Source organism: Homalodisca vitripennis, chromosome 1 (assembly GCF_021130785.1).
Source record: "Homalodisca vitripennis isolate AUS2020 chromosome 1, UT_GWSS_2.1, whole genome shotgun sequence".
Taxonomy (NCBI): Eukaryota; Metazoa; Arthropoda; class Insecta; order Hemiptera; family Cicadellidae; genus Homalodisca; species Homalodisca vitripennis.
The window spans coordinates 72462164-72523111 of NC_060207.1; the positions used below are offsets into that span (position 1 = coordinate 72462164).

The window sequence follows — 60948 nt, forward strand, 5'->3', positions numbered from 1 at the left end:
TATATGTTTTTGGAGGAATAAAATATTTATGTGAAGGATTTATAACAAAAATGTTGAAGCAATTATCTGTCTTTTAGATTTTAAAGAATTTAATGTGTCTTATGTGCTAATAAAAACTGTAAGTAGCTTTTACCAAATAATTTAACAGACTTCTTAGTTTAAAATTGGTTTGTATTTACGTTGAGATAAAACAAAGAACAATGCAACCAGAATGTTGCCAAATTTAGTAAGTACAGATCAGAAGGAAAAGATTTGTGACAATGTGAAGTAATACAACATACATTCAAACAATGAAATTTGTTTCTAACATCCCTATAGACATCACTGAGTGAACTAAGTTGTTCAAACATGGGCAAGTATTAAATTGAAAACATCAACACTAATCTAGAATATGATACATATTTTTATCCATTCCATCATGTCATTTTAAAACAAAATGCACTCAAAGTGTTAATTAATAATATATTTCCTAAAAATGTGTTTCCACATTATTAGGATTTTACTATTCTTTTATTTTAGTTTGAAAACTTGGCATCAATTAATTAACTAAAATCATATAATTGTTACTAAAAAGCTGTCTTTTACAAGGATCAGAGGGTCTTTTTACAAATCCAATACTTGTCTTTGTTAAATACAGGCCTTTGTCGGGACATCAGTGAAGACAAGTGTAAAATGTCTGACATGCAAACTGTAGCAATTTTGTTTTATCAAAATAGTTTTTTGTCACTTCTGCATTGTAAACTTTACATGCTATCTGCTGTGTAGAACACCCTGTATTTGTCTCATAGTCAGTGTACCACAACAGGACAAGGTTACAGAAACATCTGGACCCAAATAGTGTTGCTGTTTCAGTAAGTGTTCGGTAGCATTTATAATACATTAATTCTTTACAGAATGTTCCTAGACTGCAATCCTAAAATGATATGTGCCAAAATTTTTCAATATATACTCATATTGTGAGTACCATTTTACCGGTTTTAGCATAAAATTGAGAGAGTTTGTCACATGAGATTGAGGTTTTAACACAAAACTGTCTCGTTTAACTAGAATCAGATTTGGATGTTTATAAAAAAAACCAAGACCAAAAGACCCTAATAGACAAAATAATGTCCTGTATTATTATTGGCTTTGTAGAAGAATGTGAGGAAAATATACTATATGTGGCCAGCTACCAGGTTGAGAGTGGTATCATTGGGTGAAGTTGCGCACAGGGGTAACAACAGGTGGTGGGGAAGCTGTGGGTCTCTGGAAGTTGATGGTCTGCTGCAGAACTGCTAACATCAAGTGTGGTTGTATTTGGCGTCTCTGTGCTACCAAAATGTCTTCACATTCTTCACTACTACTGTTGCCTCTGGAGATTTTCCTAGCTTCCATCATCAGCCGGTAGGAAGCTTGATATGCTTGTCACCATACCTGCGCTGTTAACATATTGTTGCATTGTGGCAGGCGAGATTACAAACATTGTACACCATTTCGACAAAAGTGTGTCACCAGAAGGAGGTGTACATGTGCCACAGTTGCTGCACTGTATGTCCATCCTCTTGCTCACCACCATTGTTGGTGCCACACCAGGCCTGGGCGTTGTTGTCTATGTCTAACTCCTCAATGTCTTTATCCACTTGGTACAAATTCTGTATACTGGAAGATATTTAATACATATATCAAAAATGATAATGCTAATTAGTTTATTTAATAATTGTATTTAACACATTAATAAAACTATTTTACGGTTATAGTAATTAAACTATCAACAGAAATTCGTTAAAACTATGAAAATCCTTGTAGACAAAAAACAGTTCTGAGTTTGGTCTTGAAAATTGATGGCAATCCCTTTTTTATTATTTTGGATAATTTCAAATTGATAACTCATCCTATGTGCTTTATGAAATATTAACATTATTTTTTTAAATCGTGTATGAAATTTATATCTTTTTAGCACAAGGTTTAGGTAACTTTGAGCTTTAAGTATGGTTTGTACGTATTTGGAGAAATACTATTTGTAATAACTAAGTATAGTACTGTAAGTTTTGAAAATTTGACTATTTTAACTTTTTTCATACAATTGGTAGGCAAGCGAAGAATGAGGAGCTAAAAGCGAATATGAAAGCAGAATAGCTAACCCAATATATTTATAGGGGAAAAAAATTTTTGTTCCAGATTCATATAAATCCACTAAAATTCACCCATAACATCTTATTAGGTGAGTTTCTATTGGAGCTTGTGTGTAACACATTTTAGAAAATAAACCTGAATAAATTATTTTGTAGTTATTTTCCTTGGACTTGTTCAGTACTTAGCAGTAGCAGGAAATTGTACCAAAGCCTTCATTGTTCTCAGCACATTACAAATTATTTATGTGCATTTACTGCACCAGGGACATCATTTTTAAACTTGAGAATTAGACTTTTTTTAAACTAAGTTCAGTTGAACAGCTGAAAACAGTTTCCCACATTTCTTGTGGAAGGAACTAGTAGTATACATGTTTATGTACTAGAACTACTTCTCAAGTTTGTGTTTGCTTAACAGGAATTGGAGTTTTAATTTTGAAACTCTTTTATTTTTCCCATTTAACTTTACAAAATGAGGAAAAGTATTGAAATTGGGTTAAAAATTATTATGGAATGTGTCCTGGTACAAAAAATGTTTTACCACTAAATATAAGGGATGATATACACTAGTGGTTTACCACAATGTAGAATAAAATAGAATCCAATGTAATAAAAATGATCGTTTTTTAATTCATTGAAATCCCAGACATAGGGAGGATAGACAATGTCTGATTGTATGCAGATCCTACAGCTCTGACGATTAGTTGCTAGCTGAACACCATGCTGTTGGCTCACAAAATCATTGTGATTATTTCCAGCAGCCAAGACAAGAGGCCTAAATTTACAAATCAAATCAAATTCTGCAACAAATGATTAAGTACATTTTTGGGGATATACTTTCCTCTGACCCAGTTCTTGTGAACAATCAACAAGATTGATGTTTTCAAAGTACACAATTCTTTAAATATTCCATAACTTGTCACTTTATTAATTTTTCATATGTTTAATGAGAACAAGAATAACTTTTTCATATTTTCCCATGATTAAAATTGATAACAGTAGCTAATGGTTATAATAACAATTTATCCCACTTAAAGTCTGTTGATTTATTTTGTATTTTAAGTTATAATTTGTCAATTAATTGTGCAAGTGAATAAAATTTAATTTCTGGTGCAATATTTCTCAAAACTAACAGAATCTTGTGATGGACAATAAAAAAATGTATTTCTGTTAAATAATAAAAAGTTAAGTTCTTCATTAAATAGCTAAAATGCTTCAGCATTAATTTTATTTGAGGGTACTGTTAGTGCTTTTACAAATTTAATTTTTAAAACATTTTCAATAATTGTAAACAAAAAATATAAGATATGTATAGCCTTCTGTAATTTCACTCTTTTCCATTATTCTGGGACCAAAACTGTCAATTGAAAATTTGACTATTATCACCTAATTAATAAACTGTTGGGCTATTGATGCTCTGTTATTGTAATAAATTGTATTTTAAATAAATTAATAATATGTGCAATTTGAAATTTGCAGAAGGTTGTTAGTCAGCCCACTTAGATCACAACTGGCTTCTTTATGAATAAAATTACAATGATAGAACACAGTCTTTTGGAGTATTTAGTCATTGTATCACCAAATAATCTTTGTAAAAATTTGGTAAATTAAGAATTATTATATATTTTGGTATTTAGATACTGAGAAGGATCTGTTAGAGCAATATTTATATTTTGTTTTGTTTATACAGAACATGCAAGGGATTGGATTTGTAATATTATATTAATTATTGACTGTTTATTAATAATGTGCAACATTTGGAATGTATGTGTTATAGGTTGTGCAGTTGTAGTTTTTAACTAATTTAACACTATTTGTGCATATCGGTTAGATTCAATGTTTAATCATGTTATATAGTGACTAATATTTTCTCGTAAATCACCAACTAGTTATTAAAAACTTGTTTTGATTTCATGAAACATAATTTGCATAATAACAATATAAATGCCGATACACAGTAATTGTTTTGCACTTGCTCAAGAAAATCAAAATGTGGAACACTTTTAAATACCATCAATTAAAATAATATGTTTTGATAATTTTATAATTAACTAAATCAAACTCTTTACAAATATTAATAAAAGTTTTCAGTAATTAATCTTTTTTTTTAAAATGTTAGTTTTCATTATAATAAAATTAATTAATGTTTTATTATAAAGTAATTTTACAAAATAGTTTAAAACTGTATTCTTGTTTAGATAGTGAAGAGGTTAAGAGGATTACCTTGTATACAAAGTCAAGCATGAAATGCAATGGATCTTGTACATTGTTGTAAGCAATTGTTTACAAATGTCTAAAGTATCTTTGAAGTAGTTTAAAATCTTCATTAAATAATTAAATGTAATTTCCAATAACATTTTAAATTAATTATTATTTTTGAGCATGTACTGTTAAAGATTTATTGCAGTAAATGTTAAAAAGGATCTTGTGTTTCAAATAAATCATCCCTTATTTATAACTCTTTCTGCAATTTCTAATGTTTAGGCGTAATTTTTCAAATAGAGATTAGATTCCTAGAAATCGAAAGATTTCATCTTCATATAAGTCCTGGACATTCGTTTTTATTAAAAAGTATATAAGTATAATATGTAAAGTTGAACTTCACTAGACCTTCCTCACTTAAAACATTATTCTAGCTTTCAAAGAATCAATATTTGATTTATTTTAACTAAACTAAGCTTTGCAAGGAATCAAAAATTTTTACGGGATTCTGGTGATTGCCAAAGTTAAAAGTATTTCAAAACGATATATCTAATAATATTAAAAATTAAATTTCAACACTATCAGTTTTCAGTTAGAAAATTTTTAATATTTTTTTTATAATATATATGTTTTACTACAATTTTTATTACTTATTCAAATGTTTGTTTAATTTTTACAATCAATAATTGCAATCTTATTTTATTTCAGAGCAAAGAATTCAGTATCGACAGCATTCCAACCTCTAACCATGTAGAATGTAAGCTTAAGTCAGTTAGGATTGTGTAGTGGCAGATTTAATACATAAAGAAAGTTGACTCTCGATAAATCAAATATCAAGGATACCATAATACTTCAGAATATTTGTTCTTTGGCTATGCATAGTTTGAGTAATACAGGTTAATTACATCAAATTCCAAGTTAAGGAGATAGAAAAGTGCTGAATTGATTCATGAACAGATTGTCATTAAATCGACTAGCTGAGGTAACATAACCCACCATTTTAGCATAGATACTATTTTTTGAGTTATGGATGTAAGGCTGGAGAATATGTATTTTGTAAGTGGAGAAGACATGCTATGTGAAGTTATGTTATCAAATTAACTAGTGGCATTGGTATGGAATTGGTGTTGAACCTTTACTAGTTTCCAGAATAACAGATACACCACAATTTTTTTCAAGAAAGAAGTCATACTCCATTCTACATTCTTTATATACAAAGTACATATTTTGCATTAATAAACAATTTTCTATACAATTATTTAAAGTTACATTTTGTTTTTACTTAGTAAGTTTTCCCGTATTACAATTATACCTAAAACAATTTGATTCATCGAGACACTATATTTAAGGTGTATACACTTTATTATTGATACATTTGTTTATAAAATTATAACTGATAAAAACTTAAAAAATTAACATGGATGATTTAACTTTGAGTTCTATATCTAAAGCACAGGCTTAGATCCTTAGATATTTCCTGAGAATACATTTGGTCAAATATTTATATTTTTAACACTGTAATTATTATTAAGTTTGGAACCTCAATCATGTAGGTGATATTAATGTAAGAAAGGGGATTTGCACATTTAAAGATCGATTTTAAGAAATAATCAAGTCTTATCTTGAATAACGTTTTGTGTGAGTTAGATATAGGAATGAATACCTGTAAGAATATAGAAATAAGTTTTCAATTACTCCGATTATTAATTTGTTGTAACTTTCTTCCCATTTTGATTCACTTTATTGTTCACGTCATTATCAATTTCAGTTTGATGTTCTACCTTATGTACTTCTCTGATTACGTTCTATGTACCTGAAAGGTTCACAAACTGCTCTCATGTGCTTTGCAAAAATATAATACTTTAATACTATTTTTATGCACATTGTTAAGGAAGTTTTTATTTCTATAAAACGTTTAAATGATGCTTATACTCAGTGTATATTGTTTTATATTAGATATTAATATTAATGTTAATAAATAAAAGCTATAAAAATAGGATGACTTTTATTTTATTCCACTGTTATTGTACAATTCCACTGGTCTAACATTTAAAAATGTTTCTTTCAGTGTAATTGAGTTTCTCATTTAAATCTCTTGCGCTAATCATTTGAAACCTTTTCTTTTTTGGAAATCTTTGTCAACATTGGTAAGAGTGATATTGTTTAGAATAGTTTACTTTTACAAAAGTGAATTAAGTGAATTTTTTGTGACAACAGTTTTGCCTGAAATTGTTGTCATGTGAGATTTATACAACTTGGCAGTTGAAATTGTTTTTAGAATAAAATCTAGTTTTACTTGAACTGTTACCGTAATGGTTTTCATAGCCTCCCTTACTAAGGTAACTGGATATATGTAATATATAATTAGATCATTTTAGCTGTATATTTATTAAATATTATTTTCAGTTGGTCTGGCTTAGTTTCTTAAATCTAGTTTTGAGATAGCCGAACAAGAGAGTTCACGATGATAATTTCAATATAATATATTATATTATAGAACCATCATAAAATCTACCATCACATAACTTTTGGTAATAAAAACTGAAGGAATTATATCTCTATTAGTGAACCCTAGTTTTTTTGAAGAAACTAAAATATTAAAATTTTGAAGAATGTTTTGAGGTAATGTTCCCCAAAATGAGATGCCTCCCAATGTTTAAATGGCAAATCATTCTTTGTAAAACTTGATGGAACAAAAAATACCAGGGATGTCAATGCAACTTGTAAATATTATATTTATGTTTTTCTATTCAAAATCAATACTCCACATTTAAATTATTACAAAGTTACATTGAAAGATATGGAAAAAGGCAAACTGTGGGGGAAAAATTGATTACGACTACAATATAGATGAGCCGCTTTGAAATGACCTGTTAAGTGAACAGTTGGGGGGGGGGAGGGGGAGTGAGAGAGAGATGTGGAGAAAATAATAATATTTGTTATTCCATAACAACAAGAATAACAAAACATAGCGTGATGCTCCAAAACACCAACACAGGGAAGCAAAGCACTCGGTTCCCACTTGTGTCTTGTAAAGGAAATAGATCAAGCAGTAAAAGATGGGTTGGCGGTAGGCGTGGTCGAGCTCCTGCTCCTCCCTCCCCCTATGCGCAAGAAATCTTTGCGCAGGTCAATTTTAAAGCGGTTCCTCTATAGCTTCTTTAAGATATTAGATATAGCACAAATCTTTATAGAAACTTTGTAAATTTTTTGTGGCTTTCAGGGATTCTAAATTCTAAATTAAGGTTTATTCTCCATTTTATTCTACAAGGAATTATATCTACCATAGTGAATCCTAGTTTTTTCTACATTGACTCAAAGAGAAAAATAAATACAATTGAAATAAAACAAATCAATTACCTACAGTGAATTAATTAAACCGAAATAAAAGCATTACAAAAAAATACTATTTTGAGGTGAAAGAAACTATGTACGAGGGGGTACCCAAAAAAAACCGGAATTATTTTATAAAAATTATATATTATCAAATTTTTTACAATACGACCTTATCTCCTTCAAAATAATCTCCATTACAACTAATACACTTGTCCCAACGGTATTTCCATTGATCAAAACATTTTTTGTAGTCATCTTTAGAAATGGCTGCAAGCTCGTGCTTCGTTTTTTTCTTAACCTCTTCAACGCTGTCAAATCGTTGACCTTTCTAGCCTCTTTTCATGTGTGGAAATAAAAAAAAGTCGCATGGAGCGAGGTCAGGCGAGTAAGGTGCGTGGGGCAGCGGAACCATGTCGTTTTTGGCTAAAAACTGCCTAACTGAGATGGCTGTGTGTGCCGGTGCGTTGTCGTGGTGGAAGAACCAGTCTCCAGTTTGCCACAAATCGGGTCTTTTCTGGCGAACACTGTTGCGCAATCTTCTTAAAATCTCCAAATAAAATGTTTGGTTGACAGTCTGACCTGGAGGAACAAACTCAGAATGAACAATGCCTTTAGCATCAAAAAAGCAAATCAACATGGTTTTGATGTTTGATTTGACTTGCCGACATTTTTTTGGACGAGGTGAAGATGGCGACTTCCATTGGCTTGACTGTTGCTTCGTTTTTGGGTCATAACCATAGCACCATGACTCATCACCAGTAATTACCTTTTCCAGAAAATCGGGATCATTTTCGAGATGTTCTTTCAGAAGGCGGCAAGTTTCAACTCGATGTGCCTTTTGATGGTCAGTCAGAAAATTTGGCAGCAACCCTTTTCAGTCCTAAATCTCCTGTTACAATTCGCTGAACCGAGCTCCAAGTTAACCCACTACTCTCTGATAATTCCTCAATTGTCTGTCGACGGTCAGTGAGCACAAGTTCACGAATTTTCTCAACATTTTCGTCCGTTCGTTCGAGAGGTTGATGGACGTCCAGAACGAGGTTTGTCTTCAATCGACATTTTTAAATCGAGCGAACCACTCGTAGACCTGAGTTTTCCCCATAGCATCATCTTTGTAAGCTGTATTCAACATTAAAATAGTTTCTGCAGCATTTTTACCAAGTAAAAAACAAAATTTCACAGCTGCACGTTGTTCACTTAAACTTGCCATGACAAAAAACGAAACAAGAACAAAACAGGGTTAGCGAAAACAGTCACTACGAACGAACAGAATGCACTAGGACAACGGAACTGGGGTCACTGAGCTCGCAATGGGTTGCGCGACACACGCCTAGCGGCAGGAATGTGTACTACACGCTGCCGGCTGCCAGCAATACAATTCCGGTTACTTTTGGGTACCCCCTCGTACATAATAAGGCTAAGCGCCTTTCAGACTAGATAGCTTTTCATCAGAAAAATATTCCCAATATAAATTTTGACTGGTTGAGGAAAACTGGTTAAGCGTTCTGCTTATGTACAAATAGTTTTGGAGAGATCAGGACAAGTTCATTATTAGAAGAGCAGTAGCTGTAGTAAATGTCAAATGTTGTGAGTCTGAGGGCTGGATTATGGTTGATAAATTGTAAAATCAAAAGTATTGATCTTAAAGTGTTATAAGTATTAATAAAATAAAGTTTTTGTCTCATCAATTATGAAGGGCAGCCATCTTGCTCTAGAAGGTGCTTGAATAGATCTACAAGTGAAGATGGATGGAATACTGAAATAAACTATGTAATTAATTAACATTATCAAAATCATTCTTCAAAAAGATTTTAATATCAAAAGACACTGAATAAAATTTTCCAAATTTTATCAAACCTGATTATTGATTCCTGGTGTTTGACAAAACAAAAATTTAAAAAATGTTTTATGTTCTATTAGACACCACATACAATTGTAGAATGTGGGTTGGCGATAGACAAATAACTTTAATTTTGACCAAACAAAATACTTACTACCTACAACTTGGACTAATCGTTTAGACAAGTATATAGTACAATATAACAAATTAAATAAAATTTTTTTTATTATGTATAACTTATTTTAATTCATTTGCTGTACAACAAAGGATTTCCAAAGCCATTTTATAATTGTAATTTTTGAATTTTATTTATGTAAATTAAATAGTACCATCATCTTGAGGTAATGATTCAATTATTAAATATTTTATTTAAACTTAATCATGCTGACCTTTTTTATGTAAAACTGGATTTGACAACTATTGGACTATTTTTGGTGGATTTAATTTTCCTCATTTTCCTTATTCTTTAGTAGATGGGGATAAAGAATGTATTCGAAATAAACCCATGAATATTTCTGATTTTTTTCAGTTGTTTTTACTGTTGAAATACTTAAAGAAATTTTTGTTGTAACTAATCATTATGCAGAAGAGAAAGTAAACATGCAGAAACCACTTTGGCTTAGATCTACCACTTGGAAAAATGTTTCATTAGAGGAAATAAAGACTTTCTTTAGGTGTTATACTAAACATAGCACTGCATGTAACGCTATCTATACAAGAATATTTTTTCTCTAAAAGGGTATTTCACCATCCAATTTTTGTAAATGTATTTTCGAGAGAGGGATTTTTTAGTGATATACCATGGTGAAATATAAAACTTTTAATGTGAGTTTTTTTATATCTAAGAACAATAAATAGATATTAAGATTTTTAGATAGTTAAATATAAGTGTATGTATACATGTAAGTAATTGGTTGCTAGACAACTCTGTTATTCACTATAAATATACCAAAATAAATACAAGCTGAAGGGGCACGCAGGTAAAAAAAATTCAAATGTAAAGGGTTAAACACTCCAAAAGACAGGAAAAGTAAAGAAAATAAAGTTTTAATCACTCAAAATTATAGATTGAAACTACAGCCAAAATTTCTAATATTGAACAAATTTGTAACCATTAATGGCTAAAAATAAAGATGAGAATTTTTTTGCCAATTTTGATGTGAATTATAACTTAGAATCATTATTTTTTAATTATCTATAAACTCAGTGAAATTACAATGTCTTAATGAAATATAATTAAAGAGAAGAACTTTTTAAAGATATTTGTAAGGGGAAATTACATACCGTATTGTTAATCATATAACAAATATGTTATTTCTTTCAATCATCTTTCATGTACATACTATAAAAAGGTTGTATCTTTACTTCAGGTTTTTAGTAGGTTTAATTTCAAGATACCTGCAATTCCTCATAAATAAAAAACAAGTTATAGATTTAAAAAAAAACAATTTTAAAGCGGTACATGGATTGTTGTCATCAGCACTGTTAGTACTAATAACCCCAATTTAGCATTTTGAAGGCAAAATAAATACAATGCATATCTACCAAAAATATCTTTGGAACCAGGAAAATATTCATATATTAAGCTGTTCTTCAACATGTTAAATTAATATGACTGGACTTGTTTCAAGTAATCCGTTTTATTGCAATAAATCATATAAACGTTATGTTTATGATCACAGTCAATCTAAAATTGCTCTTTAATTGGACATGTACAATAAAGAGTTGATGTTTCTGTTTTATAATAATTTAAGTTATGTAACAGTCAATAAATAAACTTAAATCAAAGTTGCGCATACAATGAGTTATTTTTTTATCACAAGAATGAAAATTTTGATCACTTTACTAATAATGCGTTTTTGCCACAGCCTGTGTATAAAGTTGGAAGATTATATGGTACAGATTGACAGCTTGATAGTGAAGAGATTGATGAAGCCAAACAAGAAATACATTGATGACATTCTTCCAAGCATTAACCTGTACAATGTTAACTTACACAACATAATAGTGGCATTCAGTAAAAAGGTGAGCAATTGTTCAGCTATTGTTAATAAACTGTTGGAGGCGGGCAAGCCACAGTTTTTGGCTCTTAGGGAAGAGTTGAACTTAATAACGATCCAGAAAGAGTTTGACTGGGAGCTTTGCCACATTCACCATCTCAACTACACATTTGATGACACAGAGCATCTCTGGAATCAGCTAGAATTTTGGTGGAACAGACACAACGCTACAGGCTTTTGAATGTTTAAACGCACTAGAAGGGAACTTACGTTTGCTGATTATTCATATTCCACAATATTTTATCATTTAAATTTGATCATTCTACTTCCAATCAATTTATAATGTTAATTATTTAGTTATATATTCATGTAAAAACATGTATTTAAAACAAAACTGCAGCTTTACTTGACTGTGTCGGCCATTACAGTTTTTTTTTTTTTTAACTTTACTTTTACTAAATGTATGGAAATTCAAAAGTTGGCTGTATTTTCATATGTTAGGAAGAAACCAGAGAATCCTTTATAAAGACAAGTCACAAGTCCACCGATCAATTTGGTGTGTGGTGAATGCAGGAGTCATGCAGAGATAACTTTTAGGCCCTCTTGTCTTACATAACTTAGACTAATAAATTTCCCTATGCCTTCTCACAGTTATTTAATAAGCTGTAACATACCAACACAAAAAAATTTCAATAGATAGGCTACTGCTTGTAATGAGGATAACAATTGGTATTAATATCTAATAGGTTGAAACTACCCAAATCTAAATGAAAAATAAAACTTTCACCAAAATCTGACCCAAACCAAATCTGAAACATATATCATATTACAAATTTACTTTCTAAATTTTTGGAATTGTAGTAGATGTAATAAAGCGGTATACTATGCTACGTTTTCTCGCACCTGAGGTACGGAGTTGTGTTTTAAGAGAAATATTATGGAATCTTCAAAATGCAGAAGAGAATTTTTGGGGCTGTTTCGATTGGACTATAACCATTCTTGCAAACTTTATTTTGTATTCTAAATCCTTACTTTAGCTTTGTAGTGCATTTTTTAAATATGTTTTTACAAAACTAATTTGGGAAAATTTATAAATATAAAAAGAGCCGAGCTATGACATTCTGCATTACCCAATCCACAATCTATCACTGTATGAACAAGAGATAGTTTACTCTACTTTCAAGCTTTACAACGGAACTTCCATTCTCTTAAAAAACCATAACTCACTGAAGATATTCCTCTTAAACAAATCTTTAAATGAGTAATTAACTTTCAACTAGTAATTCACTTTCAACATTCTTATTAGTTTTTTATTTTGTTTGCTAATGGGTAACTTTTATTCTTGTTCATACCGAGAACAGTTTTTATTACTTTATTAATTACCTAACTTGTGTTGACTTATCATATGTTTACATTAACAGAGCTGTAAACGTATTTGATGAAAAATATATTAATGAATGGAGAATGTACAGTACAATGAAAAATCAACTTCTTGACAGCTACTGAAACAATTTGGGATTTGATTAAAGTATCAATGTGTTCAATCTACACACTATTTTAACAGTTGTGTAATAAAACAACATTAGCTAAAAAATGTTATAATAATATTTGTGTTTGATATCTTCATTGTGAAATAAGACATGTACTGATTATATGGGTGTCGGAACGAAAGGTTTTCAATCCATTTCAATCAATGCATTACAGAAGAAAAACTTAATTACAGTATCATAAAATCTGATCAATTGAACACTTGTCAGAAAAGCAAATTATTCTCTCTGCTCAAGGATATGAGTTTTCATCAAATGAAAAATAATTAGAAATCGAACAAAAGATAATAAGAAAGTAATTTAAATACTAACCCTAAATTCCTGCATTTATTTGAAAATTTACCTCTTGATTACCATTCTAAAGTTTTTAAAGAAAACAAGAATCACAAATCATTGCATCTTTCTCTCTTCATTGTACCATGTTTCAAAAGATATCCACAGAAACCTGGCTTTATCAACAAGGGCCAACAACTCTCTGGCCTCCTTGTTTGGCCAGTCAAACTCAGTAGTAAGTTTCTGGAAGATGTCTCCGTCATTCTCTTCTTGAAAAAACCTTGGTGTTCCCTTGTCCCAGTACTGTTCTGCAGTTCTTAGCCCCACAGGATCATATCTGCGGACACACAACAACAGATCTCCCAGAAGTCTAAGGTACTCTTCTACATTGTCCTTGAGATCCTCAGCATCTTCAAATAAGGGATTCTCCAGTTGACGGACAATAATGGCATCTACATTGTGTAGATAAACAGCTGCCGTGAACTCACACAGTGTTTTTAAAGAGCAGCTAATCACATACAAGGCAAAAAGAGCTTTTTTATACTTGCACATAACAGTGGTAATTACATAATGTAATATTGATAAGACAGCTATTGATGTGAAACATTACAATGATGATTGACAAGTAATAAGTGCTATGTTTGGGTTCTACCTTATTTTTATTGTACACGTGATATCTGAGCAATGTTGTCACGGCAAGTTTACGACAGCAGACTACCTGGAGTCTCTGGATCACCTGATCTGTGGGCAGATCACCCAGCCATCATTGGAGGATTGTGAGAGGCTCTACGATCACCTGGATCGCTACTACGACTGCCTCCTGGGACTACTGGAGAGCCTCAGGCAGCAGGATCCGTACACAGGGGAGGCCATCGCGAACTACTGGGCACTTGGACAGCCCGAATTTACACAGGACTATGATGTTGAGGTCTACAAGAAGCTGGAGAACATTCTGCGTGCAACTAACAGGCAAATGAATTTATTTTTTGATAAAATTGAAAAGATAAAAACACTATGGCAGGAGTTCAAGGAAGAGTGTGAGAAAAATAAGTATTATTGTGAACCATCGCCTGTTTTGTTCTCATGAAATGAACATATGAAAATGTTTTACATAATTTGTGATTATCAAAAAAATAGAAATGTTCCACTGTTGGGTAAGGTGGATTATTTAAAACAGTTAATTTTTGTAGTAAATTTGTATAATATAGAACCCTGGTTTGTTCATAATTAAACAAACCATTTTTAACAGTAAGTTAAATAAATGATATCTTGTTAGTAAAAATAATACAGAGCATTTATATTTCTCCAAAATAAAGTGATAACATATTTAAAATTCCTTCTTCTAAAATAAACATTGGGCACAATTTCTCAATAAAATTTATAAAAGAAATATAATGTTGAACATAAAGATAGTGTATTTATATTCCTTAGGACAGCAAAACAATGAATTGGCCTATAACTAATGTAAAATACTAATATTGGTTCCATGTTGTAATGACAAACAAGACCACAGTAGTTGTACATAGACATCAATATTGATTGATGTGGCAAATTACTAATAAGTGCTTCACAAATGAGTGGATATCTCTAGATCTCATCAATCCCGAGTTATTTAACAGCTGATATCAGTGCAAGATAACCATGTTATGGTGCATATTCAGTGTGTTGGTGTCACCCTCTGCTAGTAACAAGTACACTACAGCTGACTACTTAGACTCCCTGGACTACATAATCTGCTCACAGATAACAGAGCCCACCACTGAATACTGTGAGAAGCTGTATGACCACTTGGACAAGTACTGTGATGTTTTGCAGAGTCTGCTGGAGCAACTGCGACAGAAGGATTCAGAGGCAGGGGAGGCCATCGCTAACTACTGGGCTCTTGGCAAGCCCAAGTTCACACAAAAGTATGACGCTCAGGTGCTGGACAAACTCAAGAAAACTCTCCGTGAATCTAATGAAGATGTAGAACTCTTTGATAGAAAAATTGGAAAAGTAAAAATATTATGGGATGAGTTTAAAGAGGAATGTATGAAAAACAAACACTTCTGTGATCCAACAGGTGTCCTTTTTCAAAGTAAATAGGAAATCATATAGAATTGTAAATCTTTTTAACTAAAACTACTTGAAAATATTTGTTGTGGTTTGATATAGCTATTTGTAGAGTTTATTTCTTCACTACAAAATTATAGGTGATAAATTAAGGTATGAGAAATGAATAACAAATTAAAACCCAAAACAACACTAGTATTTTCAGAAATTCATTTTACACAAATAAGTTGTAGGATAATAATATTATTATTCTTTGTGAATGATTTTATTTCTTGACAAAATTGAAATATATTGTAACTATGCAGGATAAGTCTGTTTAATAATTGATAAACAATGAAAACATACTACATGTTTTTATTTTGTTACAATTAATTAACAATACAGATACGGGTGTACAATAATATATTTACAGACTAAAAATAATTTTCATAATAAACCACTTTACATTCATTATTTTTCAAAAACATCTCCATAAATGTTGGTGGGCTTGTAGCGGTCGAATGGTTCCCCACCAGAGGGAGTCGACGGTTGTGGCGGAGGTTGGTACTGTCTCTGCGCTTCCTCCACAGGCCTGTTGTGTACAAACTTTATTAGTTATCTCACAATAACTAATACAGACTGTTACATCTCACCTTATATAGAGAATAGTATAGATTAATGGCCAATTTTGTTTTCATGTAAAATTTTGAATTTAATTGCTTCATTACTACTAACATGTTTAGGGGTGTGTATCAACATGAAACTAGTCCTAAAATAATTAAGTAATAATTTTAATGAAGTTATTATCATTCTAATTTCAGATTTTATTTTAAAACAATGCAACAAAATTTAACTGTCAAAGATCACAAGCTCCAATGCCTCTGATATAACTTTAAAATATGATGGCAGTATCTGAAGAGCATTTGTTTATTCCGTAGCATGATTTACTGCTAAATTGAATGTGCTGTATACTTTTACTAGTTTACAATGCTCAATCAAATAAAAAAAAAAAAATTTGTTTTTACTGAATAATAATGCTTACTTTTAAAAATTGGTATTTTAAATTTGAAATTATTCTGTAAAGTACATAATTTAAAGAAGACTTGGACTAAATATTTCAATAAATAATTATTACTGCTATAAATTGACTGGCAAAACATAAATATTGGATTATAGTGGGTTCATTGTTAAAGAATTAAATAGTTTATATAATAATATGCTTTTTTTATAATAATAGTTATTATGTATGTAGATAAAAGCAACAACACAATGAGTACTAAATGTATACAAAACAGTTGTATTTTATCAAATATAATGTGACAATACTCTTTTTAAGCATCAATAAAAGTAGATTTCTAATAAAAATGTCTTTTTTAGAGATACATTTTTAAAAATATCTTTTGGGTTTGGATTATGTTACTTCCACCAAGGTTGTGTGTTCTACCAGTGAAAGCACCCAATTTACTTTTGAGATAATGTCCACAATCTACTACCACAGGTAGATGATTATCCTACTCTAGATGTGAGGATATCCTGTGGTTGTTGATTGTGGATATTATCTCAAAAGTAAATTGGGTGCTTTCACTTGTAGAACACACAATTTTGGTGGAAGTAATGTAATCCAATATCAAATCAATTTTTTTTACATTAACATGTAAAACGTTTTTGAGCAAATACTACATTGAACTCAATACTTAATTTTATCAGAATATATGTTTGATTGTTTTTATTATTAGTACCTATTGTATTGTTACTTTTAGCTATATACAAAACAACTATTATGAAAATAAGCATATATACACTTATTTTATTTGTATCGATAAACCCAGTAAAAACATTATTTATATTTAAACAGTTAATTTACAACAGTAATAATCATTTATTGAAATATTTTAAATTACCTACTTTAATTATGTACTTTTTGGGAAAACTTCAAATCAAAACTACCAATTTTTAAAAAAAGATTGGTATTATTATTCAGTTAAAACAGGCTACATGTGAAAAATTAATTACATTCTCATTCCATATTTATATTTTACTGTGTGATTTACAATAGTAGTAAGTGTCCATGAAACATTTTAATTTATGTACTTTTTTTAACTCTATTAAATTAAAACATTTATATGAATTTTGATAAAATGGTTTCTATTATAAATCATGTTGTATTATATATCACTGGAAAGAGCATAACAAATGCTGCTAAATGAACTTTCCCAGCTCTCTCGGTCAATTAGGAGGGCTCCTAAAGCAATTTCAGAAATGTCTACTCATGTCTTTTTGATAAGTTTTTGAAAACTTCACATAGCCGCATTTCTAAAATGGTTTGAGATAAAAATTAAAATATAGATATTTTTCATATTTCTCAGCACTTAATGTGAGCATACCAAATATTAGTAAATTCTGAAATGGCAAGGTAAATTGAGAGTCTTGATTTTGAAATGGAATTGCCCTAAACCCAAAACTTGTGATACTCTAGTTTATAAGTCTTGATAAAATGACATTGTATATAATTAAATAGTAAAAATTAGAGGTGTATATACAATTGTTTGGTAAATTAAATAAATAATTAGCATTTCTTCAGGGGTTTCTAGGCTTACCTCAACTATCTAAAATTGGACAAGTGGAAATATGCATATTTAATCAAACGAGATTCTAAATGGCCTTCTTTTCGGAAATCTTAATTCAAAGCACTTTTATCACTAACTAGCTGTTTCCCACGGCTTTTCCTAAGCGTTACCAATGTATGTGCACTTCTGGCTCAAGTAAATTATATCTCCAACGCTGATGTAGAGTTTACTTTGTTGCCACGATCAAGAAAATCTGTAGATGTTTATAGCCATTGTACACGTACATGTGTTTTATTATAAAGTGGTCTAACACTCAAGCTTTAAGTTCAACCAGAAATTTATCTTCAAGACAAGTATACATCATAACTTAGCGCCTTCAAATAGTATTTGGCTATTAAATATCCGTAACTGATTCGTAATTGCAGTTTATAATGTGCAAGCGCTTTTAAAACTATTATCTTTGGCAACGCCACCTGGAGGCGAGTTACATCAATAGACATAGCATAGAAACCTTCTTCGTGGAAAAATACATATACATACAAATTTTCATAATGATCGGTCAAATAGTTTACGATTCCATAAAGGATAAACACATAAACATTCATTTATATATATGATAACTAAGAGTATATCTGACCAGAATACATGTATTCCAGTGATTTAATTTTCAGATGAATAAAATAACATTAGAGAATCTTGATGAGACATGCTTAATATCCAAATAGTATACAGTAAGTAGTACAGTTCGAGAACTTTAGCTGCATGCGTGACCTTGAGTGTGTGGTGATAGGCGGGAGGGGTGGCGGGGTAGCATTATGCACTGCGACCCGAAAACATTTCCTGTGACTCATGGTTAAAGCCCTTCTTTCAGGAATCGTATTGGCCCAAATAACTCATCACACTCGCTACAATCAGTCTGTTTTGTGACAGTGCTGATTGTGGCAGAATTAAATAATAAGAGAATACCAAATAATAGCAAGAATAGGACTTATCCTTGTTTTTCAGTTGTTATAGTGTTGTTTAATGTGTTTTTGAAAATAACGTATTTGTCAATACTAATCTGCAAATCGAAATCGTGAGTTTAAAGTCGTTAAAGAGCTTTTATTGTGCCTTCATCTCAGCGGCTAGCACGTAAACGCAACCCGCCACACAGACAGCGTTTATTTGTTGGAAGGGTAGTATTTGGGCCCTAAGAGGACAGCTAATTTCCTCCAACTGTAATTGTATGTATTACTGTAAATAGTTTACTAAACTATTAATATAAAACTGTTAATGATTGTAGTTAATTTGATTAGGTTACCATATTAGACAGGGGGTGTAAATTTCCTTAAACAACTATAAACATAATGTTTAGTGTGAGTACAGGGTTTGTCCGGAAAGTAATAGGACTGAGTCAATTAAAAAAAATGTATTGAGCAAATCGTTACAATTCTTTAAAAACTTTCAAGATAGGCTCCTTCTGCGTCGATGCAGCGCTGCCAGCGCGATTTCCAAGCATTGAAGGCGTCACAGAAGCCATTCTCCGGAATAGCCTTGAGAGCCGCGGTACAAGCTGCTTATATCTCCTCTGTCGTCTCAAAATGCTTGCCTTTTTAGGCGAGAAAACAAAAAAAGTCTGGGGGGGGGGCCACATCTGGGCTGTAGGGCGGCTGTGGAAGAGTTGGGATGCCGGCCTTGGTCAGGTAGCTATTCACAAGAAAGACGGTGTGTGAGCCGCAATTTCTGGTCGCCAGTGAGCACTTTTGGGGACCATCTTCGCACACACTTTGCGCATGTTCAAATGCTCCGTCACAATTTCATGAACGACAGATTTCGGTAAATGTAACATCTGGGCAATTAAATGAATACTTAGTCGACAGTCTTGAGTTCAAAACTTTGCGCACACGAGTCACATTGTCGGTGTTTGTCGAAGTCGAAGGTCTTCCAGCAAGGTCTTCATCAGCGACCTCTTCCCGGCCCTCCAAAAAGGCCTGGTGCCACCGAAACACACCACTTCTTGCTAAAGCAACATCTGGGTAAGCCTGCTTGATTATATCAAATGTCTCTGCCGCAGATTTACCGAGTTTCACACTGAATCTAATCGTGTACCTCTTCTCTAACGAACGCTGCATTTTCAGCTTGCACCACTCACAAAAACACGTCACTTGAAAATGCCTGTTCTGACTCTTCAGGTGCTCGGAGACAACTGACCAGCCGCTTGTTCGTTAGCTAGGAACACCCTCTACCGAATCCAGTCGTTGCGCGCACGCTCCGAAGTACAGTCTCGGCAAAAGAAAATCAGTCCTATTACTTTCCGGACAAACCCTGTATGTTAAAAATTTATAGGTAAATCCTTTAGAAAGGAAACAATGTTATAGAACCAAATTTTTGAGAGGTAAAAGAAACTCTGTATGATGTAATGCTGGGAGATCAAAAATAGATGGCATACTGTTCCAAAAGTGAAACTTGAACAACAAATTATAAATGAATGTCATATTATCTGGAGAAAGTGGCTTGATGTTCATCATATTTTAACCCAGGATTCTCATATGTGGAAGATGTACAAGTTCTTACTGACTACGTAAAGAAATACTATATGTTAAAGTGCCTTAATTTTAGACATAGTAGTGACGAGTGATGAAATATCCATTGCACTCGATCCTAAATTTTGGCACCAAGCAGCAAGTGGAATAGAATGAGTTATTTACTGAAAATGCAATACTATAGACTGGCAATCCCTATACATAACTCTTTATAAGAGCTAAAGAGAATCCACACCAACTCGTAGGTCCCATCGGCGGAACCTATGTTTTAATTAACCATATTTCATTAACACTGTTAGAACACACAGAGTTGAGATAAAATTCTGATATTTTGTACTATTAAACACCACATTATCACCACAGCGGTGGTATAAACAAAATTGAATATTTTTATAATGCTTTGGTAGAAAAATATAATTCCAAGCAAAACAAGTTTACACATAAATTTTGAACATGAAATAGTTAGTCACCTACTACTTTTTTTTATTTATTGGTCATGTGAGTTTTGTCAGCAGGAAAGTTTGAGATAGTAAACCATATTTTGTAAAAACAATTTTTATAATTTTTTGGACTGAACGGTTTGATCAGAATCCAAGTGAAAAAGAGCCGCAATTTAAGGCATGGTGCCCATGACACAATACCTATTTAATTTAATCCTGTAGATAAATTTGAAGATTTTCCACTCTCCGAAACAATAAGAATAACAATGATTTATAATAAAACAATTAATAATCATGGAAATTAAATATAAGCGATGCGATGCTCAGCATTGGACTCATGCGTTATTAGCCCCACCACCCAGAGGCCCCTAGCTTCAAATCCAGCAAGCAGGTGCCAGTCTATGGCATTCCTTGGTCACTTAAGGTATCCTATCCAAAAATTGACAGAATGATCATAGTGATTTTTTCACAAAATGTTCATTGTATTTTTTGACATATAACGTGATTAGTAAACAGTTGCAGAAAAGATGTAACAAGTCCAAAAAGATATTTGTGACAGAAACACATTTATACATTACAACAATGCACCAAGCTCCGTTGGTAACTTTACCATATTAACTTTACCTCATTTGGCCTACAACCCAATTTTATAACTCAGAAGGGAGACCATCAACATGGTAATCTGGAGGGTATAAGATAAGTTTTAACAAATTGTCTACGAGAGGTCAACAAAGATGGATGTTCTAATAAAACCAACAAAAGTGAATGATGCACTGCAAAACTTGCAGGAAGTAGGACAAGAGGGATTATAAAATTTTTGAAGAGATATACATGTTATATAAATACTTACCACAACTTTCTGGGACAAATTATTTACACATTTTTATTAACTGCCATTAAAACGTTAAGATTAGCGGGCAAAACTCTATAGATATATTATAACATCTTTTCTACAAAAAATTAACACTTTCTTTAATTCTAACATCATCACGATCACAAGTTAAATGGGTTTGCTTATTTTGTTGGTATCAAACTAGTGCTCCATTTTATAGAATCAGATATCTCTGGAGTAAAATGCTTTGCATGCAATTTCCTATTGAATAACAGGTTGAGTAGCAGGATATTAAAAAGTATATACTTTTTTAAATGCCATATTAAACACTCCTGAAAATATCCCCTGAAGATAGTCCAATCCCTTATCCACTTCAGAACAATTTGAATTTAAGTTTAAAGAGCAATGGTTGCGACTCTGAAATCAGAGAATTAAACAGTTTTTACGAGCACCAATAAAATACACAAATTTATCTGCAACATTCTTCATATATTTGATTGAATAGGTCCAACAATTTCAGCAACACGAACTATTTTAGGACAGAGTGCAGAAATAATAATTCCGTAGGAATCTTAGCGAGAGAACTTATGATGTAATATGATGAAATCCTATGTCTACTTCAGTAAAAAGGTGAATACTACAAACTATTGTAATCCATTTCCGATCTAATGTATTTCCAGTACCGTCAGTTGACTGTACATTATACACCAACTGAAAAATCGTTCTAGCCATTGGGAAGTTGAAAAACAAAAAAAGTAGTTTTTTAGGATTTGCAATCTTTTTAAATTCCTATGGATGGTTGATCTTCATGAAAAAGTTTTGGTTTTCTTTGTAAGTCATGAGACGTGTGTGTTAAATTTCGTCTTCCTAGGGCGTCAAGAAGTTGGAAAACCAAAATATTGTTTTTATAAGGGTTGCGAACGTATTTCAATCCCCCTCCCCTTTATGTGGTTATTCCTCATAAAAATCTATTTGTTTGGTGAGAGCAAAAGACACACACGTGTCAACTTTCGTCTTTATAGAACATTGATAGGTTGAGAAATAAAATATAGTTCTTCAAGGGATTGCAACCTAATTTCGACCCCTCCACGGACGTTTGATGTTTATGACAATGCTTTAGTTTTTCTATTTAAATCATGATGCATATGTCTGCCAAATATAGATTTTCTATGATATTCGGAGTTTGGAGAATTAGTGAAGAGTGAGTGAGTGAGGGCTTTGGCTTTTATATATAAAGATTACTGCTTTTGAATTTTGAAAGAATTTAGTGTCTTTATTTAATTTTTATAACGTTAAACTTAAACAGGAGATTTAAAATTATTTATCTTTAAATACAAAATGTATTATTGCAAATATTAACTTTTACTACTTTAAATGTAATGGAAAAATTAAAAGGCTCATTTAAAACGATCAAACTTTTGCACACTTTAATGCTACTCATGAGTCAGGATAGTCAAAAATAACTGTTCCTGAAAAGGTCAACGAGGAATTCAGTAGCGATTGGAATGTATCTTCAATATTTTTTTTGTTTACTTTTAATTTAAGCCAGTAATAAATAGTCAATCCTACTTCTATGGATAAAGAATACAACAACAAAAAAAGTAAATACCTGTTTTTAATTAAGATAAAATACAAAACAAATTAAACTGACCTGTAAGGCCTTGATTTCTTATCAAACTCCTCCCTGTTCTTTCTTCTCAACTCATCATAGGAGTTCTGAGTCGATGCTTGTGGAGGCAGTATAAAATCTTCTGGCCGCTGGGGAGCTGTGTAATGAAATTTGTTAATGTAAATTGTACAGTCTTTAAGTATCCAAAGTTCCAATAGATAATAACACATAAATTGAACAATGATTCATACTTAACACAAAAGCCGTTTGGGGTATCTAACTGTTTCCCTTCTACTTGCCTCATACTTAATTGTAACATTAAAACTATTTTCTTCCTTGTATGGATGGGTGTCATCTATAATAGAATATATTATAAAAATAAAAAATATTTATTCTTAACCCTTTGAGTGCCGGAGCATCGCTGTCAGCGATCCCGCATTATATGCAAAAAATGCCAGAATCGCTGTTAGCGACTTCTGCAGTAACGCTTATATTTCATATAGTATTTATCTAAATTGGCTCAATGACTATACACACATTCCAAAGGCTTCAACGTAACTTTTGATGTAGGTTTTGTAGCATTCTGGTTAGATTCTGATTTTTACAGCGGTTGTAAAGTGAGTGCGCAGTCGAGTTTAGAATCGACCGCTACGAGGACGAGCCGTAGCGTGTTTTGTTTGCGCTGCTGTTTATTTCACAAATGATATTGAAAGTTTTTAAGTGTAAATGGGTTTGTAGTGTTAGTATCTTCAAATTATTTCGTTTGTGTATGTTGTTCTAGTCTGTGTGTAAGCAGAACAATGACTTGGCCGCGAGTTACGGCAATCGTAAGCGGCTAGTACTTTATTAAGTACGTTTGTATAGTTTTTATGTTTTTTGTGTTTGTTCAGTGATAGTTATAAACAATGAGTCGTAAAAAAATTGCTGACAATGAAGACGTAGTATTGCAGGCATTAGATTTAAGCATTATCAGTGTAGACAATACACAGAGTGTTAGGTTAGGTTAGAAAATTTCTAGTTTTGTAGTGGTTGATTTATTGATAGAACTTAATACAAGATCATCAAGATCTGAATTGGTGTCAAACAGTATAAGCATTTTACAATTTGTCAATAATAGTTTCCAGGTTAGGCAGTTGTGGTTAATGTTCTCTCCAATTCAGGAACTCCTCCAGGCTGTAGAATGATTGGTCCAGCAACCAGGTTGTCAGTCTCTTCTTAAGCAGATTGCGGCTGATACTCTTCAGTGCTTCTGGGAGGTTGTTAAAAAAATTTTGCTCCAGCGTATGTAGGCTTTGATTCATAGAGTGCTGACCTGTGTAGAGGTAATGTATAGTTTGTGGCATTTCTAGTTTGGTAAGCATGCCTATCATAGTGTCTTGGAAGGTTTCGAGAAGAGGCATGAAGAATTGTCTCTAGGATATAAAGGGAGGGTGCTGTGAGGATCCCTAAGTCCTTAAAAGCCTGTCTACAGCTGTCTCTTGTGCCTAGCCCAGATATTGTTCTTATGGCTTTCTTTTGTAGGATCAGTACACGCTGTATATTTCTTGCTGTTGAGCCTCCCCAGACCACAATGCCGTACCTTAGGTGTGACTCAAACAGTGCATAGTATGCGGTTTTGCTGGCTGCTTGAGTGCTGATGGTCTTAATCCTCCTTATTACAAAGATGGCTGAGCTCAGTCTTTGACAAAGCCTATCCAGGTGTCCATTACAGGATAGCTTTTCATCTATGATGATCCCCAGATGCTTCACTTCGCTGGTCACTGTGATGTTGGGGAGTTCCGAGACTTTCTCTCTGTTTCTTCCCAGAACAATCTGCTTTGTCTTAGACTCATTAAGTACAAGGTCATTTTTTATGCAGTATTCAGCAGCCACATTCAGTGCAATATATAAGTCAATTTCCAGGTCTTCTGTGTTTTTCTTTCCTGTTAGCAGCACTGTGTCGTCAGCATACAGTTCATATTTTCATATTTATTTTCCAAACTTTATTTATAAGTATAAAAAATGTTTATATGTCTTTTTGTAAAGAATTAAATGGAGTATAAGATAGAATAACTAAAAGTGAACAAATAAAATATTTCAATAACACTAAGTTGTGTCAAAATAAAAAACTAAATGTTCTTGCTCATAAAGTTTTTGTTAATGATTTTTTTTATTTGTATAAAAACGTTAAATAAGTGATCAATGTATTATATGTATAAAGAAAATATATTTATCTAAAAAAAACAAAAACCTAACACATTAAACCAATAAATAAATTTGTTATGAATTTTTAACCAGACCCTTGCAGAATCAGGCATTTTCGCTCGGCATTTTATGCATACCATATAGCAAAACGCTGTGGCACTCAAAGGGTTAAAGAATAAAAATAAAATATCTAAAAATAATTCTTAATGAAAAAATTAGATGTGGCCAAAGGCTTTGGACTTGACAGTAGAATTTATTTTAAAGCCTGCACTGACAACAGACATTCTTTAACAAATAGGCTGTCATTTTCTAGTTTCGTTCAGCCTGTACAACAAAAATGTTTGGGCTGCACGTAGAATGTTAAAATACTATCATCATTTTAATATTAAATGGGTAAAAATTATTTATGTCCAAATATTAAAATTTGTTAAAATTGTGACTTTTTACTTAGTAATGGATACCCACAGTCGACACTAAGACGGAAGTTGTCATCCAGGCCCTGGTTGTACGGTCTGTCTGTGTCCAAGTCTGTGAATGTGCGGGGCGGAGAATCGTCTCTGTACACATCGGGGGAGCTCTCCTCAGGCAATGAGTAGCCAGGCATGTCTAGTGTTAAACTGTACAACAAACATAACATAGTTCTTTCAACTTCAATAAGTAACTGTATTTCACTCTGTGAGAATATTTATACAGAATAATCCCTCTAGTTCGACCTCTATGGTCCTCCTCCTTGCTTAGTCTGACCTTGCTCACTTTTCAGCATTTGATTATGTTTCTGTTGCATCCGTACAAGACATAGCCTACCAATGACAATTCATTCACTAGCAGTATCTGTGCGTGTCAGTAGACTGGTGGTAGTAGATACGGTTAGTGCAATTGTGTACTTAGTTTTACCATAAAGTTTATTTAACAAACAATTTGTGCAGATAACCAGATCATTGAAACTGTAGCGTGAATAGACATTAAAAGATATATTGATGATAAAGACGTCAAACCCACAACATGAATATCACGTATAGATGCAAAAGATACATTTTTGTTGTTGAAGAAACAACATAGGTATTCAACAAGATACATTTCTGCATATTAAAAAAGTTGCACATTTAATCCAATGGACATTTCATGGATTCACAAATGGAGGAATATTGTAGCAACATCTGCTAAGTAGAACATTACACTTTTATGGTTGGCACAACATCTTTAAATGCATGTTTTATGACATTCAAATTTTCTATTCTATATTGAGTAAAGAAATTCAGTGTTACAGGAAATATTTATAAGCTCAGTGCTTTATTATACTTTACAGTCCTACACTGTACTTTTTGTTCTCTCAATTTAATACAAAAATTTGTATTAAGTAATTTCTATTTATGACTATCTGAAATTGTATAACACATAAAATATAGATTACAAGTAATATTTTCTGTTACAGTATAGTTTTATCACGTTTTTCATGTTAATGTGCTCCTGGGATAATCCAAACTTTTTACTGCTACAATGCTCTCGGTTCCATATGTGACTCCATAATCTATGCTTGGTTTGATTTCTTGAAAGCCATAGTTTAAAATGGCATCATATTAGAAACTTAGGAGATTCTAGGATGCCCTTTGTGCCATTCCATAAATCATACACCTTTCATAACAATAAACATTTACTAACAATATAAAGGCTAAAGCAGTTGAGTTCGCACTGCTGTTGACTGTATGTGAAGCAACATACAGCACATCAAAGCAGTGATGGAGGCCCATTACTCAACACTCCGTGAAATGACTATAATTACTAATTCTTGTTTACTTTCACTTAATCAAATACCGTAAAATGGGGTGAATAGCAACAGTTTTCAACTTTGGAGCTAAAAAAAACAGTTATTAAATTTAATGCTAAACCAGTGAAAATTACCTCAGTTTTCCGGTCTTGCCTTCTTCTATTAAGCAGTATTAATTATTTTTAAATATCCTTCACCAAAAAAATTAAAAAAAAAAATTAAAATGTTACTGTTTCTATTCACCCCACGGAAAGGGGTGAATAGAAACATATGTTGTTTTTGCTAGATATTTCTATTTCCCAGTGTTGGGATGAATGGAAATACACTGTTTTATGACCTTTTACATGTTTACAATATAAAAAAAACATGGGAACAGATTTTTAAATGCACTTTTTCATGTAAAAATTTATTAATACAAAAAATAGTTACCGTACAAAAGAAAACAAGCAGCAAACATTAGCTAGGTTTTTGATTGACTTCTACTACTTAATATAATGTCAGTCCACTGAGATTCATCATCAAAACTAATGGTATTGTTAAAACGTGATGTGCTTGGGGCAACAATTGGAACACCAAGTTTTACGGACAACATCGATTTTGCTTACGAAGGAGTCTTCATCTGTAACAGCAAATTTTCTCGCAAAAGGTTGTTTTTTGTAGAACTGGCAGATGTAACCACCTTCTTCATAATCTTTGACTTGGCAAACATATAGTCTGAAGTGGGCTTTAGTTTTCCCATAGACCTTTACCACAGCGAAATCTCCGGGAAGAAATGACAATTGCGTATTTAAGGGCTCCTCTACACTCTGACTCTTCGTCTGGAGATGACAAGATTAATTCTTTGTCTGTGTCTTGGACAGAATAGTCTGACATGTCACTGTCAGACGATGATGGTTGGGTTGCCTTCTTTTTTGTTTTTTTTTTTTTGTAATCTTGGTGCCTGCCTTTCTAACTCCGGTACTGGTACCGGTACTAGTCCCAGCTTGGTCAACTATTTCGGGATTATCTTCAGACATTCAACAAAATCTTGGATGCCGACACTCTTCCAGCTGCTACCGAAACCTTCACTCTTTTCTTCCTCGGTTTTGGGGAGTCACCTTGCCTCAATTTTTTCAAAAGCTCTTTGAAAACAAGAATCAATTGCTTCAATAGGTGTTTTCACATACAGTTACCAGGTGTATTGCCAGCCGACGACTGGGCTGAACTCACTGCAGCGCTATCGGAAAACGCCATAACCTGGAAGCATTGCCAACACTGGTTTGCGGTTTATAGGGATTATTCCACACTTTTTGAAACCTGATATAATGTTAATTCAGGTTTGCAAGTCTCAAAAAACTTTTTTTAAGAGGCTGGGGAACTTATCTTTCGGGACAGTAGCCTCGTACCTACCTGGCCCATTTTTCCAATCTTTGAGGATAGCGCGCCATGATATCTTAAGCGGTCGAAAAAAATGCGACGTCTAGTGGTTGGGTTATGTGAGTCGAGTTGCTCGGTAGATAAAGATAAACTTAACTTTGCTCTCGTTGCATTTTTTTATAACGTCTAGTGACAGGTGGCTGGACAAGTTGTCCCCAATGAGATATTCACACCATCAAACCGTCTAAAGTAAGGTAAAGCCACAGTTTCAACCCAATCTGAAAAACAGAAGGAATCGAACCATCCACTTTTAGTACGATTATACCGGGAGTTGGCTGGACCTCCTTCCCTCCAGCTGTCGTAAAGATGCTGAGCTTTATATACCACATATGGTGGTAATATGGTTCCATCACCTGACGCAGCAAACATCACAGAAGTTGACGCTTTGGTCGAGTTCATTACTCTTTCAGGATATTTGCAGCCCCTCCTTGTTATTACTTTTGTTCGGCCAGGGTCGTCACACAGGTTAGTTTCATCGTAGTTAACAATGTGTGATTTAGGGACATCCTTTAACTCGACTTCCAAGTTATCAAAATACTCATTGATGAGTTCAGGTGTTACGGCTGCCCTAGACCGTTTGATGTTTTGGCACATTCGGAAAGATAATTGAGCTTGTAGCGTTGTAGAAACGAATACACAAAATCTTTTCCTGGAAGATTGTCTTTAAACTTGATCACTGTCTTTCCACGCCTATCGAGATATTCTTTCACCAACAGCCGTAGAGTGATCGAAATCAATCGGGTAACCCCATTCACCGACTGTTTTTAGTCTGTCAACAATAATTTTTTCTTCCTCTTCTGACAATACAGTTTGTCCCCCTTCTTCTTCATCTCGCTACCTTTCTTCAATGTGTCTATAAAGCACACTGTAATGAATGCCAGAGCAATCTGCCGCTACTCTTAAGCTCATACCATCATTTATTAAACTCAGAGCCCTTTTTAAGTCTTCAGCCGAGTGTTTTTTATGTTTGTTGAGAGATATATAGTTTCTCGGCATGCTGGAAAAAAACATTTGTATTAGACCTAATTGTTTTTAAAATGTGCTTGAAACATATGTTTCATATCTAACATAAAAAATGTTTCTTAAGTTACCGTACATATGTTAAACATACACACATGGGTATGTTATATGTACAGTACGATACGTAATATATGTTAAACATTACTACACAGTTCTTAAAACGAGAAGAAAGATATGTACCGTAGGTACTGAGATTTAATTTAGGTTACCTGGGCCTAGACCTGTTGAAAATTGGTTACTTTTAGTACATTCATAGTAGCCTAAATTTTTAAGCATACTATATAACTCCATACTAACTGAGACAGTGAACAAGCACTAAAATAACAACAAAATATTGTATATATATAATTTTATAACCTTACTATCTAATTTTGTAATCCGTGGGGTGAAAAGAAACACAACAATTCTCTGTTTCTATTCACCCCGTGTGATTTAAAATTATCCGACATGATAACCTAAAAATTATTGAACAACATGTTTCAGAATAGATAGATTTGTTAACTCCTGTAATTGATCTCTTAGATGTTTTAGCACAATAAAAAAACCTACTTGGTTGTATGAAAGAACTTAGTTTGGTACTTACATGAGAAGTTTAGAAAGATTCAATTGTTGAGGTTATTAAATGCACATGTGTCGTCTTCAATACACAGCAGTACAGTGATGCCAACACAACAACGTTATTTTTCCCTGTAACTTTCAAGGTTTGCAGCTTCAAAAAAAAATATCCCGCGGTGGATTATCAGTTTTGTGCCTTTCTACCATTTTGTAAAAGATTTTCGGAAAGTTTTGTTGCTATTCACCCCAGTGTTGCTATTCACCCCATTTTACGGTACTCATTTACATCACTATTTTTTTTTAATTATCTATTCTAAATAATCATCATAATTATTTCACTATCATTATTACTGTACACAAAATCTCTGAAAGTTGTTATAAAACAAATTTGATTAGATTTATCTTTCAGTTTTTTAGATTTGTATTAGCACCTTTTTTCATTATCTCAATAGTCTACTATCTATTCATTTATTATATTGTTGTGTTATAATACACCAAGAAGACCTCAAGATAAAAAGAACACTGTGGAATAGAGACATTGTTGTGAGTGTCACGCTTCATTTTCTTCCTTCTTAATTCAACAGGACTGGCTAGTTTTAACTTTGAGCACTAGGTTTGACCACTAAAGTGTTTTATTAAGCTGCAAGTGTCACTGAGACAGACATTCTTTCCAAGCCCAAATTAAAACTCTGTGGTCAAAAATTTAGATTTCAATAAGGCCTGAACATTGAGTATCCTACATTTTAAAACAATAATCACAATGGATGGACTTTATAAAATTCAATCTTCAAATTTAAGAAAGATTTCCCCAAATTTTAGATTACTAGTTTTTAATGTAAATAAGCAACTTTACTAATTAAAAACATATAAAGTTGGGAAGACAAGAAATATATAAGAAACAGATTTTCAACATCAATTGTTTTCAACCCTTATTTTTTATCTATAGCCTAATCCCTTTTTCAGGATACGTACTTAACCCACTTAAGGTCTCTGGAAACTAAAATATACTTTGTAGCAGACTACTGAAATGAATATTATAACTTCCAAATTCAGAAAACTACTCTTCACTGTTTTGTAACTACCAAAAATACATTTTTGAAGCACACAACAAACATGATACTTACGTATCCTGGAACCCTCCACCTCCCTGTTGTTTTCTGGCTCTCAGTGCAGCACCTAGAGGACTGTCAGGGATTGCCATCAGCTTCTCAGCACATATATGTTGATAGGATATCTTACCAGCAAAATAACCTAAAAATACAGCTGCCATAATTTTTGGTGCGGCACCCCACGTTACATGTCCCTTCAAGTATCCTGGAAATAAGAAAACAAAATCAAATCAATACAAAAAAAGGGTTGGGCAGTTACATATGATTAAATTTATAGCAACAGCACTGGTTTAAGTACAGTGAAAATTGGACTGCATTTTAGAAGCACAATATAATGGGAAATGTCTTCAAACTTATAATCTTTGGATTACAGCTCTTTTAACAATTCTTGTGGTTAGTATGTACTTTTATTTTTTATACAGGCTGTTTCAAATAGGTTCATTGAGTTTCTAAAGCATTTAAGGGTGTTCAACTACAAACAATTTGATAAACCAGTTACTTTTGTTTATTTAGGTCTCCATTCAAATTTGTTAACTTAAAAATTTTTTGAATTTTAGGCATTAAGATTGATTATAGTGTTTATCTGTTAAGTAGTTTACACTATCTTTTAAATATTATAGACAAACTTTTGATCTTTCTTTTTTTTTGAGGAAGGGCATTTGCCAAGGAGGCCATGTTTTAGATCTAGAAGCCTAGTCCATCCTTAAGTATAAGGAGAGACACATTTTTGTTTGCCTAAGGCCTGAGGCCCTCTCCATAGCTCAGATTTTTTCTCATATAAAAACTTAATATGGATTTGTATTTATATACAATAATTAAGAAGAAGTTATTTGCATGTCCATTTGATACATGATATGTATTCAAATAATAAAATATTGTGGCAAATAACAGGAATTATCATACTATTCTCAACCTTTCAGCATGATATAGATGTTTCCTGTTATTTTATATTGCTACTGCATATCTATAATATTATATTGTAACAAAATAAAGATAGAAACAAATAATTGCTAAATGTTATAGACTAAAATACTTATTTTCTATTATTTCAGTTGGCCTCATCATGAGGCAATCAAATTCATAGGATCTCTAACAAACGAAGGGTCTTGCATGTGGACCATACTATATCATACAAGACTTCAATTTTATAGAACTAAATTAAAAAGAGCATTAGAAAATGCAGTAAAGAGTGTGGCAGGACTTGTGTACAGTGATCAGGTATAAAAGACATAATATGTTAACAATAGCGCAAATTAATACTTCCATAATAAAAAGTTGTCTATATGTTTTCACTGTCAGTTTTTTTTCTCACTTAGAACAAGAAGATACGGAAACCCCTCATTTCACTTAGTGCTAAAGGGACCATTGCACTACTTTTGAAGTGACAAGATATTTTAGGATGGGTAAGGTTGGATGTAGGGGCTGCCTCCTATCTAAATCTAATGAGGAGGAATACTGGACACTATCTCAGTTATATCACTGTGGAAGAAGGGAAGGCTAGCTCTGTTCCAGCCTCTTCTAGTCCAAGCAGGCGAGAGAGACAATACTTCCTTATGTTTAGACTTTAACCCTTACAGACATCAACCGAAACACCAAGACATTTTTAGCAATTTGCACAAAGTTATCAACAACTTTGTTATTTATTGGCTAATTTTTGTTTTGTTATGTGTAGGTAACACACGTAACACTGTACATATACACTGTACATTAACACTGTACATAATCAAAAATTACTTCTTAAAATATAATCTTCAGCTGTTGTTTATTCAGTTTTTGTATTGTTGGCTATTCGCTGAGAACCTCAACGTAGTCCATGTCTTATCACAGGAAATCTGCTCTAAATAAGTTATTTATTATTTTATTTAAATCATTTTGGAGTTATTCGATTTGTGATAAAATCTTCTAAAAACTGGTATTCTTGTAACCCTTGAGAAAAATTACTGGTTTTTAAGATATTCAAAGTTTAAAAGTTTTAATGCTAGCCATTTTGAAAATACTAAAGACAATTTCATAATAGTTTTTCAATAACTTCCCTTGCTATCACAAAAATTGGAGCCAACTTTGTATAATTTAATGTATTAGATTTTAAGGAATTAATTATTTTGTAAAATACTTAAGACAGATGGGAAACTAAGCATAGGAGACCCATGTTCATATAGTGAAATGTGTTTGTCTTGACCTGAGCAATAACATGGTATATCTTTGTCGAGAGAGTTACGGGACACTCTGTATAATCTATATTAGCACATACTGAAATCAATCATGTTTCCTATTTAGTTACAAGATTAAAGATATTGACGAACCTGCTCTTGTTGCCAGATATGTAAGACCACCAAGCCCAGTGCACAAGGGTAAACACCTCTGATAAAACGCTTCTCGGTTGCACTCTTGGATGACTCTTTGGTCTTGGGGTGAAATCTTGAAGGGCTGAAATAATAATAATAACTTACTGAAAGAAATAGTAATAATTCAAAAGAAACATTTTGTTAGCACATAATACAAGATAAGAATAAACCAGTTCATGAATTGGGCAGCAGACTTTATTGAGGATACAATGAAGTACATCTCATGTAGGAATGAGAACTACCATCAAACTTGAACTTCCTATCCACAAATGGAGCTTTTTGAAATATTTTAATTCATAGTTTTATTTGAGATACCTCCCTAAGTGATAAGCTTCGCTAACACTCATCCAAATCCTATAGACAGACATGCACCATTATTAAACGTGATTTAGTCTTTATAGAAATTATGTTTTTAGTTAAAAATTTTAAATCAATAGCTCAATTTGTTGACACAGAAGAGAAATTTATCCTGCCTCCTGAGTGTTAAGCTTTGCTAAAGCTCAACCAATTAAACATATTATTGCATGTCTGGACATACTAATAAATTTACCATATATAAAAATAAATGTACCACACAATTCATGTCAAATTTCTAATGTTATTCTATTTAAAACATAACTTTTCCAACCGATAAAAGGAAGTTGTAAGTAAAAAAATACTAGCAGTCTAACAATAGATTTAACAAAGACCTTCTATATAATTATAGAACTACTTGCTGTCAAGGCAATATCGAGTACTCTGTAACAAACTAGGAACCGTAACAATGAATTTCTGTCATGGGTATGTCATAACAAAACTCGTATGTTGGATAGAGATTTTGCTATACGACAATTTCATTCCAAATGCACTAACTGGATCTGTAATTTCCACTCATTGTCAAACATCCAACTTTGTTACAAGATTATTCAGAGAGCTGACAACATTTCTCTTCAGTAGTTCTGCAGGATATCTTGAGAATGAATTATTGAACAAGTACAGGATGAATGAACAGGTAAATTCCAGTCCAAGGCCGAACATGCATATAAATTAAACTGTACTTCTTATTTCTTCATTGTGTGAGTGATTTATTCACGTTATGTATCATTTTATTAATTTAGACTAAATATTCAGTTTAATGATTAATGATTTGACAATGAGACAGTGCGCTATAAACTAGTAATTAATTAAATAAAAAATGTGGATTGAGGACGGGGCTACGTAACTTTATTTATTCATAATGAATTAAGCTTAATAAACTTGAAAGTTTGCATGAATATCACAGGTAATATAGAGTTTGATGATTATGCATACGTCCCTTTATGTGATTTATTTCAGTGTTAGCAAAGCCTAACTCTCCACAGGATATCTCGAGAACACATTTGAGCTACAGATATGAAATATTGTATTTTGCTATCACTTAGGAAGCGGACAAAATTACTTCTTGCCTGTTTGTCTGTCTTTTACAGAATAGCTCAACAACAAAATGACATACAGTCTTGAAATTTTATATGAAACTTCAAAGAAGCTAGTTACTTAACATACTAACTACCTTGTATTGAATCAAAATAGTGTATTTATCTAATAATTTACCATTCCATCATGATTCTGGTCTAGTCTAGACCTTGAAGTAGAGTAATAACATTCACTATCTTAATTTGTTATTTACATTTTTTTTAATGTTATTCAAATATTTTAAAATTCTTTGCACATTCTTTAATTTTGTTCAAAATTTAGGCTAGGCTACATCTATTTCAAAAGTTTCATATCTTTTCCAATAATTTAAGATAGTTAATTTGTTAATTACATTATTAATTAACAAATTAACAATAGGAGAAATAAAGTGCAGAAGACTCCGTTGGGCAGGCCATGTTTTGAGAAGAGAAGAGGAATGCAAACTGAGGAGGGTAATGTACGGTAACCCAAAAGGAAGACGACCCCGTGGGAGACCGAAAGTGAGATGGTGGAACCAGCGAAGGCTGATATGGAGAAGGTGGGCGCTTCAGAGGAAGATGCAGAGGACCGTTCAAGATGGAGGAGCTTTGTTGGTGCGGCTAAATATCACCTCCGATATAAATGGCCCTGGGAGTAAGAGTAAGTAAGTAATTTGTTAATAATTGACCATGGCTTCTGAGATAACAGTCTATTCCTATCTTGGTAATGAAAAGGTACACTGTATGCTTACTAAATTTAAAATGGAGGCAAGGAATAATGCAGAAAAATAAAGGTGTGTCTTACTTTCACACGTTTCATTATGAAATTTCTTTTCTTAAAGTAAGTTATAAATTCTTATTAAATAAGTCACAAACATCAAATAATAATAATCATATGAATACGAGGTCTGTCCAAAAAGTATCCGACCGCCGACCAGTAGGCGGCCGCGGCGTAACCAACCAGCTCAAACCGGTTATTGGAGGGTAGGGGCGAGCCTACTCCTTCCATATAAGGCATTGAATACGATCCGGTCACTCAGTGAGTCACAGCGCTCTGTTACTTACAGTACTACCGTGTGTGTGCGTCGCATTTCAATATGACTGAACGTGTTGAGCAGCGCATTTGCATTAAATTTTACCAAAATCGCACAGGACAATCTGGATTTGATAAAAAGTGACCCAGGGCTATTTAAAAAAGTTATTACTGGTGATGAGTCATGGGTTTATGGCTACGACCCTGAAACAAAGGCTCAATCTTTACAGTGGAAAACTCGTGAAGAGCAACGGCCGAAAAAAGCAAGACAAAGTCGAAGCAATGTCAAGACAATGCTGACAGTTTTTTTTTACCAGGGCGGCGTTTTTCATCACAAATATGCTCCAAGAGGCCAGACAGTGAATAAGGAGTATTATCTTGAGGTCCTAAGGCAGTTATGAGGTGCAGTGCGAAGAAAACGACCTGAACTGTGGACAAACTGTAACTGGATCCTGGACGGCAACGCGCCAGCTCATTTCTCAAATCTTATTCAGCGTTTTTTGGTCAAACACGACATCAACTAACTACGACAACCTCCCTACAGTCCTGACATAGCTCCTTGTGACTTCTGGGTATTTTCAAAATTAAAAATTCCTTTGAAAGGAAAAACATTTGACGATGTTGAACAAATAAAACAAAATGCAACGAAGGACCTGTTAGCCATTCCGCAAAATGAATTTAAGGAGTGTTTCCGGAAGTGGGAGGAGCGTTGGAATAAAGTAGTGGCTTGTGGAGGGGATTACTTTGAAGGGGACCATATTGCCGTTGCCGCCGAGTAACGTCAGTTCATGCCAGACGTCAAGGTTGGATACTTTTTGGACACACCTCGTATATGACAAGTATAAGATGGCATGAATATGCCTACTCATAAATATATTGGCCAAATTATTACAAGTATTAAACACAAATATTTTTATTCATTCTGTTTATGAAACATACATTGAATGATGTCATAGAATGTGTACATGATATATTCTTAAAATTAAACAATAGAAACTAAATTTGTGTAGTAAATATAATAAAATGCAACAAATGCATTGTAATATGTATGTTGTAATACAAAAACCTATCCACCTGACTTACCAATTTCTATCAATGTCTATATTGTACAATACACAAAAAGATCATCTAGAGATAAAGGTATCAGCTCAATCTGGAATACTTCTAATAAGACTTGAAATTATTTATTGTTCATTTTGCCTTTATTTCAGAAGGAAGTATATTATAGAACCTGAAGCCCTTGTACAATGGTTTCTTACAATATATCTATTCAGTTCTGTAAGAATCTGTTGCCAAATCACCAGGATGTCTAGTGTTTAAAATGATGATTGTTTCCTACTAGCATTGAATTTTGACACTATAATCTATACTTTACTGAAAATATTGTTTAATAAATTTATAATCCATAAATTGTCATAATTACTAAGATGCAAAATATTCTTTGACTGAACGACCTGAGATTAAGAATTGTTCTAATTGATTTTGTTTGTACTTTCAGAATAGCATATATTTTATTAATTGAGTTCACTCTATAGAGAGAGATTGCAAAAGGTATTGCTCAATGTGTATATATAAAAAATAGACCATCTTTTCATTCTTACAAATTACAGTTCAGAAATGTTTAGTCTACTTTGAGCATATAGTCTAGATAGTATTTTGTAAGAACTTTATCTACATGGGAATTCCAGTTCAAGTTGCTATCGATAAGGGTTAATTTTTAATCATTTAAAAAAATACAAAATAGGCTCCTAATATTATTTTGGGGCCATTATGGGGCCTAATATTATTTTAATATCATTTTTAATAAATTATTTAAAATGTTAAACATTAATAATAAAACACTAATTTTTTAAACATGTCCTTCAACTTGAATATTGTGTTATAAATCATTATTACATTTCATAGTTCTTCTTCTCATCTATATTTTATTTACATCTCAGTAATTTTTGCTATTTATAGTTTAAGTGTTATAAGTATTTGCACTGTTACTGCACTGTGTCTGTTATTGGAAATCCTCTCTATGCGCAGAAACAGGCATGCAGTCTTTTTAGGGAGTATATTCTCTACGAGTGCTCTGTAATTCAATGTAATTAAATCAGTGAATATTCTTTTGATTTTATTGCCAATCCTAAAACTTTGAACTATTTATGGAATTAATGGTACTATTGTAGGTGAACTATTTTTGGATTGATAGTAGTTAAGTTTCATGGATTCAGAAAACAATATATTCAGTTAGTAATAAGATTGAGCAATATATTATAATGATATAAAAATAAACAAAAGTGGTCTCAAAACGAAAACCTTGTGGCACATCATATTTAACTTAGTTTTGAAGAAGAGCAATATGGAATTTCAAATTAACTATTTCTACAAATTGTTTTCTTTTAGATAGTTGTAGGTAAACCACTCACAAAAAGACACTGAGCGATTTTAGTTCACGCAGGGTGCGGGTAAATATCCCTCCGCCGCTGTGATACCGCCTTCTACCAGTATCACCACCACTGCTCTATTCCCTGACCTGACCACTGCCACTCAGAAGCTAATCTCACACCAAAACTCAAGCTCCCTGAATATGTCTATATTATCTGTTCAATTAATATTTTACACTTGTATAGGCCTATACACAAAAATACAATATACTTATAGAATAGGAAAGTAGCTGCATTGTAAACAAAATGGCGCGACACGATCCATACAGATAATAAAACAGAGACGATGAAATGCTTGTCCCACTCCCCACCACTGGAGGGGGCCCCTCCTGCACATGGTTGCTTAGATACTTGCTTCTGCACAGGTTTCTTTGCGAGCCTATATTCGAGGTTTCATGTAGGCTATATTCCATACTATTTCTGTCTATTGCATCAATTATTTCAATGAAATAAGTTGTAGCAGTTAATATCAATTTTCCAGATCAAAAAGCGTGTCGGAAATTCCCTATAAAATAGCTTTTTTCTAAATATAGGCCTACTGTAATTTAAAGCGGATTTTCATTACTTTTTTTAAAAATAGATGGAACAGTGCTATTAGTCAATGAATTGTCAGAATCACTTTATATCCATGTTTCCATACAAACCTTATTTAAAAAATTGTTAACTGTTCCAGGCAATTCCCTGAGATAAAAGAAGAGTTTAACAGGTGTGTAAAGTGTTTGATGAAAACAGTAAAATGCCATTGAAACTGTTTTAAAATTGAACAAAGCCAGGATAGGTTTCAAGCTATTCATTCATATCACAACATATTTCAACTCAACGTTCTTTTTTAATATCAGTCAGAACACGAGGCATAAACTCCTCATTCATAAATCTTCAGATAAAATTTATTGAATCAAGCTCCAAAATAACCCACTAATCTCTGTCATTTGATCAATGATCTGTCGACGTTTTGAAAGCACAATTTAAAAATTTTATGAACATTTTCATGTGTTCGGGCAGTTCATGGACGTCCGGAACGAAGCGTGTCATCAATGGACATATTAACATTTTTAACAAAGAAAACCACTTGTACACTTAAGTTTTTCCCGTAGTGACAACTTTGTAGGCTGTATTCAACATTAAAACCGTTTCAACAGCATTTTTAGCAATCAGGAAACAAAATTTCACAGTTGCACGCTGTTCAACTTTTGGGTACCCCCCTCCCCCCTTATTTATCATAAGAGTTTTATAATATTTGTTTCCAATGTTATTAGTATTTTGTAATTTTGGCAGCATATAAGAGTTAACCAAGTTCATGAAATGACCATTGCATCATTCACAAATACAAGTTACAACAATGCATACCCTAAGTCTTATAAAAAATTTAAAACTTATTAGCAGTAGCTACAAATAAATCAAACCAAGATTGATGTTGCAATGCAGAAAATAAATGTTCAGTATTTAAATCACAAAGATTTTAGAGTAAGTATATTGAAGGTTTGGTGTATTTTTTTCAATTATAAAGTGAAAAAAGTTATCTGATAGCTACGTATTTTAGCCAGGGATTTCCTGTAACTTTACTTAGATTAGTGAAAATATTGTCAATGTCCAATGGCACTGTAATTTGCTATTCTAGTTAGAGATTTGGTACCATAACTTCACAAAATATTTATTTTTTGTACTATTTTTGAGTTGCATAATAATTAAATGTTAGACTTAAATTGCTTTACAATAATTGATTTACAACTTAGTTCAACCAAAGAATTAGACAAATTTTTATTAGTTCTGAAATGAAAATTGTGTACACAAATTAAATAAAAATATAATTTGTTTATTGACAAGCTTAAAGGTAGGCTATAAAGCATATTTTGATAACAGTACTTACAGTTGGTGGGGCCCTTTGGGGATCTAGAGGATCGGCATGAACTGGATTCATGATGAAATAGTTTTAATAAATTTCAAACTTGAAAGTTAGGCTATAAATTTGTATTTCTAATTATAACCTCAATTATTAACAAATGACACAGGAGAGCATGACCGAAGACCGAAGTTGAAACAGAGAAGACGACAGCTCTGAGCTAGCAGCAATGACAGATGTTTGCCTGTGAACTTTTTCCATGGAGGTATAATTTTATTAAAAGTTGAAAATCACAGCTTCCTAGTAACAGCTCAAACACCAAAATTGCAATTTACTAGTAGGCTAGTGTTAAGACTGACTTTCAAAGGTTAATATGATTGGAGTCCTTCAAAGTCAGCATAGTTCACCTATAGAGTGACAATACATTGTATATTATGAACAATATGATTAGTTGGAACAAATATCTGAACGAACTAGAAAGCCAAATGACTATTCGTATTAAAATCTGAAAATGAATTCAGAAATGCACATCTTTCTACAATTAAATACTTTAGGCGCTTTTATTGAGGCGCGCATATCTTATTGAAGTATTCTGTGGAAAGCTAATGAAGATCAGACGACTAAAGCTTTTATGTGGCAATGACACTTACAGCAATTATTGGACTATCTCTTTGCATTAACTGGTGTTTGATATCTTCACTGCGACATGAGTCGTGTACCTATAAATGAAAGTATATAACCATATATAGGCCTGCGGGTATAGTAGAGAAGTCAATGTGTTTAGCAATATCCCCTAGGACAGTTTGGTGTTTTGCCTGTTCAAACGAGCAGGCGTCGGCTACGATACATTAACAACTACATACTCAATTAAACCTGTGTTAAAAATTAAACGTTTCAAATAATGAATTACAAAATTAAACGGCCAATAACTGTATGGCATCTATAACTTGACCAATGATGAATTTCTTTGAGCCACTATGTGACAGGTCAAGAATAAAACCTAAGATTGTAACTATAAATAACAATCTTTGTATAATTCTAAAATGACATAAAGCGCCCAAAACTAGAGCACTTTCTTGTTGTTATTGACATAAAAAGTCGGATTTTAAAAATATTTACTTCATTGGCTAAATACAGAAAGACAATAGCAAAATTTTAATGCAACTACCGTTATTGTATCTCTACCAGTTAGTTTGTGGTTAACTTTCAATCTTAGGTATCTATATACTCTTTAATCCAAGTATATATTACTCAATGTTAACTCTAAAAGTGCTAAATATAAATTATTAAGCAAGTCTGTGGAACATACTTCAAATATATCCTGAAGAGTTAAATTACGTAGTATTTTCGTAAGTTTCTATTGTAAACTGACAACAACTTTTTTCAAAGGACTGAAAGATGAGTGTGAAATTTATTTCCTTCTTTATTTGACTGTGAAAGTTATAATACCTGGTTTTAAACTTCAAATCCACGCTATCATCAAAGACGGGTTTAACAACCTACCGCCCATGGGGTATCGCTTACCGCTTCTCCATCACCCAATTGATTACCGCCATTGATATTGCTCCCGCTCAGCCTATCACCTTTGATTGTGTCTATGAGAAGATATGCCATCAAACGCTAAAATCTATTATCCCCTAAAGCGTTAAGATTGCGCGCTATCTAGTGCCAAACAAAAGAAACTAGAATGGTAGTTATGTTACAGAATAGGATTAAACATGCTCTATTGATTAAAGTCGGACATTAACAGAAAAGACCGAATATTTACATTTAATTCGTCACAATGAGATGATTAATATAAGACTGAAATGAATTACAACTCTTAGCAAAATGTTTAACATAATACGGTAGAGTTGTTCTTTAAAGCAGTCTATAAACTTCTTAAAAACTGCTATTACCTCACAATAGTTCTTTCTCGCAATCCCTATATTTTTACGCGGCTTATTTTTTATATCAAAGCTACTATATCACTGTACCGTTGTTTGTAAACTTAATTCAATGAGAAATTATTGTTTAGTGAGAATAAATAAATAGTCACATCCTACTTAAATAAAAATTTAATATGAAACGGAAAGATAAGGCAAAACAAAATAAAATTATTACAATGTAATGACACACACACACACACACACACACACACACACACACACACACACACACACACACACACACACACACACACACACACACACACACACACACAATGTGGAGAAAGCCAAAACCTGCAAAAGTGTGCCAACATGCGTACTCTGTAATTCAAGGACCCATGTGACTAATAGCAGGAGCTGTCCGTTAACCAAGAAGTTCATTCGCGAGCACCAATGTTGAGGATACTTCAACTTAATCTCAACCACTGCGAGGCCGCACAGGATCTCCTAGTGCAGACCATCTATAAGCAAGATATCGACGTTGCTATCTTGTGTGACCAGCATCGGAATCTAGTGTCACCTCATGTGTGGATATCGGATGCCAATGCACAGACGGCAATCTAGGTGCGTGGAAGCATACCCGTGCAGAAGCGATCAACAGGCACCACGCGACTGTATTCCTGGGTGCAAATCGCTGACGTGTACATCTTCAGCGTATATGCTCCACCAAGCCTCTCAGACGGCGAATTTTCATCTTTATTCGCCAGCATTATTGTGGAGGCCAGAGGAAAAAGACCCATCGTCATAGCCGGAGACTTTAATGCTTGGGCAGTGGACTGGGGTAGTAGAGAGACAAGGCCACGGGGCGAAATTCTGTTAGATGCTGTGGCCGCCCTTGAAGTTATCCTGCTCAATAGGGGGCAGACACCGACCTTCGTTGGGCCCCAGGACTGCTCCATGATTGACCTCACATTCGTGAGTGATTCCCTCTCTGGCCGAACAAGAGCCTGGCATGTAAGCGATGTCTACACGGATAGTGATCACCGTGCTATCCAGTTCGAGATCACAAGAAGGCGCCAGTTAAATTATGTACCGGTATGCAGCCACAAGTGGAGCGCCCGCTCGTTGGACTATGGTTGCTTCGTTGAGGCAATGAGAGATGTTGAGGTCCCCCCCGGTCCCCCTGAAGAAATGGTTCGATTGCTGAGGAACGCGATCGCCCAGGCCTGTGATGCTTCTATGTCACGGAGAAGAGGTTCTGCACGTCGCCAGCCAGCCTACTGGTGGAACGATGACATCGCCGCTCTTCGCCGATCGTGCCTGAGATCCCGGAGACTTGCCCAGAGAGCGAGAGACCGGCCCAGTGAAGATATTCGTCGATCTGAATTTGCGGCCGCTAGAGGTCTCCTACGAAGGGCCATAAAAGCCAGCAAGAGGGTATGCTGGAAAAAATTGTGCGACGAGGCAGACCGCAATGTTTGGGGAAAACCATACAGGACCGTCATGGCTCGTTTGAAAGACTCCAGGATGGCCTCTCCCAGCTCCCCACAATTAGTGCGCAGGGCAGTCAGTACACTGTTCCCCACAGTGCATGACCCCCAAATTGTTCCACAAACCCGGCCAATTATAGAAGAAGTTCCTACCATCACCAGGAATGAGCTCCAGAGAGCCTGTGGGAGAGTGAGAGATGCGGCTGCGCCAGGACCGGATGGCATACCTAACGCCGTCTTGAAGTTCGCCATAGAGCTCCACCCTGACATCTTCGAGCAGGTGTTTACAAGATGTCTACAAGAGGGTGTATTCCCGACACACTGGAAACGCCAGAGGCTGGTCCTCACCTTGAAGCCAGGCAAGCCTGCTGAGGAACCTTCCTCCTATCGCCCGCTTTGTATGCTGGACACAATGGGCAAGATTCTCGAAAGAATCATTGCAGACCGGCTTGAGACATGGACGGAAGACCCAGCTGGTCTATCCGAAGCACAATTCGGATTTCGTAAGGGACGATCCACGGTGGACGCCATCCAGATGGTGATCAACATGGCTCGAGAGGCCATCTCTGGCAAGAGATGGAAGCGTGGATCTAAAAAATACTGTGCCATAGTCACACTGGACGTGCGAAATGCTTTTAATTCGGAAAGATGGAACAACATCCTCAGTGCCCTCCGACAGATCAACATCCCGGAGTATCTGTTGAGGATAATCTCAAGCTACTTCCATGGCAGGGTGCTGGAATTCCGCACGGACGATGGCCCGGAGACCTATGACGTCACAGCCGGGGTGCCTCAAGGATCGGTGCTTGGCCCCATTCTATGAAATGTCATGTACGACAGGATTCTTCGGCTGAACCTCCCGGGGTCGGCGAAGGTTGTTGGCTTCGCCGACAATATCGCAGTGGTCATCGCGGCCAAACACCTGTATGAAGTCATTTATGAGGTCAACAGTGCCATTCACCAAGTGCGTGAGGCACTAGCAGACCTGGGACTTGAAACGGCGGACCAGAAGACTGAAGCCCTGCTCGTCACTAGCAGGAAGGCGATGGAGACCATCACTCTAAGAGTGGGTGACTGCGATATCGTGTCGGCTCCCTCCATCCGATACCTGGAGGTACAGATAGATGCCAGATTGACCTTCAAAAAGCACCTGGCAAAGGTCTGCGACAAGGCTTCCAAGGCGGCGGGAGCCCTCTCGGGTATAATGCCGAATATCGGGGGCCCGAGAAGCAGCCGACGAAGATTTTATGCAAGCGTCATCGATTCCATCCTCCTCTACGCAGCGCCTATTTGGCACGACGCTGTTGAGACGCGAGCATACTTCCATCAGTCAGAGGCAATCCACAGACGAGCTTGCCTGCGTGTGATCTGTGGATTCAGGGATATATCCTATGAAGCTACATACGTTCTAGCCGGCATACCACCACTAGCGTTGCTTGTTGATGAGCGCTCAAGAATGTATCACCGACGTCCCACGGATGGTAGAGATGTGGAACGCTCAAGAACTGTGGAATCGTGGCAGGTGCGATGGGACCAATCAACCAAAGGCCGATGGACACACCGGCTGATCCCAAACATCGCACCTTGGATCGGAAGGAAGCACGGAGAAGTAGATTATCACCTCACACAACTGACCGGACATGGGTGCTTTAGAAAGTACCTGCACCGCACCCACAATGACATCAGTGATGCCTGCCCGGTCTGCTCTTCCGGAGCACGTCTTCTTCAACTGCCCAAGATTCAATGAAGAAAGAGCGGAATTGTCCCTCGTTCTCGGTGAGGCTGCTACAACGGAGAATGTTGTGGAGAATATGATCCGAATGGAAGTGAACTGGCTCGCGGTCGCGACTTTTGCTAAGAAAGTCATATCAAGACTGAGGGAGGAGGAACGATCGAAACGTCCCCTACAGTTACCCTAGAGAGCCTCGCACAATGTTACAGTGTTGCCTGAAATGAGGTCAATTGGATCACCCTGAAGTATCGGATAGCTCGTGTCACTCCCCGCGAAGTAATGCCTAGCGGCGGTCCCGCGGGGAGTATTTGTGACAAGAGGAAATGCTTTTGGTGGTGGTTTTAGTGGGTATATACGCAGTATGAGTCCCACACTCTGGGGAGTGACGGTTCCCTACCCCAGGTAGTCCATAAAGGATTTCCCCACCGTGTTGGCATCGCAAAAAAAATACACACACATACACTTAATCATCCCACTTTAACAAACAACTATTTTTGCATTGAATGAATTATGAAAAACAAATTATTACAAATAAAACATATCCAGCATTCTCGTAAACTGTACCATTTTTACATCTGCTTTAATAATCTATGCTACGTATCGTTTAATCAGTGATGCACACTGCTTTAAAAAGAATACTTATTGATTATTAAAGATCCAAAGGTTATTGTCACAAAATGTGATAAAAGTAATTTTCTTCGCAAATGAAATAATTGTAGTAGAGGTGGAGAATAGGGCTAGCGGCATGACGCTGAAGTAGCGTGTGGGAAGGGTTGATTCAGTGCAAATGTTGAGTTTTGTTCCATTTTTGTTCCGCTGAAGAACTAAATTGAACTAATACCGTACCATAAAATATTAAGCCATTATTAGGTTTGTTACTTACTTATGAATAGGTGTTTTATTTTATAAAATATTCCGGATCACTTTTGATGAATTGGAGCTGTAACATAAGTAAGTTAATATCTTGAGTATAGATTTTTCAAAATAGTTTATTCTTAAAATCATACATCTATTATACATCATACAATATTGGATGAATGTACACGAACAAAAAAATCAGTAAAATCGCAACGTTAACTATGGTTATCTCGTTACAGAAAACATTTACTATGTGAAATATATGAACAGGAGAAACATGCAGGTTATAATATTGAAAAATGCAATATTTTTAGTCATATGACATTTATTATTTAACATCCTGTACTATGTGATAAGCTGAAAATACGTAATATATCTGCTTACTAGAATTTTTGTGTCACAATTAATATCAATTGAGTATTTTGCAATGTCTTGCGGTGATTCGATGATCCACATGACTCTATTTATAACTTGTCATAATAGTACACAAAACATTTGGGGTTTTCTTTTGGTATTTGATGTTATTGGTGTTCGGGTAAAAATTGTCAGAGTATAGAAATACAAACATCGGGAATAGGGGAGCAGGCAAAAGGCTAACTACTCAGATGTAATTAATTTCCATAGCGGTTACAAGAATTAAAATAGTATCTTAACAAATTAATATACAATTCCTTACATCTAATCACTACACACAAGCACTATAATTGCAATAATTATCTGTAGTTATAATGATTTTTTATAAGTTCAAATATCTACATCTCAATGTATTAGAGCAGGAGTGCCCAACCTTTTTTACCCAAGGGCCACATTGTAAAGCCTTTATGGCCAGGCGGGCCAACATCCCAGGGAATTTGGAATTCCAAACAAAACGTATTGCCCGGGGGTTTGTTCCAGAAATCTTGTGCAAAATATGAGTTTTAAGGTTATTTGGCGCTTGTTTCCTGATTATTGTAATTTCTTATTATTTATTAGTTGTTAGGTAAAGGTTTATAATATATTATGTGTTTAGGTACTTTTAGTAGAAATAAATATAAACCCAGACTTTTGGATGTTTGCTCTAATTCTGAGGGAACAATAAAAAAGTCACCAATAAATTGAATACATTGATTTTAATTAATCCTACTAGGATACTAGGACATACAAATTACGTGGCGAGTGGTGACCTTGAGTTGGGTAGGGGTTTACGTCGCCGCACCGCGCGCTGTGCTGTGCTTTACGCGCGCTCGATTCGCCAGCTGGCAGCCACCACCGTAGTCAGTGAAATCTGTCTGCAACTACTTTACTTCTTTGAACACTCATACTCCACCAAATGAATACGGCTCGTTCTACGTGAAATCGGCTGGACTGCTTGGTTCTCAAAATTTGTATTTATTTAATATTTCAAATGCTTGTAAACAAATTTGGATGTTTTGGCAACATGGCGGGCCACATAAAACTGACTCGCGGGCCGGATTCGGCCCGCGGGCCGTAGGTTGGGCAGCCCTGTATTAGAGGTGTGTTATTTTATATGATTTGAACAGTTGGAGGAATTATTCAACTGAATTATTGGTATTACAAATCATATTAGTCTGGGAAGCTAAATTTATTTTCAATTGTACAAGAGCACAACCTAGTTTTTCGTGATTTTGATAAAGGAATTATTATTTTTAGCGCCTTTATCTCGTTGGCTGTTGCTGATAAAACTATTAAGATAGTGTCATTTGTCGGTTAGTTTGAAGAAGAACTGTGTCAAACTAAAAACATATGAGTTGTGAATAAATTTACTATTTGGAATTTGTAATACATTCGATACTCTATCATTTCAACCTCCTCCAAAAATAATTTGACAAATTTATTTGTTGAGAGAACTTGCTCAATCGATTAAAAAAACGGGTTGTGTTCTTATAAAGTGAATCTCGCCTCCTGAATTATGTAACTTTGTACAAATGTAAAAGTCTCATTTAAAAAAAAATATCAAACGTGTATTGTGTATATAACCAGGGTCTAGTATATATGATACTAGGCCCTGGTATATAACACCAATTTGTGTGTCTTTAACTTGGAAATAAATTTTTAGTTTGTACAGAAAAACTGCTGCACCTATAGACATTATTTTGTGCATTGTATCATTTATGACTTTGAGTTACTACTTACCTCTAACACTACTATTTTGTTAGATTTAAATATCTTAGGCTTTTTGTGATTAGTAGAATAGCATTTGGAATATATGCTGTTATAATATAAATTTGTATTTTTAAAATTGTTCTTCTTTTTATTGTTTTCTTTATTTATTTGTTTAATATTAAATATATAATTCGACCAGATTACATACAATGAGCTCAGTCAATTTACAATCCAAGTAAAAGTGTTGATTAATATATTTGCACAAGAGGAGAATGTTTGTTGGATTAGTATGGCCAACTATTTATTCTATGTCCTGACAAGTTTCTTAGCTTCAGCAATTTTCGTTGTATTCAAATTTTTAAAACTTTATGGTTAGAACATATAATAATGAATATATACAGTATATAGGCCTAATGTAAATTATATTAACTCCAATCTGACTTTCTGATGTGTTATTGTGCCACGAAATTTTTAATGTTCAGTATGCATATGCATGCACAATACAGAAAAAGTTTTGATCACTTAGTTGTAACTTGTTACTCTAAAAATGTTACTTTATTTTGTTGAGTACAAATTATCAGTGAGTTTATTCCAATTAATATGTTTATGTTAAACACGAACTGTTTGAAAGAAATATTTAGTTAACAAATTGGTTAATGTTATTTGATTTGTTAATAAATAAATACATTATACCAATCAATATTACTGAAAACTTTGCTTTAGATTCCGTTTTAATTTTCTTGTGTTGTAACGATAAACAATAATTATTTAAAGCAACAATAATTGTATTTTAAATATAGAGAAATTACTAAACACAATCTCTAATCTTCTTAAATAATTAAATACACATCTTCAATAATTAAATAAAATTATTTTTTATATATTTATAAGTATGTGGTTACAAGACTTTCTTTTAAATAATGCCAATTAAAACTCAAAACCCTTTGTAGTAAAGACAAAAGTTTGCTACAAACATAAAAACACAAAAGCCACCAGTAATACGACTGTTAACGTTAGCTATCAAGGTGCCACCGTGCTGTTGTCAACTGCCAAACTGTGTGGCTGAGTGGAATTGTGGTTAGCTTCTGCTGATCCTGCGGCTGCCAGTTTGGTCCTTGTCTCTTTCACAGCTCTGGACATCTCGGCCTGAGAGGTGGCCAACAAGCGAGAGATAGTCTCCTCCACGTGGTTAGTGGACTTGCGGAGAGATGCCTCCACTGAGGTGTATATGGCTGCCGCTTGAGTCATCACCTCCTCCGCTCGTTTAGTCAGGTTAGCTTGGAACGAATTCCCGATCTGCAAAAGCCAAGAACTTACAACAGTGGCACTCATGAAGTTCTTGTCCTTTACTTCAAAATAGATTCATATTGATCTTATCTCTCTTATTTGGCGATTTGAGCTTCGTTTATCCAAATTATGCAAGCGGATTTATTAGTAGCAACGAGCTGATTTCATCCCATTTAAAGCCAGATGTATAAGCGACCAACTTGATTTCAGCCCCATAAGAACTATATTGAACTCCAAACAATTTTACGACCTTATTTTTAGTTGTATAGTCAGAGAAGATGTATCATTTTAAATGCCATTGATTACGCATCCAAACCTTTTAGTTTTACAACATTTTTATTCAATATTTAAAATTCTTAATTTATTTTAAAACTCCATGAAAAATTTAAGGGCATACATAATTAAGTGTTTTGAATTTAAGTGTTTTAACATTGTTCTTAGGAGATAAAACGAAAAAAGGCTTTACTAATATAATTTGTATAAATCAATGTGTGTGCGGTAGCGTCACTGTAGGTTAGAATTTGGAACGTCAGCTCGGCAGACTTGGACGAGATGGTCAGTTTATAGCACTCGCTGTGCAACAAATGGAGTCTACATTGGACAGGACTACTACTGAGTAGGTTCATGTACGATAACACATACACCCTAGTGTTGTGGAGAGTGGTGTAGCTTTCGTGAGTACAAGCGATGTGAGTTATTAGCTCCTAGTTTACAATGTTAGAGAAACTTTGGCTGGTGTGTCTAAATTATTAGTTAACATAACTCATTTAACTAGGTCATGTTTAGACAAAAAATTTACGACAAACTCGAATTAATGTAACTTTCTGAAAATGTCTATCAGCCTATCACCTTTGATTGTGTCTATGAGAAGATATGCCATCAAACGCTAAAATCTATTATCCCCTAAAGCGTTAAGATTGCGCGCTATCTAGTGCCAAAACAAAAGAAACTAGAATGGTAGTTATGTTACAGAATAGGATTAAACATGCTCTATTGATTAAGTCGGACATTAACAGAAAAGACCGAATATTTACATTTAATTCGTCACAATGAGATGATTAATATAAGACTGAAATGAATTACAACTCTTAGCAAAATGTTTTAACATAATACGGTAGAGTTGTTCTTTAAAGCAGTCTATAAACTTCTTAAAAACTGCTATTACCTCACACATAGTTCTTTCTCGCAATCCCTATATTTTTACGCGGCTTATTTTTTATATCAAAGCTACTATATCACTGTACCGTTGTTTGTAAACTTAATTCAATGAGAAATTATTGTTTAGTGAGAATAAATAAATTAGTCACATCCTACTTAAATAAAAATTTAATATGAAACAGATTAAGGCAAAACAAAATAAAATTATTACAATGTAATGACACACACACACACACACACACACACACACACACACACACACACACACACACACACACACACACACACACAATGTGGAGAAAGCCAAAACCTGCAAAAGTGTGCCAACATGCGTACTCTGTAATTCAAGGACCCATGTGACTAATAGCAGGAGCTGTCCGTTAACCAAGAAGTTCATTCGCGAGCACCAATGTTGAGGATACTTCAAACTTAATCTCAACCACTGCGAGGCCGCACAGGATCTCCTAGTGCAGACCATCTATAAGCAAGATATCGACGTTGCTATCTTGTGTGACCAGCATCGGAATCTAGTGTCACCTCATGTGTGGATATCGGATGCCAATGCACAGACGGCAATCTAGGTGCGTGGAAGCATACCCGTGCAGAAGCGATCAACAGGCACCACGCGACTGTATTCCTGGGTGCAAATCGCTGACGTGTACATCTTCAGCGTATATATGCTCCACCAAGCCTCTCAGACGGCGAATTTTCATCTTTATTCGCCAGCATTATTGTGGAGGCCAGAGGAAAAAGACCCATCGTCATAGCCGGAGACTTTAATGCTTGGGCCAGTGGACTGGGGTAGTAGAGAGACAAGGCCACGGGGCGAAATTCTGTTAGATGCTGTGGCCGCCCTTGAAGTTATCCTGCTCAATAGGGGGCAGACACCGACCTTCGTTGGGCCCCCAGGGACTGCTCCATGATTGACCTCACATTCGTGAGTGATTCCCTCTCTGGCCGAACAAGAGCCTGGCATGTAAGCGATGTCTACACGGGATAGTGATCACCGTGCTATCCAGTTCGAGATCACAAGAAGGCGCCAGTTAAATTATGTACCGGTATGCAGCCACAAGTGGAGCGCCCGCTCGTTGGACTATGGTTGCTTCGTTGAGGCAATGAGAGATGTTGAGGTCCCCCCGGTCCCCCTGAAGAAATGGTTCGATTGCTGAGGAACGCGATCGCCCAGGCCTGTGATGCTTCTATGTCACGGAGAAGAGGTTCTGCACGTCGCCAGCCAGCCTACTGGTGGAACGATGACATCGCCGCTCTTCGCCGATCGTGCCTGAGATCCCGGAGACTTGCCCAGAGAGCGAGAGACCGGCCCAGTGAAGGATATTCGTCGATCTGAATTTGCGGCCGCTAGAGGTCTCCTACGAAGGGGCCATAAAAGCCAGCAAGAGGGTATGCTGGAAAAAATTGTGCGACGAGGCAGACCGCAATGTTTGGGGAAAAACCATTACAGGACCGTCATGGCTCGTTTGAAAGACTCCAGGATGGCCTCTCCCAGCTCCCACAATTAGTGCGCAGGGCAGTCAGTACACTGTTCCCCACAGTGCATGACCCCAAATTGTTCCACAAACCCGGCCAATTATAGAAGAAGTTCCTACCATCACCAGGAATGAGCTCCAGAGAGCCTGTGGGAGAGTGAGAGATGCGGCTGCGCCAGGACCGGATGGCATACCTAACGCCGTCTTGAAGTTCGCCATAGAGCTCCACCCTGACATCTTCGAGCAGGTGTTTACAAGATGTCTACAAGAGGGTGTATTCCGACACACTGGAAACGCCAGAGGCTGGTCCTCACCTTGAAGCCAGGCAAGCCTGCTGAGGAAACCTTCCTCCTATCGCCCGCTTTGTATGCTGGGACACAATGGGCAAGATTCTCGAAAGAAATCATTGCAGGACGGCTTGAGACATGGACGGAAGACCCAGCTGGTCTATCCGAAGCACAATTCGGATTTCGTAAGGGGACGATCCACGGTGGACGCCATCCAGATGGTGATCAACATGGCTCGAGAGGCCATCTCTGGCAAGAGATGGAAGCGTGTGGATCTAAAAAATACTGTGCCATAGTCACACTGGACGTGCGAAATGCTTTTATTCGGAAAGATGGAACAACATCCTCAGTGCCCTCCGACAGATCAACATCCCGGAGTATCTGTTGAGGATAATCTCAAGCTACTTCCATGGCAGGGTGCTGGAATTCCGCACGGACGATGGCCCGGAGACCTATGACGTCACAGCCGGGGTGCCTCAAGGATCGGTGCTTGGCCCCATTCTATGAAATGTCATTGTACGACAGGATTCTTCGGCTGAACCTCCCGGGGGTCGGCGAAGGTTGTTGGCTTCGCCGACAATATCGCAGTGGTCATCGCGGCCAAACACCTGTATGAAGTCATTTATGAGGTCAACAGTGCCATTCACCAAGTGCGTGAGGCACTAGCAGACCTGGGACTTGAAAACGGCGGACCAGAAGACTGAAGCCCTGCTCGTCACTAGCAGGAAGGCGATGGAGACCATCACTCTAAGAGTGGGTGACTGCGATATCGTGTCGGCTCCCTCCATCCGATACCTGGAGGTACAGATAGATGCCAGATTGACCTTCAAAAAGCACCTGGCAAAGGTCTGCGGAAACAAGGCTTCCAAGGCGGCGGGAGCCCCGATAATGCCGAATATCGGGGGCCCGAGAAGCAGCCGACGAAGATTTTATGCAAGCGTCATCGATTCCATCCTCCTCTACGCAGCGCCTATTTGGCACGACGCTGTTGAGACGCGAGCATACTTCCATCAGTCAGAGGCAATCCACAGGACGAGCTTGCCTGCGTGTGATCTGTGGATTCAGGGATATATCCTATGAAGCTACATACGTTCTAGCCGGCATACCACCACTAGCGTTGCTTGTTGATGAGCGCTCAAGAATGTATCACCGACGTCCCACGGATGGTAGAGATGTGGAACGCTCAAGAACTGTGGAATCGTGGCAGGTGCGATGGGGACCAATCAACCAAAGGCCGATGGACACACCGGCTGATCCCAAAAACATCGCACCTTGGATCGGAAGGAAGCACGGAGAAGTAGATTATCACCTCACACAACTGACCGGACATGGGTGCTTTAGAAAGTACTGCACCGCACCCACAATGACATCAGTGATGCCTGCCCGGTTGCTCTTCCGGAGCACGTCTTCTTCAACTGCCCAAGATTCAATGAAGAAAGAGCGGAATTGTCCCTCGTTCTCGGTGAGGCTGCTACAACGGAGAATGTTGTGGAGAATATGATCCGAATGGAAGTGAACTGGCTCGCGCGGTCGCGACTTTTGCTAAGAAAGTCATATCAAGACTGAGGGAGGAGGAACGATCGAAACGTCCCCTACAGTTACCCTAGAGAGTCTCGCACAATGTTACAGTGTTGCCTGAAATGAGGTCAATTGGATCACCCTGAAGTATCGGATAGCTCGTGTCACTCCCCGCGAAGTAATGCTAGCGGCGGTCCCGCGGGGAGTATTTGTGACAAGAGGAAATGCTTTTGGTGGTGGTTTTAGTGGGTATATACGCAGTATGAGTCCCACACTCTGGGGAGTGACGGTTCCCTACCCCAGGTAGTCCATAAAGGATTTCCCCACCGTGTTGGCATCGCAAAAAAAATACACACACATACACTTAATCATCCCACTTTAACAAACAACTATTTTTGCATTGAATGAATTATGAAAAACAAATTATTACAAATAAAACATATCCAGCATTCTCGTAAACTGTACCATTTTTTACATCTGCTTTAATAATCTATGCTACGTATCGTTTAATCAGTGATGCACACTGCTTTAAAAAGAATATTATTGATTATTAAAGATCCAAAGGTTATTGTCACAAAATGTGATAAAAGTAATTTTCTCTTCGCAAATGAAATAATTGTAGTAGAGGTGGAGAATAGGGCTAGCGGCATGACGCTGAAGTAGCGTGTGGGGAAGGGTTGATTCAGTGCAAAATTGTTGAGTTTTGTTCCATTTTTTGTTCCGCCTGAAGAACTAAATTGAAACTAATACCGTACCATAAAATATTAAGCCATTATTAGGTTTGTTACTTACTTATGAATAGGTGTTTTATTTTATAAAATATTCCGGATCACTTTTGATGATGAATTGGAGCTGTAACATAAGTAAGTTAATATCTTGAGTATAGATTTTTCAAAATAGTTTATTCTTAAAATCATACATCTATTATACAATCATACAATATTGGAATGAATGTACACGAACAAAAAAATCAGTAAAATCGCATCGTTAACTATGGTTATCTCGTTACAGAAAACATTTACTATGTGAAATATATGAAACAGGAGAAACATGCAGGTTATAATATTGAAAAATGCAATATTATTTTTAGTCATATGACATTTATTATTTAACATCCTGTACTATGTGATAAGCTGAAAATACGTTAATATATCTGCTTACTAGAATTTTTGTGTCACACATTAATATCAATTGAGTATTTTGCAATGTCTTGCGGTGATTCGATGATCCACAATGACTCTATTTATAACTTGTCATAATAGTACACAAAACATTTGGGGGTTTCTTTTGGTATTTGATGTTATTGGTGTTCGGGTAAAAATTGTCAGAGTATAGAAATACAAACATCGGGAATAGGGGGAGCAGGCAAAAGGCTAACTACTCAGATGTAATTAATTTCCATAGCGGTTACAAGAATTAAAATAGTATCTTAACAAATTAATATACAATTCCTTACATCTAATCACTACACACAAGCACTATAATTGCAATAATTATCTGTAGTTATAATGATTTTTTTATAAGTTCAAATATCTACATTTCAATGTATTAGAGGTGTGTTATTTTATATGATTTGAACAGTTGGAGGAATTATTCAACTGAATTATTGGTATTACAAATCATATTAGTCTGGGAAGCTAAATTTATTTTCAATTGTACAAGAGCACAACCTAGTTTTTCGTGATTTTGATAAAGGAATTATTATTTTAGCGCCTTTATCTCGTTGGCTGTTGCTGATAAAACTATTAAGATTAGTGTCATTTGTCGGTTAGTTTTAAAGAAGAACTGTGTCAAAACTAAAAAACATATGAGTTGTGAATAAATTTACTATTTGGAATTTGTAATACATTCGATTACTCTATCATTTCAACCTCCTCCAAAAATAAATTTGACAAATTTATTTGTTGAGAGAACTTGCTCAATCGATTAAAAAACGGGTTGTGTTCTTATAAAGTGAATCTCGCCTCCTGAATTACTGTAACTTTGTACAAATGTAAAAAAGTCTCATTTAAAAAAAAAATATCAAACGTGTATTGTGTATATAACCAGGGTCTAGTATATATGATACTAGGCCCTGGTATATAACACAATTTGTGTGTCTTTAACTTGGAAATAAATTTTTAGTTTGTACAGAAAAACTGCTGCACCTATAGACATTATTTTGTGCATTGTATCATTTATGACTTTGAGTTACTACTTACCTCTAACACTACTATTTGTTAGATTTAAATATCTTAGGCTTTTTGTGATTTAGTAGAATAGCATTTGGAATATATGCTGTTATAATATAAATTTGTATTTTTTAATAATTGTTCTTCTTTTTATTGTTTTCTTTATTTATTTGTTTAATATTAAATATATAATTCGACCAGATTACATACAATGAGCTCAGTCAATTTACAATCCAAGTAAAAGTGTTGATTAATATATTTGCACAAGAGGAGAATGTTTGTTGGATTAGTATGGCCAACTATTTATTCTATGTCCTGACAAGTTTCTTAGCTTCAGCAATTTTCGTTGTATTTCAAATTTTTAAAACTTTATGGTTAGAACATATAATAATGAATATATACAGTATATAGGCCTAATGTAAATTATATTAACTCCAATCTGACTTTCTGATGTGTTATTGTGCCACGAAATTTTTAATGTTCAGTATGCATATGCATGCACAATACAGAAAAAGTTTTGATCACTTAGTTGTAACTTGTTACTCTAAAAATGTTACTTTATTTTGTTGAGTACAAATTATCAGTGAGTTTATTCCAATTAATATGTTTATGTTAAACACGAACTGTTTGAAAGAAATATTTAGTTAACAAATTGGTTAATGTTATTTGATTTGTTAATAAATAAATACATTATACCAATCAATATTACTGAAAACTTTGCTTTAGATTCCGTTTTAATTTTCTTGTGTTGTAACGATAAACAATAATTATTTAAAGCAACAATAATTGTATTTTAAATATAGAGAAATTACTAAACACAATCTCTAATCTTCTTAAATAATTAAATACACATCTTCAATAATTAAATAAAATTATTTTTTATATATTTATAAGTATGTGGTTACAAGACTTTCTTTTAAATAATGCCAATTAAAACTCAAAACCCTTTGTAGTAAAGACAAAAGTTTGCTACAAACATAAAAACACAAAAGCCACCAGTAATACGACTGTTAACGTTAGCTATCAAGGTGCCACCGTGCTGTTGTCAACTGCCAAACTGTGTGGCTGAGTGGAATTGTGGTTAGCTTCTGCTGATCCTGCGGCTGCCAGTTTGGTCCTTGTCTCTTTCACAGCTCTGGACATCTCGGCCTGAGAGGTGGCCAACAAGCGAGAGATAGTCTCCTCCACGTGGTTAGTGGACTTGCGGAGAGATGCCTCCACTGAGGTGTATATGGCTGCCGCTTGAGTCATCACCTCCTCCGCTCGTTTAGTCAGGTTAGCTTGGAACGAATTCCCGATCTGCAAAAGCCAAGAACTTACAACAGTGGCACTCATGAAGTTCTTGTCCTTTACTTCAAAATAGATTCATATTGATCTTATCTCTCTTATTTGGCGATTTGAGCTTCGTTTATCCAAATTATGCAAGCGGATTTATTAGTAGCAACGAGCTGATTTCATCCCATTTAAAGCCAGATGTATAAGCGACCAACTTGATTTCAGCCCCATAAGAACTATATTGAACTCCAAACAATTTTACGACCTTATTTTTAGTTGTATAGTCAGAGAAGATGTATCATTTTAAATGCCATTGATTACGCATCCAAACCTTTTAGTTTTACAACATTTTTATTCAATATTTAAAATTCTTAATTTATTTTAAAACTCCATGAAAAATTTAAGGGCATACATAATTAAGTGTTTTGAATTTAAGTGTTTTAACATTGTTCTTAGGAGATAAAACGAAAAAAAGGCTTTACTAATATAATTTGTATAAATCAATGTGTGTGCGGTAGCGTCACTGTAGGTTAGAATTTGGAACGTCAGCTCGGCAGACTTGGGACGAGATGGTCAGTTTATAGCACTCGCTGTGCAACAAATGGAGTCTACATTGGACAGGACTACTACTGAGTAGGTTCATGTACGATAACACATACACCCTAGTGTTGTGGAGAGTGGTGGTAGCTTTCGTGAGTACAAGCGATGTGAGTTATTAGCTCCTAGTTTACAATGTTAGAGAAACTTTGGGCTGGTGTGTCTAAATTATTAGTTAACATAACTCATTTAACTAGGTCATGTTTAGACAAAAAATTTACGACAAACTCGAATTAATGTAACTTTCTGAAAAATGTCTATCAGCCTATCACCTTTGATTGTGTCTATGAGAAGATATGCCATCAAACGCTAAAATCTATTATCCCCTAAAGCGTTAAGATTGCGCGCTATCTAGTGCCAAACAAAAGAAACTAGAATGGTAGTTATGTTACAGAATAGGATTAAACCATGCTCTATTGATTAAAGTCGGACCATTAACAGAAAAGACCGAATATTTACATTTAATTCGTCACAATGAGATGATTAATATAAGACTGAAATGAATTACAACTCTTAGCAAAATGTTTAACATAATACGGTAGAGTTGTTCTTTAAAGCAGTCTATAAACTTCTTAAAAAAACTGCTATTACCTCACAATAGTTCTTTCTCGCAATCCCTATATTTTTTTACGCGGCTTATTTTTTATATCAAAGCTACTATATCACTGTACCGTTGTTTGTAAACTTAATTCAATGAGAAAATTATTGTTTAGTGAGAATAAATAAATAGTCACATCCTACTTAATAAAAAATTTAATATGAAACGGAAAGATAAGGCAAAAACAAAATAAAAATTATTACAATGTAATGACACACACACACACACACACACACACACACACACACACACACACACACACACACACACACACACACACACACACACACACACACACACACAATGTGGAGAAAGCCCAAAACCTGCAAAAGTGTGCCAACATGCGTACTCTGTAATTTCAAGGACCCATGTGACTAATAGCAGGAGCTGTCCGTTAACCAAGAAGTTCATTCGCGAGCACCAATGTTGAGGATACTTCAACTTAATCTCAACCACTGCGAGGCCGCACAGGATCTCCTAGTGCAGACCATCTATAAGCAAGATATCGACGTTGCTATCTTGTGTGACCAGCATCGGAATCTAGTGTCACCTCATGTGTGGATATCGGATGCCAATGCACAGACGGCAATCTAGGTGCGTGGAAGCATACCCGTGCAGAAAGCGATCAACAGGCACCACGCGACTGTATTCCTGGGTGCAAATCGCTGACGTGTACATCTTCAGCGTATATGCTCCACCAAGCCTCTCAGACGGCGAATTTTCATCTTTATTCGCCAGCATTATTGTGGAGGCCAGAGGAAAAAGAACCCATCGTCATAGCCGGGAGACTTTTAATGCTTGGGCAGTGGACTGGGGTAGTAGAGAGACAAGGCCACGGGGCGAAAATTCTGTTAGATGCTGTGGCCGCCCTTGAAGTTATCCTGCTCAATAGGGGGCAGACACCGACCTTCGTTGGGCCCCCAGGACTGCTCCATGATTGACCTCACATTCGTGAGTGATTCCCTCTCTGGCCGAACAAGAGCCTGGCATGTAAGCGATGTCTACACGGATAGTGATCACCGTGCTATCAGTTCGAGATCACAAGAAGGCGCCAGTTAAATTATGTACCGGTATGCAGCCACAAGTGGAGCGCCCGCTCGTTGGACTATGGTTGCCTTCGTTGAGGCAATGAGAGATGTTGAGGTCCCCCCCGGTCCCCCTGAAGAAATGGTTCGATTGCTGAGGAACGCGATCGCCCAGGCCTGTGATGCTTCTATGTCACGGAGAAGAGGTTCTGCACGTCGCCAGCCAGCCTACTGGTGGAACGATGACATCGCCGCTCTTCGCCGATCGTGCCTGAGATCCCGGAGGACTTTGCCCAGAGAGCGAGAGACCGGCCCAGTGAAGATATTCGTCGATCTGAATTTGCGGCCGCTAGAGGTCTCCTACGAAGGGCCATAAAAGCCAGCAAGAGGGTATGCTGGAAAAAAATTGTGCGACGAGGCAGACCGCAATGTTTGGGGGAAAACCATACTCAGGACCGTCATGGCTCATTTGAAAGACTCCAGGATGGGCCTCTCCAGCTCCCCACAATTAGTGCGCAGGGCAGTCAGTACACTGTTCCCCCACAGTGCATGACCCCCAAATTGTTCCACAAACCCGGCAATTATAGAAGAAGTTCCTACCATCACCAGGAATGAGCTCCAGAGAGCCTGTGGGAGAGTGAGAGATGCGGCTGCGCAGGGACCGGATGGCATACCTAACGCCGTCTTGAAGTTCGCCATAGAGCTCCACCCTGACATCTTCGAGCAGGTGTTTACAAGATGTCTACAAGAGGGTGTATTCCGACACACTGGAAAACGCCAGAGGTGGTCCTCACCTTGAAGCCAGGCAAGCCTGCTGAGGAACCTTCCTCCTATCGCCCGCTTTGTATGCTGGGACACAATGGGCAAGATTCTCGAAAGAATCATTGCAGACCGGCTTGAGACATGGACGGAAGACCCAGCTGGTCTATCCGAAGCACAATTCGGATTTCGTAAGGGACGATCCACGGTGGACGCCATCCAGATGGTGATCAACATGGCTCGAGAGGCCATCTCTGGCAAGAGATGGAAGCGTGGATCTAAAAAATACTGTGCCATAGTCACACTGGACGTGCGAAATGCTT

At 35.3% G+C, this 60948-nt stretch overlaps 1 protein-coding gene across 1 annotated transcript; it reads right to left on the minus strand.

Moving 5' to 3' along the window:
- Nucleotides 1-15532: 15532 nt before the first annotated feature.
- LOC124364456 (OCIA domain-containing protein 1) lies at nucleotides 15533-40639 on the minus strand. Its single transcript, XM_046819957.1, has 6 exons — nucleotides 40440-40639; nucleotides 33660-33783; nucleotides 31372-31561; nucleotides 25957-26108; nucleotides 23350-23464; nucleotides 15533-15929 (listed from the first exon to the last, which is right to left on the minus strand). The coding sequence occupies exons 1-6, from the start codon at nucleotides 40488-40490 to the stop codon at nucleotides 15809-15811; spliced, it is 753 nt and encodes a 250-aa protein (XP_046675913.1). The 5' UTR covers nucleotides 40491-40639; the 3' UTR covers nucleotides 15533-15808.
- Between the last annotated feature and the right edge of the window lie 20309 nt (nucleotides 40640-60948).

Coding starts and splice junctions, on each gene's coding strand:
- LOC124364456 (XM_046819957.1), bottom strand. CDS start 40,490: ATGAATCCAGTTCATGCCGATCCTCTAGATCCCCAAAGGGCCCCACCA. Junction 26,109..31,371: donor GGTGGAGGGTTCCAGGATAC/GTAAGTATCATG, acceptor TTTGTTGTACAG/TTTAACACTAGACATGCCTG. Junction 15,930..23,349: donor AAGAAATCAAGGCCTTACAG/GTCAGTTTAATT, acceptor TGTACACAACAG/GCCTGTGGAGGAAGCGCAGA.